The 72,089-nt window shown below is 43.5% G+C and overlaps 1 pseudogene; it reads left to right on the forward strand.

Moving 5' to 3' along the window:
• The first annotated feature begins 29,849 nt into the window (after positions 1 to 29,849).
• On the forward strand, positions 29,850 to 36,438 carry LOC116971568 (annotated as a pseudogene).
• Positions 36,439 to 72,089: the final 35,651 nt, after the last annotated feature.

Raw genomic sequence — 72,089 nt, forward strand, 5'->3', positions numbered from 1 at the left:
CCATTCGATCATGGCTGATCTATATTTCCTTCTCAACCCTATTCTCCTGCCTTATCCAGGAATACTTGATGCCCATAATCAACCTTAAGGTTTAATCATTCCAATATTTTTCTAGATATTTTCCCTTCCCCTGGCCCCCATTACTTTATTCAAACTAAATCTGTGGAATTCACAGCCACAGACGGCCACGGACGACAATTCACTGACGACGGCCGTGTCTCAGTAGATTTAACCCTTAGGGCTAATGGAATCAAGGGATATGTGGTAAAAGCGGGAATGGGGTACTGATTTTGGATGTTCAGCCATGATTACATTGAATGGCGGTGCTGGCTCAAAGGCCTACTCCTGCACCTATTTTCTATGTTTCTATGTTTCTATATTACCTTTGGATTTAATCCCATTATATCTGCGCTCACTGTCTAATACTAAGTCTCTGTCTGGCATTGACGTAAAGATCCCCATCCTGACATTCAAATCCTGCCATGGCTTCACACCTCCCTGACTCTGCAATCTCTTCCAATTCCAGGGTGCGACAATACTGCCGCTAGTGATGCCTCACAGCTCCAGTGAGCTAGACCAAATCCGATCGCAGGTGCAGTCTGCATGGAGTTTGCACGGTCTCTTGCTGACTACATGGGCTTCCAATTACCTCCCACATCTCAAAGGCCTGCAGCCTGTTTGATTAATTGACCAGAGTAAATTGCTGCTGGTGCGTGGGTGACTAGTAGACTCTGACAGGAGTTGATGGCAGTGTGGGAAGAATAACGTGGTATTTCTGTAAACAGTGGTAGATGCTTGGTGCTGACTCAGTGGGCCTAAGGGGCTGTTTCTGTGCACTGTGATTCTGACAACATGACATTAACTTTTTGAGATGTCAAAAAATTTCTACAGCACAGACTTTAATAGCTCATCTATGGCAGCTTTGCCTTAAGTTGCCTGGGCCATAAACTCTCTCCCATTACTTGGACCAGTTACCATTTATCCAATAAATTCATGTACAATGTGCTAATAAAGCTGAGTGCAATCATGAATTACATCTCATTAATCATTGATCCATATGTGCTAAAATATATCATTTTGTGAAGGTTGTGAAATCTGTACCAGTGAGCGGAAGCAGGAAATTGTGGTTTAATGACAGTAAAACTATCATTTTTCAACCCTTATTACACTGTGAAATCGAGAGCAGTTTCCGGAGTGCATAAATGTACAGCTCTGTGCAGGAATTCAAAAGCCACTATCTGTAATTCCCCACTCCTTCGAGGGGTGCACTCTGTCCAATATAATCTCAGGAGTATCAATGATCTATTAGAAATATGATAGAAATTCTTCACAAGATATGGGGGAAACTAAACAAGCCATATTGTTGCATCAGGTATAGACACAACATGCTGGAGTAACTCAGCGGGACAGGCAGCAAGATATTGCCGGTCCCGCTGAGTTACTCCTTTTCACCCTATAAACATTTTCATCCTACAAATAGTTTACAATGGCCTGTTTCGTTTATCATCGTTACTTTTTTCCATATCTTTCATTCATATCATTTATTCATATCAACTATATCTGTCGTTTCCCTTAACCCCAACTTTGAAGAAGGGACTCCACCCGAGACGTCACCCATTCCTCCTCACCAGAGATGTTGCCTGTCCCAATAAGTTACTCCAGCTTTTTGTGTCCGACCAGCATTTTGTGTCTATCTTTGGTTTAAACCAGCATCTGCAGTTCCTTCATACACATAGTTGCATCAGGGTATTGCTCTGCTCCTCTGAAACTTACTCTACAGACTCAGTGGAATCAATTTTTGAAGCATTTTACAGCACAATGACACAACTATATTTTGATCATGTAATTACCAAATGCGGAAGAATTTCTAGGTAAAGGCATTTATAATATATTCCTTCTATGTCCTCAAAATATATTGTTATTCTGTACGAGGTGCGAATTGAAATGCTGTGCTAATCTATAATTATTGCTAATAAAGTCTTAAGTCTTGAATAATGTACAAAATGTAGCAGATATTAAAACAATAAAACAATGTCTTGAAAGGGTTTAAGAGTGGCATTTAACTTTCTATCACAAAGTTAAGTGCATCTACTAATCTTTATTTAGTGGTCTATTGAATCTTTAAAATTTTTGGTTGAAAATTGTGCTTTTTATTTTCTGGTTTGTCCTCTGTGGATTTTTTGATGTAATTGATTGGTCAGTCATAACTACCGAATGCCAGGTATCCTTTTAAACTGAGAGCAACAAAAAAGGGATGTTTTCACTACAGGCTGCTACGTCTTTGTGAAGAGCTTTTTTATGGGCATCGTTGAGTAGGGTGGCATGGTAGCATAGCAGTAGAGTTCCTGCCTCACAGCGCTTTCAGTAGAGTTCCTGCCTCACAGCGCTTTCAGTAGAGTTCCTGCCTCACAGTGCTTTCAGTAGAGTTCCTGCCTCACAGCGCTTTCAGTGCCAGAGACATGGGTTCTATCCTGAAGGTGCTGTCTGTCCAGATTTTGTACGTTCTCCCCTGACCGTGTGGGTTTTCTCAGAGAGCTTTGGTTTCCTCCCACACTCCAAAGTTTGTAGGTTAATTGGTTTGGTATAAATGTAAATTGTCCCTAGTGTGTGTAGGATAGTATTAATGTGTGAGGTTCACTGGTCAGTGTGGACTCGGTGAGCCGAAAACCCTGTTTCCATGCTGTATCTCTAAACTAAACTATAAGAATCTACTCTCCACATATCTCAGACTCCACAACAACAATTCTTATTTCCATTTATTTATATTCTTCAACCATGCCCTCACTTAGTTGAAAAGATAGGCATTTAAGCTTGCCAGTCTCAACTGATAGAAGGCTCACTTCAGTTATTTTGTCTTCCCTCAGAGGATACAGCCTCAATTCATCAGTAACTTGAACAACAGCATGGACGACACAACAAATGCAGCTATGCAATAATTCAAGATGTCTCCTGTCGGTGTCCCGTGATGTTCCAATCTGTAAATTGTAAGTAGAAAGTTTAATATATGAATCAAATTATTGATTCACTTGGTATAATTTGCCAGCCTTTGCATCTCACACTGTCCTACGTAATGACATAATTTATTTCACAGTGGTTCAGTCTACAATGTAGTCCTGCCTTCAGCAAGAAAGCAAGAATGTATTAGTCAAGGTGAACTGACAAGAAAATTGACTGAAATTCCTATCCCAAGATGCAATGTTGGTGCTGAATTTCTAAATTGGCTGAGAGCTGATTAGGAAATCATTAAGGAATTAATTGTGGAAACATCAGCCTTTCTTCTGTGTGACACCGTCGCTAAGGTGAATCGCCTCAACATTTTAAAAAATGGCTCAAGTACAGCTAGCGCTGCCCATAACATCTGGTGAATTCTGTCTAAAATCCACAAAAGCAATATTTAGAAACTGAAACACTCAGCAGGTCAGTCAGCATCAGTGGAGAGAAACTCAGTTTACGTTTACGGGGAGAAAACCCTTCACGAGACTGGAAAAGAGAGAAAATAAATTAATTTCAACTTGCAGAAATTGTGGGAGATAAATAAGTCGGACAAAGGTAATGTCACTGATTATTTGGATATAAACTGTAAATTATGTTATCTGGATGATGGGTTAATGGGGGGGGAGTTAGTGAGAGAGAACTTGAAGAAAGGCATATAAATACTATGAAATTAGAAAAGTTAGAGACTGTGAATACAAACAAAGTTGCAAACTATGGATAGGAAGGAACTGCAGATGCTGGTTTAAACTGAAGATAGACAAAACATGCTGGAGAAAAAATATGGATTATAAATTTGTTGGACACAGCACATCTTGAAGAAATGCGATTCCTCCTAATAGATAAACTAGACCAATTCTTAACGAGTTGGTCCCGATTTATTGGGATGCATGTGGTGGAACAGAATCGTAAAAACCAACTGTTTCAGGTCTGGGTGAAAGATGGTCAAGAATACTAATACTCATCTCCTATCTCCTATTTTCTACTATTTTCTATTTTCTATTTGCTACTTTTTCTCTCTTTCTTTTTTCTTTTTTACTTTTCTCTCTCACTCTATCTTTCTCTTCGTTTTTTTTGTCTTTCTTTACACACACTACACGTTTTTCTACTCTCTATTATCTAGTCACTTTTTCTCTTTCTCATTTCTATTAAAAAAAATAAAAAATGAAGTTGTACATAGAATGTAACTTGCCAACATATATTTGGCACCTGAAAAAAGGTATCACTGTATTGTACTTACTTCTAACAAATTTAAAAAAAAAAACAAAAATAAAACATGCTGGAGAAACTCAGCGGGACAGACAACATATCTGGAGAGAAGGAAATGTCTTCTCTTCAGAGATGTACTTGTCCCGCTGAGTTACTCCAGCATTTTGTGTCTATCTTCGTTGCAAACTATGGAGCTGCAAGATGGTGCCAAACAATGCAGAGGAGCAGTAAAATGGAGATACAACATTGGCAAGTTCATGTTCAGAAGAGCATAGGAGCAGAATTATTCATTGAATCTACTCTACCATTCAATTATGGCTGATCTATCATGGCAAGATCTGACAATTGTGCTCTGTCCACCAAGGCCTGCTGATGTTCCTGGTTAATAACCATTTTAACTCTCCTCCCCATTGCCATACAGATCTCTTTAAGTCTTGGTGTCCTCCATTACAGAGTGAGGCAGCACACAAACTGCATGAGGACAGCATCTCATATTCCACCTCTGTAGCTTACAACCCAATGGTAGAAACATTACATTCTCCAATTTAAATTACTACCCCCACCCCCTACTCCCCTCTCTTTCAACTGAGCTTCCTACCCCCACCTAAGTGCACTCACATTTCTCCCACCATCCCCTCCCGCCATAGTCACCCTGCTCCTTTCCCCTCCTTCGGATGCTTATCTCCCATCCACGTCCCATATTTCTCTTTTATCCCACTCTTTCCCATTCCCCCATTTCCTTCACTTTATCTTTACATTTGACTTTTTTTTGTTTCCTCATATGACACCCATTCATCTCCTTTTTATCTTTAGCCCATGTCACTTACTCCACCCATCTGCCAATAAGCTTCCCTACCTTGCATCCACTTGTCAGGTCATGTCCCATTCCCAACTCTCTTTTCCAGCTTTCTTCTCTCCTACTCATCAGACTGAAAAAGGGCCCTGTCCCGAGATGTCATCCGTCCATTCCCTCCACAGATGCGGCCTGACCTGCTGAGTTACTCCAAGTGTTTGTGTTTCTTTGCACAGGACTGCAAAGCTTGGCCAGTAGATTCAGCTGTGGTAATAGAGAGATAAATATCGCACATGGACTGACCTACGCTAAGACTGACAGAGTAAGTTAGTTCCCTGAATTGATAGACTTGTGTTTTGGGTACTGAATATCACAATGTGTCTGGAAAAGTGATAGGTTCTGTCCCTTTAATTTACTTTGGGCCTTGCTATAACAGTTCCTAGGCAATAAAAAAAAGATGTCAGAGCAGGAATATGACAGGTAATGAAATTGGGAGACAAAGGAAGACTCAGGTCACCCCTGTGAACAGAACACTGGTCAGTGCTCACAATCACCCAAACAGTGTTTATTTTCTTTAATAAAAAGATGACTGTGGGAAATTTCACCTCAGAGTACAAACAACCTTAAATGATTTACTGTAATGGAAAGATTGAAATGTAACGATTTGGATTCAGTTGCAGCTTTCATATGCCTTTCAGGACAGTGCAGAGCCCATTACAATTAATGAAGTGTTCTTGATGTGTCGTTGCTGTTGTAATGTAGGAAATATGACAGTTAATTTCCCATAAACACCTAAGTGATAATTACCAGATAATCTAATTCAGTGACAACACTTAAGGGATAAACATTATCCAGGATACCAGGGATCATACTACTGTCCTTCAGAATAGTGCTGATGTGACAGAGCAAATTGGGTCTCGCTTTAACAAATCATATGAAAGACAGGATTGAGGCACGTTTTCAGTGCTATAGGCAAATATCTGCCCAGACACTCTGAAGTGAGAGCAGAATCCGCAGATTTTTAAATTAGGCAAGGTTGAAGATAACTAAGCAGCAGCTGGCTTGTGGTAGAAATCAACACTTCAGCCGAATGTACAAATGTCATGGTGAAGCAGAAAGCAAACAACTTTGGTTTTGAAGCCTCATTAAAATTAGTTCATCTTTTTTGTGATATGCAATGATAAATAAGAGGGATGAAGCACGAATCCAAATAATGTTCCCGATGAAAGATCAATGTCGCTTTCTGATGTAGGTGTTGTTTGATAAGAATCTTTTATTTTGTTTTACTTTTCAGAAGTCCAACACCCTCCAAATTTCTAATACCACAATGATGTTTTGTTTTCTAAAGGCAATCAAGGTTGAGTACAAAGAGTTTTACTGTGCACTGTGAACGGCTAGATTAAAATCATGCATAGTCTTTTCACTGACTGTATAGCATGTAAACAAAAACTTTTAATTGTACCTTGATGCACATGACAATAATAAACTAAACCAAACTAAACTAAAAAATCTAAAACAAATGAGTAGGTTAACCTATGATGAGCATTTGTCGGCACTGGGACTGTACTCGCTGGAGTTCAGAAGAATGAGGGGGGACCTCATTGAAATATACAGAATAGTGAAAGTCTTGAATAGAGTCGAGGTGGAGAGGATGTTTCCACTAGTGGGAATTAAAGGACATTCTTTTAGGAAGGAAATGAGGAGAAATTTATTTAATCAGAGGTTATTGAATCTGCGGATTTCTTTGCCACAGAAGGCTGTGGAGGATGTCAGCGGATATTTTTAAGACAGAGATAGATAGATTCTTGATTTGTACAGGTGGCAGAGGTTATGGGGAGAAGGCAGGAGAATGGGGTTAGGAAGGAGAGATAGATCAGCCATGATTGAATGGTGTAGACGATGGGCCGAATGGCCTAATTCTACTCTCACATGATCTCATGACATGAACTCTCCAACACAAACTTTATTATCCATGGTAAAAACTCTTACTTGCTTATTTGTGCGACTTCTCTCAGAGCGAGTTCATACATATGGTTACATTTTAATTTTTACATTTTGCATTTAATTTGGAACATAGAAAATTGTAGCACATGTACAAGTCTGTTGGCCCATATTGTCCTTGCGGAACATAATGCCAGGTGAAATTAATCTCCTCTGCCTACAAGTGATCCATATCCTATCCGTGCATTCTCTGCATATCCGTGTGCCTATCTGTAAACTTCTTAAATGCCGATATTGTATCTGTCTCTCCACCATCCCTGACAGTGCGTTCCAGGCAGCCACCAGTTTCTGTGTGAAAAAACGTACCCTGTATATCTCCTTTACATTTTGCCCCTCTCACCTTAAAGCTATTGTTTGGCATAGCCATCCTGGGAAGAAAGATCTCAACTTATCTATGTCTCTCATAATTTTATGTATTACTATCAGGTCTCTCCTCAGCTTCATGATCCAGGGGAAACAATCCAAGTTTGTCCAATGTCTCCTTTTAGCTGATACCTTCTAATCAAGGCAACATTACGGTAAACCTCTTTTACACTCTCTCCAAGTTTCTCCATCTTTCTAGAGTAAACAGAGTGCAAAATATAGTATAACAGCTACAGAGGAAGTGCAGATAAAACTAGTGCAAGAACCACAATGAGTTAGATTGAAAGATCGGGAATTCATCCTTTACATATGAAAGGTCTATTAAAGAATATAGCAACAATGAGGAAGAAGCTGTTCTTAAAGCTGGTGGTGTGTAATTTCTAATTTATGTAGCTTCTGCCCAACAGGAGAAAAGAGAAGAGAAAATGTTCAGAATCGAGTGGTTCTTAATTATGAGTAGGAGGGAACTGCCCCTCACCTTAAAGCTCGTTTACACTGAAGATGGACACGAAATGCTGGAGTAACTCAGCGGGTCAGGCAGCATCTCTGGAGAAAAGGAATAGGTGACATTTTGGGTTGACACCCTTCTTCAGACTGAGAGTCAGGGGAGAGGGAAACTAGGGGTCTGAAAAGGTACAAAGAACACATGAATGAAAGGTATGAGAAGAACAAACCAAAGACAGCAACGATGATCAAGACAGATTGGAACCTACAATGGTCCATTGTTGGCTGGGAAAAAGGTTATAACGAGTGGATATGAACAGCAAAACTAAGCAGGACGACAGTGAAACTAGTAGGATGAGTAGGGGGGGGGGGGGACAGAGAGAGAAGGAAAGCAAGGGTTACTTGAAATTAGTTAAATTAATATTCATACTACTGGGTTGTAAACGGCCCAAGTAAAATAGAATAGAGATATGAAATACAAAATATGTTCTTGATTATGTTGGCTACTGATCCAAGGTAGTGTGAAGTTTAGATGTAGTAGATGGAGTTGGGTGACGGGGGCTGAAGCTGATTTACGCAGTGGACTGGGACACAACCCTTTTCAATTTCTCCTGGTCCTGGGCAGACTAGGGGCCAGGTCAAGCTGTGATGAATCCTGCCAGGATGCTTTCTATGCTGCCGCTGTAGAAATTGGTGAGCGTTATTAGAGATGTATCAAATTTTCTTTTACTTCTGAGGAATTAGAGGTGCTGAAGTGCTTTCGTGGCCATATCATTGAAGTGGTTGGTTCAGGCCAAATTGTTGATATGTACACATAGGAACTTGAGGCTCTCGACCATCTTCACTTCAGTACCATTGATGCAGACATTGGTGCGTACTCCACCGTGCTTTCTGATGTCAATGGCTAGCTCTTTGCTGACGTTGAGGAAAAGATTGCTGTCTTGACACCATGCTATCAAGCTCTCTTTCTCCTTCCAAGGAGATTGATAGAATTTTCATACAAAAGAGAGCATGGGGTTAGTGGACGGAAGTGGTGCTGAGGTAAAAGATGGTGATTATTGAATACAGAGGCAGACACAAGGGAGGCAAATGACCTTTATTTTATGAACTTCCTTTTCTTACAGTCTTATAACTTTGCTCTTCTGAGCTGCTATCCTGCTCTGAGAATGATTTAGGCTATCAGTCCTTCCATTTTATGTTGTTATTTGTTCTTAGTTATCTGAGAAGAAGCTAGAAAGCACATTCCAAATTTACTCAGCTGTACCTTGAGAACATTGCGTTAATTGGGTACATTTCAGAAAAGATATTTAGAGAAGGTGCGTCATAGACTTGCCAAATAATAATTGTGCATAGAAATATAATGTACGATGTAAAAACCTTCATAAATAAACTGGGGTAAATCAGACTGTTTAAAGCAGTGAAATGATTAGATAAGATAGATCGGATATAATCGGAATTTAATCTCATAAATATAATTGGAAACATGGAGGTAAGTTATTCAATGCCTCTGCTAGGTCATCCCTCAGCTTTGCCTTTTCAAGAGAAGTGAATATATCTATTTAGCCTCTCTATTTAGCCTTGCCTAAGTGGTAGCACAACAGTGGTTTGTTCTGCCGCACGGCTTCAGAGATCTGGGTTTGATCCTCGACTGGTGTCTGTTTGAGGTTTCCATGTTCTCTTTCTGAACACCTTTGGGTGCTCTGGGTTCCTCCTACATCCCAAAAATATACAAGCCAGTAGCTATTGCAACTATTAATTAGCTCTTGTGTAAGTGCACGGCAACAGAATTGAGTGGGCAGGTAAGGCTATGGTGCAGATAAGTGCTTCATGGGCAGTTTCAATGGGCAGTTTCAATGCTGTATGACTAAGGTCACAAAGCATGTTTTTGTCAAATAAATCTAGAACTGTGCACAATAAAAGATTGTAAATTCAAGGGCAATTGGAGCTCTCATGATAGGGAAGAAATTTGATTGTGTATGAGTTTCAAATGATATGCAAGAACGTAAGAAGTAGAATCAGGAGAAGGCGATTCTGCCCCTTACACCTGTGGTGCCATTTAATAAGGTCTTGGTTCATCCAACTTAGTGCCATTTGGTAAACAAGGCAAAGAAGGATATGGTCCTAATGTGGGCAAATGGAATTAGTGTAGATGGTCAAATTGGTTTGCACAGACATGATGGGCTGAAGGGCCCCTTTCTGTGCTGCTCACCTATATGACTATGATTCTGAGCTCTGTAAGAATGCTATATGTTTCAATGAGATCACCTCTCATTCTTCTAAGCTCACCATAGATGGTGTAAATGACTGCAATGGAAAATATATTTATATTTTAATCTAGTAAACTCAAAATGGTGGCTTGAATTTAAATTTAAAGGGAAAATTTGTGCAGAAACGGAGGATTGTGAGCAAGAAATATTGGCAAGATTCATGACCAGGGTATGGGTAAGGTAATGAAAGAAGTTCCATTGACTTCCTATTTATAATTGGCTAATTCAATTATAACTGGGAAGTAGATGCAACATCTTTTATTATTTATGGGGAGTTTTTTAATAAAGGTCAGTGATGTAAGGTGTTTATCAGCAGGGATGTTGGCCTGGCATCGCTAGCAAACAAGAGATTTATCTTCAGTACTCTTGCATGAGCTATACACAATACTGTGTAGACATTGGTTGAACGTTCCTTAGAGTATTGTGTACAGTTCTGGAAAGATGTGGTAGCAATTGAGAGATTGTCCGTGGATCTGTTCGGACAGTATGCGAACTGTAGCGGGTCCATGTTGCGAGGGAGGAAGGCGCAGATGTGGTTCTTGACCAGCCTCTCGAAGCATTTCATGACTACCGAGGTGAGGGCCACCGATCGGTAGTCATTCAAACAAGCTGGAGAGGCATTCTTTGGTACAGGTACAATGATGGATCTTTTCAAGCAGGCAGGGACCACGGACTTGGCCAGGGAGAGGTTGAATATTGGTTGACGGAGTAGACTTTATGGACCGATGAACAGTGAACAAAATTTTGTACTGATTCTTGTGAATTGAATTTCTTATCAGGAATTGTATGTATTTTTCCCATTAAAATTGTTTGTTTGTTTACAGATTCACATAAGAGAACTGGGCTACAGTGGAAAAGCACTCAGAACAAAAATCTAGCTATGATCTGAATTGTAGTGTACAGATAAATGTGCAAAATTATCTCACGACGTTGCCCTGGGATGTTCTAAATATGTTTTTAATGTAGAAAATTTCATAATAGGTAAGTATTTTATAAGGCCTTACATGTTTTGAAGAGAGCGTGTAATGTGTGAGTAATGGAGTTCGAGAGATGCCTGAAGAAAGGACCCAGCTGTGCTCAGGAAGGTTTATTGACTTGAATGTCATAAACAGTTTCAGGGCATGAAAATACAGCAGCTGATAAATCTTTACCACCAGAATTAAACTAATACACTGATACCTTATTACAAATTTCACCTTAGTTAGATATTTTTCAGAAAGTTATGATGACATTTCAGGAAAAGTAATTTTTACCCATGTGGAAGATTAATTCCATATGCGGTAGAAATAACTCTGCACAGTGCACAAACTAGAGATGATGTGAATATCGAGCATTTTATTACATTTTCAACACTATAAAGGCCTGCGGCCCAATGATGCAGCTATTTGAGCTGATGCCTCATAGCTTCAGTGACCGGATTCAATCCTGACCTTTGGCGCTGTCTAAGTGAAATTTGCACATCCTCTCTGAAACTGCTTTTGTTTCCTTCATGTGTTATATTTTTAAATATTCCAAACTCATGCAGGTTTATTGGTTATTTGCCCATTGTGAAATACCTCCAACTTACCTGGGAGATAGAAGCTGGGAATGTTGTTGGAAACATTCCCAGGTTGGAAATCTTCTTGGAACTTTCTTGATGGAATGATATAAACTTTCCTTTAGGAAGGAGATGAGGATAAATGTCTTTAGTCAGAGGGTTGTGAACCTGTGGAATTCTTTGCCACGGAAGGCTGTAGAGGCCAAGTCAGTGAATATTTTTAACGCAGAGATGGATATATTCTTGATTGGTACGGGGGTCAGAGGTTATGGGGAAAAGGCAGGAGAATGTGTTTAGGAGAGAGAGAGAGAGATCAGAGATGATTGAATGGCAGATTAGACTTGATGGGCCGAAAAGCCTAATTCTACTCCTATTCCTTTTGACCTAATGACCTAACATGAGGAGAATAAAGCAAATAGGATTAATTTACAGGGATGCTTGTTTGATCTCTGGTATTGGTTTGATCGGCCAAAGGGTTTATTTCTATGCTCTGGCTCCAAGCCTCTAAATAGTGGTACAGAATGAAAGGTTTGATACGTGCCAACTTCCATTGCAGCAAACCTCAGTGGTGCTTCATGCCTCTAAACTGAGGTTTCTCTTCATATGCTGTTGGTTCTCATTGGGGAAAACAGCATCCAGCACCAAGAGGGGGTTTGAGAGGTCGGAGCTGAGCGAATAATGCCAACAGTCGGCGTCCCGATAAGGATTGAATTTGGAGTGCATGGCTTTAATTGGCAGCGTGTGGACTGGGGGCTGCAGATCAGGACCTCGAAAGGATGGTTTGTGATTTCAGGAAGTCGGGAGTGGGGGCCTGGGCTGAATGGGAGATCAGAGGCAAGGGCTGTGGGTAGGTGATTGGGTAGCATTGGTGGGACATGCCCAAAAGATCTAAGGTAAGAAATGGAACATACTCTAGTCGACTTGCAGTCCACCATTTTGCTATTGTAATATACATGCCCTAGGAGTGGATTAATTCCCAGCAGCATTTCAAAAGGATACACAAGGAACAACAGATGCTGGAATCTTGCGCAAAACACAAAGTGCCTGGAATAACTCAGTAGGACAGGCAGTATTTGTGGAAGGAATTGATAGGCGATGTATTGGGTTTTACTCCTCCTTTGTCCTGTGTCTTCTGACCTAAATCCAAGACACCTCACATGCTCTTCAGTAATTTCCATTCCTAGACCCCTATCACCTCATCTTTACCCTGGACATCCAGTCCCTTTAACCCTCCATTCCCCACCATTCCCCACCATGGAAGGCGCAGCACCCTCTGGTTTTTCTTTGAAGAAAAACCTAATTAGTCTTTCACCTGGCTGAACTTGTCCTCACCCTCGACAATTTCTCTTTTGACTCCTCTCTCACTTTCCTCCAGTCAAAGGTGTGGTCATGGGCACTCACATGGGCCCTAGATATGGCTGCCTTTTTGTTAGTTACATTGAACAGTCCTTGTTCCAAATATACACAGGCATTATCCCGCAACTCTTTCTCTGCCACATTGATGACCACAATGGGGCTGCTTCCTGCACCCATGACAAACATTGATTTCATCAACTTTACCACTAACATAACCTTCCATCAAATTCACTTGAACTAACTCTGATACCTCAATCTAATTTCTCGAGTTATCTGTCTCCATCAAAGGGGATAGACTATTGACTGACATATACTACAAACCCACTGATTCCCATAGTTACCTTGACTACACCTCCTCCCACTCTGCCTCATGCAAGGATGCCACCCATTACCGTCACAGCTCCTAAGATGAGGCTTTCCACTCTAAGATATACTCTTTCCTCAGTAAACTTGGGTTCTTCACTTTGATTATGGATGGATCCCTGACCCATATCTCACCAGTGTCCCACAGTTCTCCCCCACCTCCATCATGGAATAAGGATAGAATTCCCCTGGTCCTCACCCTTCACCACCAGCCTCTTTTCAAACACAGTATTTTCCGACATTGCTGTTACCTTCAATGTGAACCCACCACCAGTCACATCTTCCCATCCCCATCATTTTTGCCTTCTGCAAAGAGCGTTCCGCCTGCAACACCTTGGTTCACTCATCCCTTCCCACCCAAACTGTTCCTTCCCCAGGTATTTCCCCTTGAAACCAGAGGAGATTTAACACCTGTCCATATATCTCCTCCCTTACCTCCACCCAGGACCTGGAAGCATCCCTTCCAGGTGAGGCAGAAGTACACATGCATCTCGTCAAACCTCATCTACTACATTCAGTGCTCCCAATATGGCCTCTTTACATCGCCGAGACTAAGCATTTACTAGGTGACTGTTTCATCTAACATTTGCGCTCGGTCAGCCATGGTCTGCTGGATCCGTTAGCACCAGGAGATACGATACGATACAATAGAACTTTATTTATCCCAGGAAATCAATTGTCCTCCTGAGATAAATAAAGTTCTATCGTATCGTATCGTATCTCCTGGTTGCCAACCATTTTAGCTGCCTGACCAGCTGAGTTGCTCCAAGTCTTACACAACATTTAAAAGGAGAGTTCCATATGGAATGATTTATATCTCATACCAGAATCACATCTAGCACATGAGCAAAATTCACATCTGGAAGAGCTCAAGCAAACTTCCGGGATAACAGAATGGATCATGAGCCAGTAGCTGTTACAGATCACTCTGGAAAATATGTCTTTTCAAATCTGCAGCAATTAAACAATTAAATTTCTAGGGCAAGGCTTGTGAACCAGCAATGTGAACAGCTCACAGAAAGAAATGTGAGTGCATTTATTTAAATTCTTCACAGCTTCATGGCACTTAAAAGTGCTTTATAGTAATGCTAGACTAAGTGGGGCCCGTTGGGTCCCAGCATCACATGGGAGGGCTGGTCACCCAATGCAATATTCCACCTCTCCACCAATTCCAATATTGCTGGCCAGTGGAGGGGCTTTCTGTTGTGCTAGTATGGGTGTCGTGGGCCGGAGGGTCTGGTTTCAAGAGGGCTAGTATGGACATTGTGGGCCGAATGGATTATTGGGGTGGCAGCAGTCACTGAGGCCTGGCAGTACAGTCACTCAGACCTGGCAGGCTGGCAGCTGAGAAACTGACAGAAATTGTGCCTAAAACAGGTGACAGACTCTGTCAGAGAGAAGGGGAAGAGGGTGGTCTGAATGGATTATTGGGCTGGCAGTTCAGTGAGTCATGGCTGGATGGCTGGCAGTTCACTTACTCAGGGCTGGTGGACTGGCAGGTTAGCAGTGCAGTCATTCACGCCTGGTATGCTGGCAGTTCACTCAGACACCCCTCCTCCCTTCACCCCTCTCTCTGCTCCTTGCCATTCCCCTCCCCCCCCACACATTCAGTGCATCTCCCCACAACTTTCCCCCATTCACTCTTAGTGGTCTCCCACAGAGCAGCCATTCCTGCCTATTAGGTTTCCATTGTGATGAAGAACACACAGGCATCAAAAGTGCAAAAAGGATTTATTAAAGTTTAAAATGTGAATGACTTAAAATATAAGAACAATTTAAATGTTAAAGATGAGAATTTTAAATTATTTCTTGTTGTGTCTCTTGTTGTGCTCTGCTGCTCACTGCCTCTTGATGACTATTTCCTGTTGATCAAAAGAGACAATTTTAATATAGAGAGATTGTGCGGTCATATTTTAAGAAAGAAAATTTGAGAATTTATCTCAGAAGTCATCATTCAATGAAGCATGCTTTTAATGACAACATTCTTGGTCGATGTTCCATCCTTCACGAAAACTTTGACATTTCTCTTCATCTTTCCTCGGCTAAGAGCCACATATAGTTGTCCATGCTGAAATACCGGTTTGTCGAGGTAGATCAACACCTTCTGCATTGTTTGTCCTTGTGATTTATGGATCGTCATAGCAAAACTTGATTGAATGGGGAATTGGGTCCGCTGAAGGGGAATGACTTCACCTTCTGTCAAAATGAGTGCTATCCTAGGAATGAGAACAATGTCATCTTTGAAGGCTCCCGTGTTGATTGTTGCAACGATCAGATTATTGTGCAGCTCTTCCACAATCATCCTCGTTCCATTGCATAGCTTTGGTAGCACCAAGCTTCTCATTAATATATTTGGAGATCCTTTTTTCAACTCCAATTTGTGTGGTGGTAATCCAGAGAGCTCGAGTGAATCGAGGAATTCTGTTGGGAAGTGAGTATCATGAGTTCCGTCAGTGACAGCATTGAAAGAAAAGTACTCCCTAACGATTCCAGGGAAGCGTCTGATGCATGTAGAATTGATGCTTCTCATAGTATCGTTGTGAGGAACCAAGATACAATTGTTGGATAATAATTCTGCAGGATTGTCAAATGTGGGATAGATGAAATCAATACAATCCTCCAGTGTTTCTGCTGATAGAAGCCTGTCTTGTGGAATTTCAATTTAATCGTCTTCATTCTTTAAAATCTTGTCTTCTCCAACAAAAAATGAGAATAGTCGCCTTCTCCCTCTGTTAATCGCATATTTGTGTGCAATTGAAACTTGGTGAAAAGTCTCCACAAGTAGGATTTCTTGATACAGGCATTTTCAACATCAGCATCATTTCCCCTTTTCACCACAGCAAGTATTTGTCGAAAATCGCTACAACAAACGATAAGAATGCCACCAAAAGGCTTAGTGTTGCTGCAGACATCTTGAAGTGTTCTGTCCACCACTTCAAAGCTTTCTCGCCTAATCATTGGACATTCATCCCAAACAATGACTTTCACTTGCCTCATGAAATGTGCCATCTTAGAGTTCTTCTCGATGTATCCTCGGCCACTTGGATGGGTATCTTGAATTGAGAATGTGCAGTTCTTCCACCAGGCATTAATGTAGCTGCTATCCCAGAGGATGCTACAGCAATAGCCACATCACCTTGAACTCTAACTTTGGAGAGGGTCAAATTGGTGACAAATGTTTTTCCTGTTCCTCCTGGTGCATCAATGAAAAACATTGAAGGGAGATTCCTTTTCAAGGAGTTGCACACCTGGTCATATACTGCTCTCTGCTCATCATTCAGCAGAGGCTCATTCTCCTCAACAAACTGCTGTTCTTCATTTCTATCGCATTGCAATTCCTGCAGCAATTCTGGATTGTCACCATCAACGTGCATCCTTCCAATTCTTGGTTGTGGCAAATAAAATAATTCCATTGTTTTGTTGTAATTCTCAAGCTTGTCTTGAATATACAACAGAGCCTGATCATGATGCTTCTCTTCAATCACGATATTAGGATCATTCATTGTTCTCCGTTCTTTTTCAAGGTAATCTTCAGACATTGAATTCTTGAAGTGATCCCATAATTGTCGAGGATGGTTGATCTCAGTATTCGTCAACAAAACAACAACCAAATCTCACACACACACACACACACACACACACACACACACACACACACACACACACACACACACACACACACACACACACACACACACACACACACACACACACACACACACACACACACACACAATACTAAAATGCCAAGTAACTTCAGAATGTGTTGAATATAGTGTGTAAAACAAATGTTTAAAGCCTCCTATAAAGGCGGCTGCTGCTGAAGCAAAAACGTGCTTTAAATAACGTCCAAAAACACACACACCATAGACAGAGCAGTCAGTTCTCTTGAATTATTCAACGGCACCTACACTCGGCGCCATCTTGACGTCACCCTATTGCTACTTGTCACGAACCGGAAATGACGCACTGAGCGCCAGCATGCTGTTAACCGGAAAATACGTCATCGGTGCCATCTTGCAACTAAGCGAAAATCACAGAATGAGCGCCAATTTTGAAATTAAACATAGTCCTGATCTAATAAAATGTTTATTCACTTTATCCATCCGAAAACTGTTGCAAGCAAGCCCTTTAAAAGCCAACCCAATTGGGCAAAAACACTTAGCAAGCCAAGAAAACACATGTTTGCTGAAAGCACTTTAAAAAGCCAATTGTGCAAAAACACTTAGCAAGCCAACAAAACACATTTGTTTGCTGAAAGCACGTTAAAAAGCCAGCCAATTGGGCAAAAACACTTAGTAAGCCAACAAACCACATTCGTTTGCTGAAAGCACTTAAAAAAGCCAGCCAATTGGGCAAAAACACTTAGCAAGCCAACAAAACACATTCATTTGTGTTCAGTGATATTCGCAGCTCAGGGAGCCGTGACCCTCTTGCTTCGTCCATCTGGCAGAGACTGAGTGAGGCACGACACTTCCGGGGTTTATAGTCCCTCTCCACTGCCGCCAGCGGGGCCAGCAGAGAGAATGGCAATTAAAAAAAATAATTAATATATCTCTGATTTTTTATCGATGGGAAAAATCCTCCAGTCCAGTCTGGCGGAGCGGGGCTCTGAGGGAGGTGGCCAAAAATGACAGCTGTAGCTGACGGCGTTCTCTCGCAAATCACAGCACAGCGAGTCAAAAACGGTCAAGATCTTAGTTTTAGTAATATAGATATTACAAGGGATTAGATCACAGAAACAGATCATTCACGGGTACATATTGCTGGCATTCACATTCACTCTTTTCTTCTATTTTTTCATGATATGTCCTAGTATAATATTGTATTCACTTATTTCTGAAATGCTTCTCAAGCTTCTCCTTAAATGTATCTCCACTGTTTTATTCAACTGCTCCTTCTGGCAGCAAGTTGCACATTATCTCTGAATTCTCCAGTATCTTCTGCTGATAGTCTCCAGTTATAGTCTTCCCCACAAATGGAAACAGTCAATGGCTCATACATTCTTCCATGCCTCAAGTGTCCAATTACATTGGTGTAGTATGGGGTTGAGTCATGTAATATGCAAATGAGGTAATATAGGTCCCAGTTATGAAAGGGGGAAGGGTGGTGGCTATGGAGCCATTGGTATCAAGGATTTAATAACATCAGAGAAATAAATATTTTAACTGATGATACAAAGGATGCTCTTTTAGGAAGGAGATGAGGAGAAATTTCTTTAGTCAAAGGGTGATGAATTTGTGGAATTTTGCCACAGAAGGCTGTGGAGGCCAAGTCAGTGGATATTTTTACGGCAGAGATAGATAGATTTTTTAATAGTACAGGTGTCAGAGGTTACGGGGAGAAGGCAGGAGAATGGGGTTTGGAGGGAGAGACAGATTAGCCATGATTGAATGGCGTAGACTTCATGGGCCAAATGGCCTAATTCTACTCCTATCACTTATGACCTTAGGACCATATGACAAAGTCAATCTTGAGCTTTATTATATGCATGTGTTAGTAAATGTTAAAGAATGAAAATATACTTAAAAATATCCTGCTGTGCTCCAGTGGTTGGAAAGCAAGATTAATTTTGAGAGCCCTTGTATCACATGCAATGGGCTGTAATCTAGAGAGCATCTTCTGCCAACAATGCTTCCATCGTGTACTCACCCTTTTCACACTTTCTCCTGGCCAGATCATGCCAGTCTGAGCGATAATCTCGAACAATGTAACTGAACGTGGGTGAGCCTGGACCGATGCCACTTACAGAGCTATTCTGATGAATGTTGATCCACTGAAAAATTTGCTTTGTCGAAGTTGACATGTTTATTGTAAATGTCCATGACACCCTAAAGCATTTAAAAACTATTAAAAAATGAAATAAAGAATTTTAAAAATCCTTATTGCAAACTCAATCAATTGCCTACAACGCTTAAATTGTCATAAATAATTATAAATATAACTGCAAATTACAATAATTGTAAAATTGAAATTACTTTGTTTGTTCCTTGCAGCTGTGAAATCTCCATTCAAATGATTTAGCTCACAAATCCTGAGTCACATCGAACCTGACAGCACAAGAGTAGATTCCCCTGTGTGGCTGGTGGTGGTTCAGCAACCTCCATGGACATGGTGCAAATTCGACTGGTGGAGCACAACAGGGGGAGCTGGCAGCTCAGCCAGCAAGTTTGCAACTTTCACCCTGGAGTCCCTGTCATGTCAGCCAAAGCAAAACATTATTTTTGCCTTTAGGCATGACTGTGGAGAGAGAGTATATTTGTGAAGAGAGTACAGCATCATTAATGTTTGGGAAAACAGGGTTTACATGTGTGAATGTAGTTCCTTAAACTGTTTGCACTTGTATGATCTTTTTGGGAAGATTGGCTTTGCTGACCCAAGCCAAACACTAATCCGTTTAACAGATGATTGTGGAGGGATGAATATTGGCCAGTGCTCAGGAATGAAATCACCTTGGTACTGGTCTGAGAGGACATAGTACCTTCATTTCTCATCTCAACCAATTGCACGTCTGAAAATGCTGCACTCCCCGGCACCGAAGATCTAGAATACAATAATCCTTTGATTTATGAACATTCAATTCAGGAAATGTTTAATATAACTCCATTGATACGTTGTCTTTGATTTTCAAATGTATTGTTAGTGTATTGAAAAGCATGCCGCTCTCTGCCTTAGAAATGCCCAATATCAGTTGCCTATGAAACGTTTCCATCAACCTGTCGATTTGTGAGATTTTGCTTTACAGATTTTTTACCAATAATGCATCCCTTTTGTAAACTGAGAATTGACTGCATTATGGATTAAAACTACTGAAATGAGGTTTGAATCCATGACCTTTAGATATAAACTTGCTTGCTATCAACTGAGTTAAATGTAAAACTATTTTCCTTCAGAAATGGATAAGGTCAACATAAACAAGATTGTAAATTAAATGTTATTCTGAGCAAAACCTCTACTGATGAAAAAGCCAAACGTGCTTCAAATTCTTCTTTTATTTTCTTCACAGCTGCATACCAGGATTCCAGGTAATCCACTTCCTTTCACCTACCAATACTTATACACATTTCCATGTCATTGTGTAAATGATAACTTAATAACTCATTCATAGTAGGCTTCAAGCATTGTAAAGCAAGCAGCTGCAGCTTACAATTCTATGCATTATATTGGCCCAACTCAGAAGACAAGTAGTCACTTTTTATAACAGGACATTCTGCTGGCGCATCTATAATATTTTTACTATGTTCCTTTGGGTGACCGTTAAGCAGAAGACCATTAGATGTAATTCATGATTCAACTACACTTGAACATAAAACAAGTCCAATTCTATGGTACGAAGAATGTGCTGCACTGTTGGAAGTACAATCTTTCAGTTGAAACACTAAGCTGCTTGGTTTCTCAGTTGGACATAAAGGATCTCTTATAGATTTTAGAGATACAGTGCAGAAACAGGCCCTTCAGCCCACCGAGTCCGCACCGACCAGCGATCACCATGTACGCTAGCACTCTTCTGCACACTACAGGGGTTACAGGGTTTCCTTTATTGTCATTCAGACCGAAGTCTAAACAAAATTTCGTGCCTGCAGTCATACATACAATACAATAAAAAACAGCAATAAACACATATTAACATCCACCACAGTGAGTCCACCTAGCACCTCCTCACTGTGATGGAGGCAAAAGTCTTAGGTCTGCAGTCTCTTCCCTCCTCTTCTCCTTCTGCGCTGAGGCGATACCCCACCGGGCGATGTTAAAAACAGTCCCGCGGCTCAATCACCGCGGCCCGGGGTGGTCGAAGCTGCCGTCCACCAGTCCTGCTGACGCAGCCGCTGGCTCGCGGCCGAACCCCGGACTCAGGTCACCGCCACCAGAACGCCGTCCCAGCCACCGGAGCACCGCTCCAGCCCCGAGCCGGACCGCCCTCACGTGAGTACCGCCACCTTCTCAGCCTCGCGCCAGGCCGCCCCGACATGGGCACCGCTTCTCCCCCGGGCTGGGCCGCCCCGACTGGGCGCCGCTTCTCCCTCGGGCTGGGCTGCCCCGACTGGGCACCGCTTCTCCCTCGGGCTGGGCCGCCCCGACTGGGCACCGCTTCTCCCTCGGGCTGGGCCGCCCCGACTGGGCACCGCTTCTCCCTCGGGCTGGGAGCGCCGTACCTCCCCGAGATCGGCCACTCCGACGGGAGCACCGTTCCTCCCTCGTGCTGGCCGCCCTCACGGGATCGTCACAGTCCCTCACGGAAGCCCTGTTCCAGCCCCGAGCCGGACCGTCGTCACGTCAGCGAGCTCAGGGCGAGTCCTGGCGGGCTCTGCCTCCTGAGCCTCGAGGTCGCCAGCTCCGCCATTAGGCCTCAGCGCAGACGGAGGCAGAGAAGGGGAATACGACAAAAAGGTCGCATTCCCCCCACAGGGAGAGACAGCAAGCCCTGTTTCAACCCCCCCCCCCCCCCAAACACAAACTAAAAACCAAAAACTAGACTAACCAAAACGAAAAAAAACAACACAAAAAAGCAAAAACAAACGTACTGCAGGTGAGCCGCTGCTGCCAGGGCTAGGACCACTAGGACCACTAGGACCACTAGGACCACTAGGACCACTAGGACCACTAGGACCACTAGGACCACTAGGACCACTAGGACCACTAGGGCCACTAGGACCACTAGGACCACTAGGACCACTAGGGCCACTAGGACCACTAGGACCACTAGGACCACTAGGACCACTAGGACCACTAGGACCACTAGGGCCACTAGGACCACTAGGACCACTAGGACCACTAGGGCCACTAGGACCACTAGGACCACTAGGACCACTAGGACCACTAGGACCACTAGGACCACTAGGACCACTAGGACCACTAGGGCCACTAGGACCACTAGGACCACTAGGACCACTAGGACCACTAGGACCACTAGGACCACTAGGGCCACTAGGACCACTAGGACCACTAGGACCACTAGGGCCACTAGGACCACTAGGACCACTAGGACCACTAGGACCACTAGGGCCACTAGGACCACTAGGACCACTAGGGCCAATTACAATGTTACAGGTGCCAGTTAGCCTACAAACCCGTACATCTTTGGAGTGTGGAAGAAATGGCCGCCTCTCTAGCAGTATGTCTGGTCCCTTCTCTGTTTTTATTATTTTAAGTATGTCTTGAATGTTTGATTTAATGTCTCTTGGCATGTTTCATGTGGGGCGTGCGGGAGGGTGGGGATCGGGGGAAACCTTTTTCAGTCACTTACCTCGACGGAGATGAGATTTTTCTCCATGTCGCATCTCCACCCCCTTTGCGGCCTACAACGTAAAGTAGTGCGGCCTTTCCTGGAGACTGGCCCGGGGCTTCCAGCCGCGGGTGCAGCACGGACTTACCATCTCGGAGCCTGGGATGTTTTGCCGAGGATCGCCAGTGTTGGAGCGCCAGTATCAACTCACCTGTATCAATCATTACCTGCCTGGCCCATCTTTCTTCTGCACCCCCCCTCCCCCCCTCTACATTAAAGCTGAAGAAGGGTCCCAGTATGACCTACTTGGAGTACTACATACACGAAGGAATGACACATATAGTTTGGTGATGGTGCAGAATAAATGCACTGGATTGATCCGGAGTTGAGGAGGGATGAATAGAATTGGCCTGCCCTCATGGAGGAACTGAGGTGCTCCCTGAGAGATGCAGATGTCACTAACAAACCCAATATTTATTATCTGTCCTTATTTGTCTTGAACAGAGTAACCTATAAGGCCACTTCAAAGGTCTGCAAGAGTCAAGATTATTTGGTTGTCATATGTACCAGCAATGGAACAATGAAATTCTTACGTGCTGCAGCTTAAAAAGCCCATTAGTGCAGTAACACACAAATAAATATATAATAATCAACATGACTAATGGCATCTTGGCCTTAATTGCGAGAGGATTTGAGTTTAAGAGCAAGGAGGTCCTATTGCAGTTGTACAGGGCCCTAGTAAGACTGCACCTGGAGTATTGTGTGCAATTTCAGACTCCTAATTTATGGAAGGACATTATTGCTATTGAGGGTGTGCAGCGTAGGTTCACCAGGTTAATTCCCGGGATGGTGGGACTGACATATGATGAAAGATTGTGTCGACTGGGCTTGTATTCACTGGAATTTAGAAGGATGGGAGGGGATCTTATAGAAACATATACAATTCTTAAAGGATTGGACAGGCTAGATGCAGGAAAAATGTTCCCAGATTTGGGGGAGTCCAAAACCAGGGGTCACAGTTTAAGAATAAGGGGTAGGCCATTTCGGACTGAGATGAGGAAAAACGTATTCAGAGAGTTGTGAATCTGCAGAATCCTCTGCCAAAGAAGGCAATGGAGGCCAATTTACTGGATGTTTTCAAGATAGAGTTAGATTTAGCTCTTAGGGCTAAAGGAATCAAGGGATATGGGGAAAAGGCAGGAACGGGGTACTGATTTTAGATGATCAGCCATGATCATATTGAATGGCGATGCTGGCTCGAAGAGTGGAATGGCCTACTCCTCCACCGATTTTTCTATGTTTCTATGCAATCAATGAATCCCAGCAATAAAAGGTGCAAACTGAAGTCCATAGTACAACCAAAGGCCTGGTCCATAGAAGATCGTAGTTGCTGAGGTAGATGTTAGTGTTGTGCAGTGTTCCAGAGCCAGTTGGTTATTGGGAACTGTTGGGATGAATTTTAGAACCAGAGAGGATATCGGTATACTTGACCATGTGGACTCTGATAAATGCTTACTGAACATTAACTTTGCTGGTTAAATTCCTCAGTGGAGGATGGTGCATCGCTAATTCACAAGGCCAGATGCTGAGCGAGTGCAATAGCCAACATATAGATGCAGTTGTGCCTCATTGACTGAAAAACATGATTAAGCAACTAATGAGTTGCTGAGGGTTGACTGGCTAAGAAGTTGCCAAGGTATTGATTGGCCAGAGAGTTGTTAAGAGGTTGACTGTCCCCTTAGCCAGATAATGTGAACATCTTCCATTGTTTGTAAAAAATATGTATATAAACCAACAGTAAGGATCACTCGAGGAGAAGGTGCTCACAGACTTGTCACAGTCTGGTGCTCAGAGTGAAAATGCTCACAGTCATGACTCTATTTCCAGACCTCCGTCGACAATAAAGTTGCTGCTTTCCGCTTACTCAGATCTCAGTGTATATTTTCAGTCTGAAGAAGGGTCTCGACCCGAAACATCACCCATTCATACCGTCCAGAAATGCTGCCTGTTCCGCTGAGTTACTCCAGCATTTTGTGTCTACCTTCGAATAATTTCATCGACAGGAACAAGCTATTCTTGAACCTGGTGGTCACAGTTTTCAGGCTCCAAAGTTTTTTTCCGAATGGTAATACACAATGAGACAACGTGGCCAACGTGGTGTGGTTCATTTTTGAGGCAGGACCTCCAATTAATGTCTTTTGATGGTGGAGAGGTCAGTCAGTACCTGTGATGAACTAGGCAATATCTTCCATTTTTCCGTCACCGCCATCATTCTTCAGAGTTTGAGTTGCCGGTCAAGGCTGTTATACAATCAAGTCAACCATATTTTCTAGGTAAACTACATTATGTGTCTCTAATCACATGTGGGTGGTGTGAGCGATTGACAGGACATATTCTGATAAGTTTTTCACAATGGTTTACCCTACATGGTTTCCTCATGCATCCCAAATTTGTGCAGGTAAGTAGGTTACTTGTCAATTCTATGTTGCTCCTTGTGTGTGGGTGAGTGATGGGAAGATTTTTTAAAAAAGTTTTAATCAAAAAATGTATTCAATTATTAAAAAATAATATTTACACTACAATAAAACAAGCCAGAATCCACCACCATAATACAATACAAACATATATCCATAATAAACTACTATACAACTATGTTACAATCCTTATTGAGGATACATTCAACACCCTGCAGAGCCCAGTGGTCCCGGAACTCCCCCAGGGTGCCCGTGGACAGCGCGTAACCCCGGAAAAGGGGCAGGCAGCCGGCTCGGGTAAAGCCCTCCACCGCCTAGCGCCGTGACTCGCGGATGGCCAGCTTGGCCAGGCCCAGGAGCAACCCAACCAGGACGTCTTCAGCCCTACCCTCTCCCCTATGCACAGGGTGTCCAAAGATGAGGATGGTGGGTGAAAAATGCAACCAGAAGGCAAGGAGCAGCCCCTTTAGGTATTCAAACAGTGGCTGCAGCCTCACGCACTCCATGTACACGTGGTACACAGATTCTTCTAGCCCGCAAAAGAGGCAGGTGGCTGGCGAGTCTGTGAACCGCGAGAGAAACAGGTTGCAGCGAACACCTCGGTGCAATACCCTCCACCCCAGGTCCCCAATGGGAAAAGTTATTGGAATGGGGAGAGAAGAAAAGATGGGCTTGGTGAGTTGAAGGCCATGTTTTCGTACTCTATAACTCTGTATGACTAATAACTTTGTAATGCTGAGTGGTTCAAATACAGTTGCCACTGAAGTACTCCAAAGACTTGGACAACACTTCAGAAGCAGGCCCATTCATATTTCAAGTTGAGCTGCAGCATGCAGGCAATGCTCGCATTTATGTGTGTTCAGAATAAAAGCTCCAAATCATTATCAGTTCTTTCCCTGAAGCAAACGAGAAGTTGGCATAATGTTCAATATCTGCAAGACCAAGGTCTTCCATCAACCAACCCCTGCCTCTTCCTCTGTTGTATCACTCTGCTTTTTTCCCCACAGTGGCATTTCATGGTTAGATCCTAGAATATGTGAAACACTTCCCCTTTGTTAGCAGTGGTGAAAGCAGATATCTATGGTGAAATTCACCTCTGCTTCAAAACACCAGCTCAACATATGGTTAGTTGGGAAAACAATTTCTGAAGATCAAAATCGCAGACCAGGCACCATTGGGCAGCAAAGATTCCTGCCCTCCTATATGATTCTAAATCAGAGACTATCAAAAGAAGACATCACATTGTTGGAAGAAAATTATCATCCCTGTTTCCACCAGATCCTCCAAAACAGCTGGAAAGAGAATTAAACCAACATCAGGGTACTTTCGGAGGCACAAGGTACTGCAAGTGCTTGAATTTTGAGCAGAACACAAGGTTCAGGAGTAACTCAATGGGTCGGACAACATGTATGTGGAGGACATGGATAGACAATGTCAGGTCAGTACGTTTCTTCATTCAGACTGATTGTAGAAATCAATCTCTTTGATTGAAGAAGAAAGCTAGAAAAGAGGTGGAGGCTGGAAAAAGCCTGGCAAGTGATAGGTGGATACAGATGAGGAGGATTTGTTCGGCGGATGGGTGGGACAAGGGTGAGATGAAAACGAGATAAGGAGAGAAATGTAAAGACAGAGAAAGGGATATAAGTGAAAGGAGGCAGAGGAGTAGATACGGTGGCTGGATACTGGGATCCTGTGGTGCATCCGTTTCTCCCACTATCCTATTCCCCTTCACCCTTCCTACCGTCCCCTTGCACCCATATCTATTATGAAGCAACTTATGCTTCTTTATCTGTCTGACGTGTTGCTAACGTGCAGGTTGCGGGACATGGCCAGCAGGCCAGAAAAGCAAATAGAAAAGAGAAAATCTGACCAAAATGGGGACAGGTAAGAATGGCCAATTCTGATGCAACATGAAGAAAGAGTATGTTACCCAAAGTTAGAAAGTACAATATCGAGTCCTGAAGTCTGCAACTTGCCCAGACAGAAGATGCGGTGTTGTTCCTTAAGTTTGCATTGTCTTCATTGTAACAGTGCAGGAAGCCACAGACAGAAGGATTAAAATGAGAGTGGGATTGTGAATTAATGTGGTAGGCAACCTGAAACTCAGGGTCACTGCTGCTGACTGAATACTGGTGATCCACTAAGCGATCAACTAATCTGCGTTTGACTTCTCCAATGCAAAGTTTACCACAAAGCACTGGAGGAACTCACCGGGCCAGGCCGCAACTGCAGTAGGAAGTGGACTAGACATCATTTTGGGTTGGGATCCTTCTTCAGAAGTTTGCTGTTTAATTCAAAGTTCCTGTTTTGTAATTTGGAATAATCTTATTACTCTTGCCGATAAAATTCGATTAAGTTTAAATTTCAGTAATATTATCTTATTATGTTTATCTGCAGTGGAATCTTTAGCATTATCTAACTCTAACTGTCTGATTTCTTGTTCTAACAACATTTGTTCTGTCTTATTCTTTTTATTTTGAAAAATTTGACATGAAATTATAATTCCTCTAATAAATGCCTTAAAAGTTTCCCATAATAAAGAAGGCGAAGTACCTGGTGTATCATTTGTATGAAAAAAAAGTAAAACGAGTATTCCCTTCCAACTGGATTAGTAGATCTCCATACATCTATTATATTAGTATTTTTTATATATGTATTTAGAAGTTCACTAGTCTTAGATATTAAATTACTCCTCCTTTGTTTTGCTGATTTGTCTAGATATGAATCTAAAACACAGTTGAAGTCCCCCCCCCCCCATTATCACATTTTGGTAATTAAACTCTGATATTATATCTATAATTTTATCAATAAATTGGGGGTTGTCAAAATTCGGAGCGTAAATATTTATCATAGTTAGTGGGGTTGCATAAATTTCTCCCGAAACTATAATATACCTTCCCTCTTGATCTGTTATAGTATTCTTTAATTTAAAACGTATACCTTTTCGAATAAGAATAGCCGTACCTCTAGATTTAGAAGTAAATGACGAGTAGTATGTTTGACCTATCCACCGCCTTTAATCTCATTTGTCTTTGTTGTTTCATGTGGGTTTCCTGCAAAAACATTATGTCGCTTTTCAAAGATTTTAGTTGAGCAAAAATTTTACCACTCTTAATCGGTTCATTGGCACCCCTTATATTCCAACTACAGAATGTAATTCCTCCATTCTTTATTTGTCTATCGTCTTGCATTATAAATCAAAATAGTATTCCTGAATCATATGGTGCAACCAAGTACCTCAGAGTTCTGGGTGTTGGGTGGTCATCCCAAGTTTTTAGATTTATATTGCATCTCCTTCTTGTATAGTGCCTTAGAAAAAGAAAGAAAAGATGTGATATAGAATTGATTACAAAAAAAATAAGCAAATAAAAGTCTTGATAGTGATTTAAAAAAAAGTGATATTAAGGTATCTAAGAAAAGATACCTTAAAGACGAATAGCCACCTATGGCGGTGAAAAATTTATAGACTTCCGTTGATGTTGTTATACATTGAGCTCCAACCCCTTAGTAGAGCCTCATAAAAAACTACAGACCGTTTCATATCTTGTCTTTTCTTATATAAATTTATCAAACCAGCACCAGTGAAAACCGAAAGAATTCAGGAAGAGACATAAGAAGTAAAAAAACAAATATAAAACACAACATATGCTCAGTTCTATAAGTATATATGCCTTTCCAATTTATCTAACCTTAATCTAATCTAAACTTTACCATATATATCCACCCAAGATTCTTACGTAATATCGCATTCTTTAACTACCATACAAGCAGGTACCAAGGGGTTAAACAAAACCTCACTTCTGGATCTTTTCCAGGTTTATGCTGCGCCTAACTCCTTCCCACACAAAAAAAGGTAGGCTAGTAATGTTATAAACATTTTACTTAGTTAGTTAGTTAGTAAATATCATTTTTAGTATATATCATTGATATTAATTCATTTCCCTTTTTAAATATATAAAATCATAATTATATACACTCCCATTATCTCCTTCCCCGTCTCATGATTTATTCATGATTTATTCATATTTACTACATACATTCACAAATAGTTAGTATTGTTAAATTTGTTAAAATCATTGGTTATTTATAATTAAAGTATAATGATTAGAGATCTTCTTAAATCAACAGTTTTTATATTCCAATTAGTATTATCTCGTTCAATGTCCATTATACATTCCCTCATTAATTCTGTATCTTCAACGTCCTTTGTTTATCTTTGAGCTTTTCATTCAAGGTGAAACATGGACAGTACTCTCAAAAACACATTCCAGACAGATAAGCTTGGTAACTGTCTGGAAAGCTCCGCCATCTTAACCAGTTCAAAACTCTATCATAAAAATTAAAAAGTTCAATCTTCTTCCTTGTCGACATCTTCCCCCGATGTTTTCTTTACGATATCCTCTGCGTACTTAAAAGCTTTTTCGGGATCTATAAATGAGCGTTCAGTGCTGTTATGAGTAATTTTCATTTTTGCTGGAAAAAACACCCCGTATCTCACACCGGGGACTCCTTTCAGAATGTATCTTGTCTGTGTAAACAAGTTCCTTCTCCAGACGACCTCTGGAGGGTAATCACGGAAAAATCGAATATTATCCCCACGATATGTCAGATTCTCCCCATGGGTAATCTTTTTCAATATAAATTCCACTGAAGACTTCCAACATCTGTAATTTCTTGGGCCACCAGAATAGACCACATTATGAACACCTAAATGCAGTTCACTAGATTAGATGAAGTGTATTGCTGTTTCATGTACTGTAGATAGGCTGTTTAGGTGCTGGGTGGGGGAAGAGAAAAGGTTAAAGGACATGCATTGCACCTCCTCCAAATGGGTGTCCATTATATTGGTGTTCTTCCACATGAAGAAGAAACCCTCAGAAGATATGTTTACCTGGTGAGATGCAGGAGGAGCTCTGCTCCAGGCCCTAGTGGCGTACCATACATAGTGTACGTGCTGCCCAAAGCTCCTTCAACACCTATGGAAGATCTTGAAGGTGGTATGGCAAAGGGGGGGGGGGGGGTGGGGGGGGAGTTGCTGACCAGTGGAGATGCGCTGAGGGAGTTTGGATCCCGAAAGAGGAAAACTCAAAGAACATCAATCAGTTTCGGTCAATCTCACTGCTGAGCGTCGAAGGGAAGATGTTTTTCAGCATTGTCTCCCGAAGATTAACTGAGTTTCTCCTCAAAAACAGCTACATCGACCCCTCAGTGCAGAAGGGTGGGATTCCGGGAGTTCCCAGCTGCTTGGAGCACACTGGAGTAGTTACGCAGCTCATTAGAAAAGCCCATGAAAACAGAGGCGACCTAGTTGTTCTGTGGTAGGACCTCGCCAATGCCTATGGGCCCATACCACACAAACTGGTTGAGCTTGCACTACACCAACACCTTGTTCCCAGCAAGATCAAGGTCCTGATCCTGGATACACAAAAATGCTGGAGAATCTCAGCGGGTGCAGCAGCATCTATGGAGCGACATCCATCCTTCGCTCCATAGATGCTGCTGCACCCGCTGAGTTTCTCCAGCATTTTTGTGTACCTTCGATTTTCCAGCATCTGCAGTTCCTTCTTAAACACTCCTGATCCTAGATTATTACCATAATTTCAGGCTGAGGGTGACTTCTGGGTCAGAAAGATCAGACTGGCATCGGCTTGGAAAAGGAATTATAACGGGCTGCCCCATTTCTGTTATTCTTTTTGCTCTTGCCAAGAACATGGTGGCCAAGTCAGCCGAGGTGGAATGTAGAGGGCCCCTAACCAAGTCTGGTGTACGACAGCCCCCAATAAGAGCTTTTATAGATGACCTTACCATCACCACAACATCGGTCCCAGGAAGTAGGTGGATTCTACAAGATCTTGCAAAACTTATCACCTGGGCAAGGATGAGTTTCAAGCCAACAAAGTCAAGGTCCATGGTGCTGAAGAAGGGGAAGGTGACTGACAGATTCCACTTCTTATTATCCGGAACTGCCATTCCCTCATTCACTGAGCAACCTGTCAAGAGTTTGGGGAAGGTTTTTGACGCTACTCTGAAAGACTCTGCCGTCATACAAAAGTCCATCAAAGACCTTGAAGCCTGGCTCACCAAAGTCAACAAGTCAGGTCTGCCAGGCAGATTCAAGGCCTGGATCTATCAGCATTCCATCCAGCCCCGAGTCCTGTGGCCTCTGCTGGTTTACGCTGTTCCATTGACCACAGTCGAGTCCCTCGAAAGGATGATCAGCGGCTTTCTCCACAGGTAGCTTGGCCTTCCCCACAGCCTCAACAGTGCTGCACTGTATGGGACCAGTAACATCTTGCAGCTCCCATTCAGTGGCCTCATGGAAGAGTTTATGGTGGCGCAAACAAGAGAAGCTCTGCAGTACAGGGACTCCAGTGACCAGAAGGTGTCATCGGCTGGCATCGAGGTGAGAACAGGGAGGAAATGGAGGGCGGAGAAAGCATTGGAGGTGGCAGTCACGCCTAAGGCAAAAGGCATTGGTGGGAGTCATGGCAACTGGCAGAGCGGGTTAGGATACTTCCCTAAGAGACCGGTTGGCAAGGCCCGGAGCAAGGAGATACACCATCTAATCCAGGAAGAGGTCCGAGCATGTGTGGAAGAAGGGCATGTGAGCTGGAAGGTGGGGCTCAGGCAGCAGGGAGTGTGGACAAGGTGAGAGAGCATATCGCAGCGCAGGATTACCTGGTCAAACATCATGCAGGCAGACTTACAGCGCATCTGGTTCCTTGTCCAAGCTGTCTACGATGCCCTACCAAGCCCAGCAAACCTCCACGTCTGGGGCAAGAGCGAGACACCGTCCTGCCCACTTTGCTCTGGAAGAGGATCATTAGAACATCTCCTCAGCAGATGCCCAAAGTCCCTTGGGGAAGGTCGCTATCGGTGGCGCCATGACCAGGTGCTCAAGGTGGTTGCTGAGAGCATAGCCACTGCCATCAGTAACAGCAAACACCACCATGCCCCAAAAAATCAATCATTTTTGTCAAAGCAGGAGAGAAGCCCCGACCACAACCAAAAACAAGGACGGGCCTCCTCCACACAGCCACTGACTGGCAGCTGCAAGTCGATCTGGGCAAACAGCTGAAATTTCCACAGCACATAACAGCAACATCACTCCGGCCAGACATGATCATCACCTCCGAAGCGACAAAATAGCTGATCATTCTGGAGCTGACAGTGCCCTGGGAAGAGCGTATTGAAGAGGCTAATGAGAGGAGACACGCAAAGGACCAGGAACTGGTGGAGATGTGCCAGGACAGAGGCTGGAAGACATACTATGAGCCCATAGAGGTGGGCTGTAGAGGGTTTGCAGGACGTTCACTTTGCAAAGTCCTCAACCATTTGGGCATTACGGGGCTGGCAAAGAAGAGGGCCATTTAATCCGCAAGCAAAGCTGCAGAGAAAGCCACTGGGTAGCTTTGGATTAAGAGGGCTGATTCGTGGGCAGTTGCTGCTGGGACACAAGTCGGGGCTTGATCAAACCCGGCTGGGTCGCCTGGGCGAGGGTGTCTGATGTTGTGAGACCCGAAACACCCGATAACCCCAGGTCACATTACTGAAGATGCATCCCAGCGCATCTTGAAGATGTATCTTTCACAATCTATAATTAAAATCGACTGAGATAACAATTGGGCTGTCAGCTTGCTTCTGGGCAAGGTCAGATCTATTGTCACTCTTCCTCCACTGCTTGTGTCTTTTTGCATCTGTCCATCACTTCATTTATATGCACTTCAAGCTTCATTTTAGCCTTGGTAATGCAGAGCACAGTTTTGATATTGATTTCAGAGACATTTATAATTTATAAGTAAGTTAAACACTTCTCCCTGCTGAACATTTGCTAGTTTTTCAAATTAATTATCGTTTTACTGCTATAGATTAACAAAATTGGACACATCACCATTAAAGCCACAATTAGCTATCAATAACAGCTGGTGCCTGGATAGGGTGATGTGTAACTGGGAGACCTGGTTTTAATTGCTGTTTGTGTTTTACTCTGATAGTAAGGTAGTGGCACAAAGCACCACAGGCATTGTCTGATGGGAAATGCAAGACTCAGAAACTGAGTGCTTCATTATTTGGGGGATTTTCGTTCCAATTTACCCACATTCTTCTGTCTGTCGACTGCAAGAGTCCAAATTGATGTCCATTGTAGGAGCCATTTAGCTTAAACTTGTATTATTATCATGTCTGATTTTTTTGTTTTAGTTTTTATCTGCCTGTACATTTGTAGGTGGGATTTGATACAGAGTAGGGGTGTATTCTTTTGTTAGAGGAGTCTGGCGCAGGCTCTCAGTTTAGAAGTTTCAGTTTGGCGTCGAAGAACAAGGGGAAATAGTTTTCTACCATGATCACGACACACACATGTTACGAGATGAAATACCTTAAAAAGAAGGTAGTCAAAAATGCTGGAGAAACTCAGTAGGTGAGGCAGCATCTATGGAGTGAAGGAATAGGTGATGTTTTGGGCCGAGACCCTTCCTCAGACTGATGTGGAGGTGGGGAAGAAGAAAGGAAGAGGCAGAGACAGTAGACAGTGGGAGTGCTGGGAAGGGGAGGGGAAGGAAAGCAAGAACTACCTGAAACTGGAGAAGTCAATGTTCATACCGCTGGGGTGTAAACTGCCCAAGCAAAAATATGAGGTGTTTCTTCTCCAAGTTGTGGTAGGACTCCTCTGGCCATGGAGGATGACCAGGACAGAAAGGTCAGATTCGGAATGGGAGGGGAAGTTGAAATGCTGGGCCACCGGGAGATCAGGTTGTTTAGTGCGAACCGAGCAGAGGTGTTGGGCGGAGCGATCGCCGAGCCTACGCTTGGTCTCACCGACATAGAGCAGCTGACACCTAGAGCAGTGGATGAAATAGATGAGGTTGGAGGAGGTGCAGGTGAGCCTCTGCCTCACCTGGAAAGACTGCTTAGGTCCTTAGATGGAGTCAAGGGGGGAGGTAAAACGACAAGTGTAGCATTTCCTGCGGTTGTAAGGGAAAATACCAGGGGAGGGGGTGGTTTGGATGGGAAGGGACAAATTGACCAAGGAGTTATGGAGGGAGTGGCCTCTGCAGTAATCCAAAAGGGGAGGAGATGGAAAGATGTGGCCAGTGGTGGGATCCCGTTGGAGGTGGCGAAAATGTCGGAGGATAATCTGTTGTATGTGACGGCTGGTGGGGGGGAAGGTGAGGACAAGGGGGACTCTGTCCTTGTTACTAATGGGGGATGGGAAGTGATAGCAGAGCTACGGAACCTAGAGGAGACCCTGGTGAGAGCCTCATCTGTAGTCGAAGAGGGGTACCCCCGTTCCCTAAAGAATGAGGACATACCTTAAAAATAAGCTTTTATGTGATTTATATGATGTGAATGGAACAGCGATGAAGAACGGAAAGTTATGAGTTATTTCATTTTTTTGTATTACTTCAATAAAAAAACAATTAATCAAGAAACGACGTCTGGAAGATTCATCTTTGCTCTCTTATGTGTGTCGTGAGTGCGTTAGGTTATACCTTCAAATCAATTTCCGATAATTATTGGTTATCGAAGTTAGACTTTGAGAACGTTGTAAAAACTGTCATTATATCGTTTATCTGGATAAAGTCGTGGTAGGAAGTTTTTAAGATACCGGAGTATCATCCTGAAGCCTGGTACTTTGTTCAGAAGACAGAAGATCTAATCTCAACAAGGAATCTGAATGAGTTTAGTTTAGGTTATTGTCACGTGTACCGAGGAACAGTGAAAAGCTTTTGTTGCCTGCTAAACAGTCAGTGGAAAGACAATACATGATTACAATTAAACCGTCCACAATATACTTGATAAAGAAAATAATGATTAGTGCAAGATAAATTTCAGTAAAGTCCGATTAAAGATAGTCCCAGGGTCTCTAATGAGGTAGATAGTGGCTCAGGACCACTTTTTAGTTGTTGGTAGGATGGTTCAGTTGCCTGATAACAGCTGGGAAGAAAGTCCCTGAATCTGTAGATGTGTGTTTTCACACTGATTATATCTATGTATGGTATGTCTGGGATATTTGGATAGCATGCAAAACAAAGAATTTCATTGAACCTTCGTGTTTGTGATAAAAAAAACTAAAACCTAAACCTTTTGGAAAATTTTGTCTCTGGCAGTCAAAGTGGAATTTAGGAAAATAAATTAATATTGTCTAAATGAACGGACCAACAGACTATGTTGGCATTAAGTCCATGATGGAAAAATTAAAATATCCACAAATAGTGTGTCACTGGTAGCCTGAAAAAGAATCCCAACCCAAAACGTTACTTATTTATATTCCTCGGTTGCTTCCTGACCCGCTGAGTTATTCTAGCACTGTGTGTTTATTTTTGCAGTGTCAAAAAGTTTTACACTCATTCTGAATGTTCTTGTAGTTTTGACCTTGCATGGTCAACATTATACGAACACTCCTTTCAGATCCTTTGTAAAGTCAATGGCACAGGCGTTTCTTGAGAATATTTAAGGTACCAGATTGAACACATGTGGTTACAATATGTTTACTTTAATTGAGATGATATTGCAAGATTTTATCTATAACTAGACTAAATGGGGCCTGTTGGATCCCTGTCACACGGGTGACCTGGTCCCCCAACGCAACCCGTTCCCCAACGCAATATTCCACCATTCACCCGTTCCCCCAACGCAACTCGTCCCCAACGCAATATTCCATCACTCACCCATAGCCCCCAACTGTGCAGGCACGGCTCATTTCCCCTCATCCCCCAACACTCCCACCCCCTCCTCTTCACCCTCCTCTTATTTCCCCTCTCTTGCTCCCCAAATCCCTCCCTCACCTCTCCCCTTCCCCTACTCTCAGTCAATCCCTCCCTCCATAACTCCTCTCCCCTACCTATCCCCCTCCTATCTATCCCCCACCTCCCCTACTCCTCACCTCCTCTTACCCCCCCACTATCCCCCACCTCCCCTACTCCTCACCACCTCCTATCCCCCCCACTATCCCTCATTTCCTCCCCCACTCCTCCCTCCTTTCCCTCTTTTCCCCACTCCTCCCCCATTCTTCCTCCTCACCTCCCCCACTTTTCCCCCCTCCCTACCCCCTAATCTCCCAATCCCTCCACTCTCCCTCCTCACTTCCCCAGCATCTCAAGGGTGCCACTCCTTACCCTCCTTGCAAGCCAGGAGGAGCAGCAGCCGATGGCCTGAGAGCCAGACTCAGCACCCAGGCCTTGGATCCTTGGCGTGGCATCATGCCATGGTGCAGGCCCAGAGCAGCAGCAGCAGCAGCCATCGGCCTCAGAGCCAACCTCACCATGCCGGCCCCAGATCGTCGGCGTGGCCGCTTCCCGCCCCCGGAGATGGCCGCCGCTGCCCGCAGATGCAACCCCAGCCTCAGCAAAAGGCTGCGGATCCCTGTGGTTGGTGCGGCCTCTCCCCGCTGCCACGTGCAGACATTGCCCCAGTCTTAGCGCCAAGGCGACAGATCCCCGCGGGCCAAGAGCAACAGTAAATTGGAAGTAATGTTACCCGCGACGCCGTTGTGAAAAAAAATGGCGAACTGAATTATGAAAAGGCCCCAACTGCGCAGGCGCGGCTGAGGACCTGTTGCGAATTCAGTAAAGACATGCACAGGAACTCTCCCCCAACTGTGCGTGCGTGGGTGGGGCACTGTTCTAAGTTAGTTTTTTTAAAACGTCAATAACTTTGAAAATATACCAGCAATCTGAACAAAACGTTTTTTCATTTACAGCACAGGACAATGGTGAGTAAGGTGCGCCAAAAATGGTAGCATGATTGTATACCATCTTTACGCAAATAGAGGTACAACGCAAACCTGCAGATAACAAGAAGAGAGTTTTAGTGGGACCAGTTGGGTCCCTGTCACATGGGAGGCCTGGAGCACCAATGCAACCCGTTCCCCAAGGCAATATTCCACCACTCATCTGTTTCCCCAATGCAACCCGTTCCCCCAACGCAATATTCCACCACTCACCCATAGCCCCGAACTGTACAGGGGCTGCTCATTTTGCCTTATTCACTCTCCCTCATTTTTAAACTTTAAAAAAAAGCAGAATTCAGTGTACTATGACTTTAAAAAATGCATTTGGACTTGCTAGAGCTAGCAGGACTCATTGTACTTGGATACCAACAATGTTGCAAGCAGGGCTACAATCCCATTGTGACATCATAGCTGTAAGCACAGGGAAGAAATTGTTCTCAATTTTGGGTTTTGTAAATCTAAAAATGTTAATAACTTGTAAAATATAACATGAATCTGAACGAAACTTGACACAAACCACCACATTAAGTATATTGTGAGGAAGGTGGTCATAATTTTTGTGGTCAACGCTATCTTGTACCGTTTTGGCATATGTCCAGGATCACATACGCAAGCATAAATAAATAGATAGATAGAGACGAGTTTTAGTAATATACTAGACCAAGTGGGTTCCATTGGGTCTCTGTCACATGGGAGGCCTGGTCCCCAAATGCAACCAGCCCTCAACCAGTATTCGACCACTCACCCATAGCCCCTATGGGAGGCATGGTATTCCAATGCAATCTGTTCCCCAAAGGCAATATTCCACAACTCATCCATAGCCCCCAACTGTGCAGGTCAGCTCATTTTTTCACCGTCCCTCATTTAAAAAAAAATGTTTTTATTTATTTTATTAGAAGCGATTGTACAAGGATAAGGCAATTGACATAACAGATATACAATTATTGTACAGCTTCATTTTTAACGTTAGAACCTAAATTAAAAACACCAAAAAAAGAAAAAAATGAAAAAAAGAGAGAAAAAAGAAGAGAATGAAGAATGAGAAGTAAAATAAGAAAATGCGAGAAAAAGAGCCCTAAGCTACCAAAGAAGTGCAAGAGAAATGAAAAGAAAAAAGAAAAGAAAAGATGGAGAAATACCTCCTCCCCTCACCCATCCCTGGTATCGGGTTTAAATTTGTGTTTAACTATTCTGTTGTTGCAGAAATTCAGTAAAAGGGAACCATGTCTTAAGAAATTGATCTGCTTTTTCCACCAAGACAAGCCTAATATTTTCCAAATGTGATATATCGGACATATCAGTAATCCACATCTTCACTGTAGGGACTGTTGTCTGTTTCCAGAATTTGAGTATTAATTTTTTCGCTGTTATTAGGCTGTAGTTGAGGAAACGTCTTTGGAATGTCGTTAATTTAGAGCAGGCATATGACATACCTAAAGTAATCAGTTTTATATCTGGCCCGCCCTCATTTTAAACTTAAAAAAAAAAAATACAATTGCACAAACATTTTTTTATTCATTAATGTGAAGTAAGTGCCACCGACAAGGCCATTAAACTTTGCTGTGGCTTTGCAATCATATATGTGCTGGGTTAGGCTGGCAGATTCTTCCCCTGAAGGAGACAAGGACTCACTGTCCTGGTATAGCAACAGTGTGGTTAGGACATTGTGACATCATAGCTGGTAACTCAGTTCAGATTTTAAGAAATCCTACTCAAAGTGGGGTTTTGTACATTTTAAATGTCAATAACTTGTGAAATATATCATCTACCTGAACGAAACTTGACACAAACGACCATGGTGAGTAAACTGGTGCTTTGGCATAGCTCTGGGATAGCATGGATACCCGCACATGCATAGATAGATAGAAACAAATAAGATGAGGGTTTTCATAATATACTAGACCAAGGGGGACCCGTTGAGGTTGCGGGGGGTGGGGGCCTTTGGCATCACACACACAAACTAAACACCCCCCACACACACTAACCAGCCCCCACAAACACTAACCCACTCCCCCTTGATATTATTTTAATATTATTCATTTGCCCCTTTTACCCCATCCCCTGCCCTATCCACTCAGGTATAACACCCAACTGCGCTGGCGCGGCTGGAGAGGGGGAGTGGAGAGGGAGGAAGAGGGGTGTAGTGGGAGAGGGAGGGGGAAGAGAATGATGCATGGGGGGGCGTGGAATCACAGGGGAGGGCTAGTTCCTGAATGCAATACTCCACCACACACCTATAGGTCCCAATACTCACCACTCCCTAGAGAGGGAGGGGGGGGGGGCAGAGAGTGAGGGGGGGGGACAGAGAAGGAGGGGCAGGGGGTTGGCAGAGAGGGAGGTAGGGACAGAGAGAAAGGTGGGCAATGTGGAAGGGGGCAGAGAGGGAGGGGAGGGGCAGAGAGGGTGGGGGCAGAGAAGGGGAGTGCAGAGAGGGAGGGCCCCCAGCCCCCTCTCCATCCCCCCCTCACCACCCCCTCTCCCCCTCCCTCCACCCCCCTCGCTCTCCCCCCCCTCTCTCCCCCCCTCTCCCCCCCACTCTCTCTCACTTTCTCTACCCCGGGGAGAGGGGAGAGAGGGAGGGGCAGGGGTTAGAGGCAGCACCTACCCAGGTCGTAGAGCAGAAGCCTCCCCACCAGGCGCCAGGCCCGAGCTAAGCTGTGGCGGGCATAGACCAGACCAGACCGGATCTGATGATGGTCAAAAGCAGTGGAGGGCCGGTCGATAGTGGCTTCCGTGAGGGTAAGCCCACCCACCAGCGTGACAGATGATCGGGCGGAGGAGACGGAGAGGAGGTCATCCCTGTGATGGCCGCCACAGAAACTTTTCCACTGTGCTTGTCTGCGCCCACGTGATAATGACCGCCACCGCCTTGTTGTAGAACTTCAAGGAGCCCAGCGGAGCGCGCAGCACGAGCACGTGTTCAACGGCTTCAATCCAGCGCCCTGTGGGGGGGGGGGGGGGGGGAGGGCGGCGGGGCCATGTAACTCGCAGCTCATGGAAAACAGTGGGGCTGCGTGTTTAAAGTTCTGTGCATCTTGTCGCCAAGAGCAGAGGCATTGTGATGTCATCCAGCTCGCTTCAACTCGTTAACTTAAAAAAAGATGTCAGATTGGTGAACAATTTTATGAAAAATCTTGGGAAACAATAAATCAAATTTTCAGATTAGGGCATGTTTTGAAATCATGAGGTAAATCTCTGCCGGAATATGTAAAAATGTCACCATTATTGCATCGGGTTTTCAAGGAGATGTGAATCAAAGAAAAAGTTCAACCAAGCAAACACACAAGTAAACATCCAAGATCGGAGTTTTATAATATAACTACACCAAGGGGGACCCGTTTAGTCCCGCCCCCTCAAGTTCAAGTTCAAGTTCAAGTGAGTTTATTATCATGTGTCCCTGTATAGGACAATGAAATTCTTGCTTTGCTTAAGCACACAGAAAATAGTAGGCATTTACTACAAAACAGATAAATGTGTCCATATACCATGATATAAATATATACACACATGAATAAATAAACTGGTAAAGTGCAAATAACAGAAAGTGGTTATTAATAATCAGAGTTTTGTCCGAACCAGGTTTAATAGCCTGATGGCTGTGGGGAAGTAGCTATTCCTGAACCTGGTTGTTGCAGTCTTCAGGCTCCTGTACCTTCTACCTGAAGGTAGCAGGGAGATGAGTGTGTGGCCAGGATGGAGTGTGTCTTTGATGATACTGCCAGCCTTTTTGAGGCAGCGACTGCGATAAATCCCCTCGATGGAAGGAAGGTCAGAGCCGATGATGGACTGGGCAGTGTTTACTACTTTTTGTAGTCTTTTCCTCTCCAGGGCGCTCAAATTGCCGAAACAAGCCACGATGCAACCGGTCAGTATGCTCTCGACTGTGCACCTGTAGAAGTTAGAGAGAGTCTTCCTTGACAATCCGACTCTCCGTAATCTTCTCAGGAAGTAGAAGTACTGATGAGCTTTTTTGATAATTGCGTTAGTGTTCTCAGACCAGGAAAGATCTTCAGAGATGTGCACGCCCAGGAATTTGAAGTTCTTGACCCTTTCAACCATCGACCCATTGATATAAATGGGGCTGTGGGTCCCCCTCCTACTCCTTCCAAAGTCCACAATCAGTTCCTTGGTTTTGCTGGTGTTGAGGGCCAGGTTATTGTGCTGGCACCATATGGACAGTTGCTCGATCTCTCTTCTATATTCTGACTCATCCCCATCAGTGATACGCCCCACAATAGTGGTGTCGTCAGCGAACTTGATGATGGAGTTCGCACTGTGGTTCGCTACGCAGTCATGGGTATAGAGTGAGTACAGCAGGGGGCTGAGCACACAGCCTTGAGGTGCTCCAGTGCTGATTGTTATCGAGGCTGACACATTTCCACCAATACGAACAGAATGTGGTCTGTAAATGCGCTGTTGCGGGGGGAGGGGGGGTCACACACAATAACCCCCCTCCCCACACATACACACACACACTAACCCCCCCTAGATATTATATTAATATTATTAATTTGCTCCTTTTACCCCATCCCCTACACTATCCATTCATGTATAACCCCAACTCCGCAGGCACGGCTAGAGAAGGGGGGGTGGAGAGGGAGGAGGAGGGGGTTAGAGATTGACAGGTGGGGGACGGCATCACAGGGGAGGGCTGGTGATACTCCACCACTCACCCATAGGTCCCAATATTCACCACTCCCTAGAGGGGGGGGGGGGCAGAGAGGGGAGGCAGAGAGGACGGCGGGGCAGAGAGGGAGGGGCAGAGAGAAGGGGGGCAGAAAGGAAGGGGGGGAAGAGAGGGAGAGGGGCAGAGGGGGAGGTAGTGAGTGGGTAGGAGAGAGGGGAAGAGAGGGGAAGGAGAGAGGGAGCGGGAGCAGAGAGGGTGGGCAGAGAGGGAGGGCCCCCTCTTCTCCCCCCTCCTCCCCCTCTCCTCCCCCTCTCCTCCCCCTCTCCTCCCCCTCTATTCCTTCCTCTCCTACCCACCTCTCTATCCCCACTCCCTCCTTCCACCCCCTCTCCCCCCTCTCTCCCCCCTCCCTCCACCCACCCTTCTCTCCCACCCCCTTCTCTCCCACCCTCACCCTCCCCTCTCTCTCTGCCCTAGGGAAGGGGTAGATAAGGTGTGGGAGGGGGTAGAGTCATCACCTACTCAGGTCGTAGAGCAGAAGCCACCCCACCAGGCACCGGGCCCAAACTTGGCTGCAGCCGAAGTCGACCAGTGCGAGGCCCGGAGCGACCTCAGGACAGTGAAAAGCAGCGGAGGGCTGGCCGATCATGGCTTCCGTGAGGATAAGCACACCCACTAGTGTGACAGACGATAGGGTGGGGAGACGGAGTGGCGGTCGTCCCCTGTGACGGCCACCATGGCCACTTTTCCACTGCAGTTGTCCGTGCCCGCGCTGCGATAACGACCGCCGCCGCCATGTTGTAGAACTTGAAGGAGCCCAGCGGAGCATGCAGCACGACTTGAGGATGTGTTCAACGGCTTTAATCCAGAGCCCTTGGGGGGGGGGGGGGGGGGGGGGGGGGGGGGGGAGAATGCGGCTGGGCCACGTAACTCTCAGCTCGTGGAAAACAGTGCCCCTCCGCGTTGAAATATCTGCGCAGCTTGCCACGAGGAGCAGAGGCATTGTGATGTCATCCAGCTCGCTTCACCTCGTTAACTTCAAAAAAGATCTCAGATTGGTGAACAAATTTAGTTTAAAAAATGGGAAATAATAAATCAAACTTTCAGATGAGGGGATTTTTGAAATCATGAGGTAAATCTTTACCAGAATATGTAAAAATTTCACTGTTACTGCATCGCGTTTTCGAGGAGATGTGAATCAAAGAACAAGTTCAAGCAAGCAAACACACAAGTAAACATCCAAAATCAGAGTTTTAGAATATGATAGACAGACAGACAGACAGACAGACAGACAGACAGACAGACAGACAGATAGATAGATAGATAGATAGATAGATAGATAGATAGATAGATAGATAGATAGATAGATAGATAGATAGATAGATAGATAGATAGATAGATAGATAGATAGATAGATAGATAGATAGATAGATAGATAGTATCCCACTGAAGGATTGTGATAAGGTTTAGGCTACCTTAATAATTGGGAAAGCAAATGTAAACATATGTACTAACACTGCTCCTCAAGTTTGCAATAAAAGCCATTCAATAGAATTACCAGTTCTTAGAGTAGATAATTAAGGGCTGTACCTCCCTGGGGAAGAGTTTTGTAGATACAAAGAAAGATTCCAAATTAATTACTGATTAATCAAAGTAATAATCATGCATAGGTATCTCTCTAAATAACTAATGTCTTTATATATTTCCTGTGTACAATTAACTGATGGTACAACTTTATGTTAAATGCAATTAATTTGTAGAAGGTTATGATTTATGTTAAGGGGGAAGTAAAGTTGGACATCTTTACAAAATAAATATAATGTAGATAATGATTTTGAATGCATTGTTGCAAAGCTTAGGGCAAAGTTTAAATGAGTTGTACAGGGCATATTTTTCACGCAGAGGATGGGGGTGCCTGGAACATATTGCCAAAGATAGTGGTAGAGGCAAATATGATAGCATTGAAGAGCCTTATAAATAGGTTTATGGATGTGTCGGGAATGGAGCAGCATGAATCATGTGCAGGCAGATGAGATTAATTTAGCTTGGCATCATGTTCAGCACAGTCATTATAGGCTGAAGAGCCTGATCCTGTGCTGTATTTTTCTATGTTCTATATTCTATGTTTGTACTCGTGACTGTTGTTAGTAGAGAGTTGACTGCGTTTGATGAAAGGTGCTGTGTTGGAAGCTGTCCCACTGTTATTTTCTTGGTAAGCAGCAAATCCAAAGAACCTACAAACAGCACAATGTTATTTCATATTGTTTAAATGACATCAAAAAGCATTAAAACTTTATGTTTGCAAATTTTCAGAAGTTCTGAAGTATATTATCCTATTACTCTCTCTGTAATCCAATATCCTTTTTTTTTCATTCCTAAACGTGTTGTACGGTTTTATAATGGTGTGTAACTAATCAGTGAGAGTGCCTTTCAAAGGCTCTATCCAATGTTTCTGAACCAGCAAACCAAGCAGGTCCCAGGAGCACTGCCTCCAGCATGATTATTGTGCTTAATGAAGCTTTTATAGCTACTCCTCTGCAAGTTGAGTGTTATGTGTGGTCAGTTGCAGTACGAAGGAACACCCCATAAATTCCATATTTTTAAATAATGTATGCAACGTTGACATGTCTTCCAACAATCATAAAGCTAAAATGTTAGATTTATTTGCTTGATTGCAATAAAATCGGCGACCAAATATTTTGTTGCCATAATTTAGGGCATTAAATAATATTTTACAACTTAATCTTGATGGAAGATAATTATGCATAACATTGCCTTGTGTTCCATGTTCATAAATTGGTCTGTCATTCCATTTAACATAGCACAATCTCTAAATCTCTTCTTTGAATGAAATCTTGACCTGTTTAATCCCCAAATCTCTTTTTTTTTAATCAGTACTCTGCATTATTTAATGTATTAAGCTCCAGATATTTTTTTCAAATTCCAGTCACAATCTTACTTAATATACCACAGAACTCCCGAATGAAATGTAATTGCCGAATACTCTCTTGAACTTCTATATGTGTAGAGTAGAGAGCATATTGAAGGTTTGCATCATGGCCTGGTTCTGCAACTTTCCGTCCAGGAATGAAGGAGATTACAATAAGTGGTGAACACTACCCAGTGCACCACAGATACTGATTTTGCCACCATCAAAAGGATCTATATGAAGTGCTGCCTCAAAAAGGCAGCCGGCATCATCAGAGACCCTCACCATCCTGGCCGAGCTCACATTTTACTCTTGTCATTGTGAAGAAGGTATGTCTGAAAACCATGTTCAGGAACAGCTTCATCCCAACAACAATCAGGCTTTTGAACTCCACAACCACCAAGTAAATTACAAACTACAGACTGTCTTGGTAGCACCTAGAGATTTTGTGCTATTATTTTGTGCTAATATTGTTTTTGTTAAATTGATTGAACTTTTTTTAATTTATTGTGTTATAGAAACATAGAAACATAGAAAATAGGTGCAGGAGTAGGCCATTCGGCCCTTCAAGCCTGCACTGCCATTCAATATGATCATGGCTGATCATCCAACTCAGTATCCTGTACCTGTCTTCTCTCCATACCCCCTGATCCCTTTAGCTACAAGGGCCACATCTAACTCCCTCTTAAATATAGCCAATGAACTGGCCTCAACTACCTTCTGTGGCAGAGAATTCCAGAGATTCACCACTCTCTGTGTGAAAAATGTTTTCCTCATCTCGGTCCTAAAAGATTTCCCCCCTATCCTTAAACTGTGACCCCTTGTTCTGGACTTCCCCAACATCGGGAACAATCTTCTGCATCTAGCCTGTCCAACTCTATCTATGTTATCTCCGATTTTACGATGCTTTGACTTGCAATATTTCGACTTTATGATCGGTAAACGCTCGGTTTACGATGGGTTTATCGGAACGTAATCCCATCGTAGGTCGAGGAGCAGCTGTATTGTGTTTACAGAGCTGTTATGCAGCTGTAAGTAAGAATATCATTAATCTGTTTTTGTACATATGCCAATTAATCAATCTTAACTCTGGTTTCTTGACTCTTAAAATGTTAACTTTATTCTTCTCACTGTATATACTTCCATACCCGTGTAGTATTTCCAGCATCTTCTGCTTTTAACTCCAATCTCAAATACATTTCCATACCTCCACTGCCAGGGTGAGGTCAAATGCAAACTGAAGGAACAGCACATTGTATTCTGCCTGAGTAGTATACAACCCAGTGGCATGAACATTGAATGTGATGTTACCGAGACACATGTGAAACTTTGTTTTGCTTGCCATCCAGGCACATACTATACATGAGTACCATCAACCTATTACACAAGCACAACAGGTAGCACAAAGAGAAAAATATCCAGTGTGCAGAATGTACTGCTATGGCATAATAGTGTTACAGCTGCAGAAAGCAAGGGTTGCAATGAGGACGGCTGGCAGATTGGGACTACACTCTTAGCTCACGAGGGGTCTGCTCAGTAGTCTGATGACTGAATTTGGTGATACATGTTTTTATGCTTTTGCATCTTCTGCCTGACGGGATAGAGAAGCAGAGGGAATAATTTGGGTGTAAGTGGTCATTGATTATGTTGGTAGCTTTTCAAAGGCATTGTGAAGTGTGGATGGAGTCGATGGGAACAAGGCTTGTATATGTGATAGAGTAGACTGCATCCATAATTGGGATATAGAACATGGAACAGAACAGCACAGGAATGGGCCCTTTGGCCTACGATGCTTGTGCCAAACATGATGCCAAGTTAAAAAGATCACACCTACCTGTACATGATCCCTGTCCCTCAATGCCCTGCACTTCCATGTGCCTATCCAAAAATCTCTTATACCCCACTATTTTATCTGCCTCCACCACCACCCTGAGCAGTGCATCCCAGACCCCATCACTCTCTGTGTAATGAACTTGTCCCACTCAACTCGATTACAAGAATGTGCCCTTCACAGCTTATAGCTCTGCCCTCTAGTGCTAGATATTTCTACCCTGGGAAATGTTTCTGTCCACCCTATCTATGCCTCCTACAATTTTATATACTTCTTTCAGGTCTTCCCACAAACTCCGATGCTCAAGAGAAAATAACCCAAGTCTATCCAATTTCTCCATGAAGTGGAAACCCGTTAATCCAGGCAGCATTCTGGTAAACCTCCTCTGCATCCTCCCCAAAGCCTTCTCATCTTTTCTGTAATTTCCAGAACTGCATACAGTATTCCAAATGGGGCCTAACCAAAGTCCAATAGAGCTGGTTATGACTTGCTGACACTTATATTCAATGCCCCCAACAATGAAGTCAAGCATATCAGACGCCTTCTTAGCCATCCTATCTTCTTGTGCTGCTGCCTTCAGTGAGCTATGAACTAGGATTCCAAGGTCCCTCTGCACATCTATGCTGTTATGCATTTTGGCTTTATCTACATACTCACTCCTTATTTTCAACCTCCCGAGTGCAACACATACAAACTTGCTCAGGTTAAACTCCATCTGCCATTTCTCCGGCCAAGTTGACTGTGCCTGAACCCCTCTGTCAGTGGATTACCAGCTTCCTGACAGACAGGAAGCAGCATGTGAGGCTGGGAAAGCACATCTAGGACCCGCAGACCCTCAGCAAAGGAGCACCGCAAGGCTGCGTACTCTCTCCTTTCCTCTACTCTCTCTACACCAATGACTGCACCTCCACTGACTCCTCTGTCAAGCTTCCCAAATTTGCGGACGACACAACCCTGATTGGACTGATCCAGGATGGGGAGAATCTGTTTACAGACAGGAAGTGTCACAGCTGGCGTCCCGGTGCCGTCACAACAACCTGGAGCTCAATGCTCTTAAGACAGTGGAATTGATTGTAGATTTTAGGAGAGCTCCCCCTCCCATCACCCCACTCACCATCAAAAACACTAGTCATGCCTGTGGATTATTTTAAGTTCCTGGGAACCATCATCTCCAAGTAGGTATGTTGCAAAGCCTACCTGAAGCGTCGCTGAAAATCTGTCGCTGCGGGTGTGCGCGATTTTGGCGCGGTTTAGAGGGGGGCGGGTTTAAAACTCGATTTTCTCTAGGCTGTTCAAATCGAATATGTTCAGCCTAGTTAATTATTAACGAAAAATCGCTGAAAGACCCCGTCGCAAAAGCTATTATTAGTTTTAAAGGCCTCGTATAATAGTTATAGTAGTTTAAAAATCAATCTCTAAACCCGCGACCACCAGCAATCGCAGGGTCTCCTAAAGCAAATAATAGAAGGTAAGCTGTATATTTTTACATTAAAAAGGGCTTCTAAAGATCCCTTTATACAAAGTTTAATATTGCGAGCAGCTCATTTTGGGCCCATTATATCCCGCAGTATTTTTCTCGGCATTTGGGGCACAAATCTACCGCAATGTGAACGTTCTAAACCAGCGCGTTCACAGGAACCCACTGGAAAGCTGATTTAAATGGGTATTTATTTAAAGCAATTGAACACTAAATTCCTTCCATTTGGTCTATAAATTAATGTAAATGAGATTTAAAAATCATGTTTTATTGTGAATTATTTGTGAATATTATTTGGACATTTAGGCTATTTAAAAATGTTAATTATTTATTAAGAAATGGATAGATGTTTAGATCTAGTAATTGAAGTCCGAAATTAGCTACAATTAGGTAACTAACTAATTATATGCTTTAATTTCAGGTCATCCAAGTAAGATTATTTTATATTTGTTTCAGAATGCTTCAATCTATGATAACTGAAAATTTCATTCAGTTCTCTTAATTTTTAAGAAAGTTATGGGCTTTTGACTGTTCACGATCACAGCTTTTTTGTTATGTCCATAGAAAATCAATAGGGAACAAGATGCTCATTTCCCAGTATGAAAATGGCCATAACTTTTTAAATACTTGAGATATGAAAGTGAATTAGGTGTCAAATTAAACTTATTTTTATGCTTTATCTGATGGGATAAATCGCAGACTTGATTTTTAAAATCTCAACATTTTGTAACATTGCTACTCCAAGGACCCTAAATGGGGGGCTACCATCAACTCCACAGTTAAAAGACACAAGAGAGAATGTATTCCTGGGGCAGCTGAGGAAGCACAATCTGCCACAGGCAATGATGGTCCAATACTATATGGCCATCATAGAATCTGTCCTCACCTTCTCTATCGTGGTCTGGTTTGACTCAGCCACCAAGCACGACATCCGGAGACTGCAGCGAATCATCCGATCAGCTGAGAATGATTTTGGCTGCAACCTTCCCTCCATTGATGAACTGTACACTGCAAGGGCCATGAAGTGAGCGGGTAAGATCATCTCTGACCCCTCTCACCCTGGCCACAAACTCTTTGAATCACTTCCCTCTGGAAGACGACTCCGGACTGTCAAAGCTGCCACAGCCAGACATAAAAACAGCTTTTTTCCACAAGTAGTAGCTCTACTCAATGAACAAAAATCTGTCGCCTCCTTGTGCTCTGGTATTTTATTTAATGCACGTTTAATCAATAATGTTTTATTATTAATGTTTTATGTGCCATTCTTAACTGTCACTGTATGTCATGCTGTCACTTGCGTGCGGAGCGCCAAGGCAAATTCCTTGTATGTGAATGCTTGGCCAATAAACTTTTTCATGAACTTATTCATTCATTCATTTCTGCAACTGATCTATATCCTTCTGATTCTTCTGGCAGCATTATTCACTGTCTGCAACTCCTCCAATTTTGGTGTCATCAGCAAATTACTCACCAACACATCTACATTTACTGGTACAGAAGAAGGGTCTTGACCCGAAACATCACCGATTTCCTTCGCTCCATAGATGCTGCTTCACCTGCTGAGTTTCTCCAGCATTTTTGTCTGCCTTACATTTACATCTAGGTCATTTATATATATCACATAGACCAGACGTCCCAGCACTGATCCCTACAGAACTCCATTGGTGATTGATTTCCAGCCAGAATATCTACCTTCCACCACAACCTTCTGTCTTCCATGGATGCCAGCTCTGAATGCAATGACCATGTAATCGTGAATCCCATATATATTAATCTACCAGATCAGTCTACCATGAAGCCTTACTAAAATTCATCTTTACAACATCCATCATCCTATCTTCATCAATCTCCTTCGTCACCTCCTCAAAAAACAAAGGCAATGAACTTTGTAATTGGAGAAATAGGGAAAAGGGAGTGTGTGCAGGTCTTCATAAATAAAGAAGAGGCATTGAAGACACAGTGATCTTAAAAATGGATAGGTCCCCAGAGCAGGGTGGGATTTAACCAAGGCAGCTACTGGAGGCAAGTTAAAAGATTGCCGGGGCATTTGCTAAGATTTTTAATGTTTCACTGATGGCTGGTCGACAGCAAATGTGGTCTCCTTGTTCATGAAAGTGAAAAGGGAAAGCCTGTTAGTTACAGGCCAATGAGCCTAGCACCAGTAGCAGGGAAGTTATTGGGAAAAAAATTCTGAGACAAAAAATTAATAATTTCCTGGAAAGGTAAGGACTAATTAGATAGCCAGTGCGAGGCACAAATTGGAGGAACGTATTTCCCATCGCTATACTGACTTTTCTGTACTGGGCCTCCTCCACTGTCAGGCCAAATACAAACTAGAGGAACAACACCTCATATTTCATTTGGACAGCTTACAACCCAGCAGTATGAATATTAATTTTTCTAATTTAAAGTAACCAGTGCATTCCCTCTCTCTCCATCCCTCCCCCACTCTAGTTGTCCTACTAGTTTCACTGTTCATATATCTCCATTATCACCTCCTCAGCAGCCAACAATGGACCATTGTGGGCTCTGTGGTTGTCAGTGCCATCTCTAATTTGTCCTGGGCCATTTCATACCTCTGGTTTCCATCTCCCAGACACTCAGTCTGAAGCAGTGTCCCGACCTGAAACATCACCTATTCCTTTTCTCCAGAGATGTTGCCTGACCTGCTGAGTTATTCCAGCATCTTGTGTTTATCTTTGCCTTTGCCAAGGTAAGAACTTGTCTGTCTAATCCGATTGAATGTTGTTGACAGCTTAATGAAGTGTTTTGAATAAGGCAGAGCAATAATGCTGATTTCGGTAATGCTTCTGACAAGATCCCTCATGGGAGACTTGTCCAAGCATTTAGAGCACATGGGTTCCAGAACACCTTGTCAAATTGGGCATAGGAGACAAAGTATGTGGGTTAAGAGTTATATTGTGACAAGTGGTGTTCCATCGGATCAGTACTGGACCTGTTGCTTTATGTAATATGTGCATTAATTATTTGGATGTGTACATAGGTGGCATGATCAGTAAGTTTATAGATGACACTAAGATCGGTTGACAGTGTTGAGTCTAGTTTTAGGCTACAGGGTGAGATCAATGTATTGGTAAAATGGGCTGAAACCTGGCAAATGGGATGGTCTGTGTGTGTATTTGAGGATTTTGGCCCAACTTCCTCATACAGGACATCCTAAGGCAGAATGATATATGAATTGGACAGATGATAGAGGTGATGATGGGATGATAGGCTGCCAGGTGGACTAGGAGTGTGGGTTTGGAGAAGCTTACAAAGGACCTTCATGATGCTGCAATATATAGTCGTAGTCATACAGCATTGAAACAGGCCCTTCGGCTCAACTTGCCCACTCTGACCAACATGTCCCATCTAACTAGTCCCACCTTTGGCCCATATCCCTCAAATCCTGTCCTTTCCATGTACCTATCTAATTGTTTCTTAAACGTTGCAATAGTCCCTGCCTCAACGACCTCCTCTGGCAGCTTGTTCTATACACTCACAACCCTTTATGGGATAAAGTGACCCCTCAGATTCATATTAAATCTTTCACTCTTCACCCTAAACCTATGTTCTCCAGTTCTCAATTTCCCAACTCTGGGAAAGAGACTGTGCAGCTACCCGATCTATTCCTTACATGATTTTATACATTTCTATAAGATCACCCCTCATTCTTCTGCATAGACCTGAGCTATATATCTGTAGACAGTGAACAGTGTAGTCATGCTTCATTGGTGGAGGAGGGATGGATGTTTATGGATGTTGGATGTAGTGTACCAGTCAAGTGTCGTATGAAGTCCCACGTGTATTTGAACTTTATAAATCATCTTGGAGTTATTAAATGTTGAGTTTTCCACCAATTGCCTTATGAGGCTTTGAATTTCAGGATTTAAAGCATGTTCAAAAGCAGGTGGGTGTCGACTGCTTCCTTAAGTGAAGGACATGACTGGAGCTAAGCAGCCCAACTTCTGACATGTTGAAATAAAAATTATAACTTTAACTTTTTTCTCTAATTCATTTAGAAACATCCTGTTCCCACTTCAAACTCTGCCTCTGAAATTCATTGTTAATGTTTAATGTTGTATGTGTCATTCTTAATTATTTACTGTATGTTGTGTTGTTACTTGCAAGCGTAGCACCAATGCAAATTCCTTGTATGTGTACATACTTGGCCAATAAACTTATAAACTTAATCATTCATTCATTCATTCATTGACATAAATGAAATCAATTTTGAGAAGCGGAGTGCTCCATGTCAATACCACAAGAAAGTTCATTTACTTCCACAAATTGGAGTGGAATTTCAAAGCAATACTGCTTTACAGAGATGTCTTTTATTGCAACTTGTCTTCTTGCAACTTATGTCCGTAGAACAGGTATTGACTCGCAGTCTAATGCGTGCATCAGAAACATTGAGATGCAATTAAAGGTAAGATAAATGTGCATTCAGTCTCGACTTGAATTGAAACATTTTTATGTGCCTCCAGCTTATAACTCAGAGGCCCGAGAGACTAGTTTAGGATTGTTTTCTTCAGAGGGATGGAGGATAGGGAACACTGATAGAAGCATACAAAATTGTGAGAGGTAAGGACGGGCTAGATACAGTAATAGGAAACTATTCCCATTGGCAGAGTTCTCAGAAATCTGTATGACATGGGTTTCAAGTAAGGGATAAAGATTTAAGAGAACCTGAGCAGTGTTAGGAGATGGAACATACTACCTGAATGGGTGAGGCAGGTAGGTACTTACACAGCATTTAGTAAGGACCTAGACAAGCACTTGAATCATCAAGGTATCAAAGGTTTTCAGCCAAATGTGGTTAGTACAGATAGAAAAGTTTGAAGAAATGTCCCCACCTGAAACATCATCTGTCTATTCCCTCCTCAGATGCTGCCTGATCCATTGAGTTTTGCCACTACTTCATTTTTTGCTTTAGTATGGATAGTATTTGATGATCACCATAGAAATAATAAACTGAAGAGACTGTTTGAAAAACAGGATAGGAATATGACAGGATAGGACTGTACAGGAACAGGCCCTTTGGCCCACTATGTCTGTGCTGCCAATTAGGCATGCCAATCAGGCCCTATTATTTTTGCCAATTAGGCTGAAGGGCCTGTCCCACTTGGGAGACCTCCACCGCGAGTTCTGGCAACCTTAAGCGACTAAAAAAAAAATCAAGGTTGCGGTGACCTACGACCTCCTACGACCTTCCTCGACTATGTGTACGACCTCCTACGACTATGTTGAAGACCTCCCTCGACTATGAAGAAGACCTCCTTCGACCATGTACGTTTTACTCGAGGATGGTCTCTGGCAAATTGGTCCGAGAATGAGCACGACCCCCTTCAACATCAGAGGCCAAACCGAAAACCAGCAACGACCAGTGACCAATGTCTACAGCTCAAATGATCACCTGATAAAATGATGTCATGTCTACATTTTTTTCTCACTAAAAAATGGCTCCAAGGTTTTTTTTAAATCATTCTTAACCGAGCAAGGAAGGAACTAGTTTGGAGGATGTTAGTAAAGCTACAACTACTGCTGTTTGCACTAGCCCTTTTGCTTCAGCAGCCTTTTAAGAAAGGCATAAGGGGAAGAGCAAGGGTGATGAGAAGCACAAGAAGAGGTCTCAATGGGTGAATGGAGATGATGTGATGGACTGTCCCAGTACACCAGATGTCTGGAAGAGAGTGGCTTTGACAAAAGATGGAACTTTAAGCACACATGCGAGGCAGTGGATGGCAAGCATGCCATTCTTGTCCCTGTCCCTGTACCCCTAATTTTCCTTATCATACAGGATGGCTTTCTGCTGGAACCATTCCTTAAGGTCCCCCTCCTGCTGCCTGGTGAAGGTGTGGGGCATAACCTTCCTCCAGCCCTCCCTCACCACCAATGCGGCATCTGCCTCTGATGCTGTGTCAGACACAGGAGAAGGGGCTGCTTTGCTGCCTTCAAATGAGGCAGTGAAGGATGGGGTGGTGGTGGGGACATATACTACCACCCTGGTCTCCTCCTTCAGGGGTCTCTCATTCAGGGCTATCTCCTCCTGCACTATCACCTCCTGTGGCATCATCTCCTGCCACTCCTCCTCCTAGGTGGGCAACACCTGCATGGCAGGTTTTTTTTCGGGTTGTGCCCTCCCCTTGCGCTGCTGCCTTTTTGGTGCCATCTCTAAAACACGTCTCCTCTCCAAAAACTCTCCAGCTATGAATGAACATGTCCTGGAGTGATAGAGGTCACGTGCTGCTGTTTAAATTACATTTTTTTCCTACAGACCTTTTTTTCACCCCGGAGCTATTACCTTCCACTACCTTCGACCACCTTCAAGTACGTACGACTAGCATCACAACCTACTATGACCGACTTCGACTAGACATATGACTAAAAATGTATTGATTTTTCCCACGGTTACCTATTTTTAGTCTCAGTCAATTTTTAACATCTTGAAAAATACGCCGCGACCTAGCTGAAGCCCCAACTGCGCGGAAACCACTCTCGACCATGAAGGAGAATGACGAAGACCTCCTACGACCTCGTGGCGACCTTCCCGCGACTATGGGTCATGGGTAAGGTCGCCAGAATGCGCGGAGGAGGTTGCCCAAGTGGGACAGGGGCTTAACCCTGTGTGCTACAAATGATCCATTTTATATTGAAGTCACGTGAGTGAATACGTGAAGAGCCCACCAGCCCGCAGTTCGAAACTGCTGGTAAGGTAGGAACCGGCAGGTAAGTTAATTTTGTTTTCAGCGGGCCACTGCAGGCTCTGAACAGGAGCAGGCGGCTGCCACCGTTGGAGCTCCGAACGGGAGCAGGCGGCCGAATTTGGAGGCTACCGTGGGCGCTCCATAAGGAGCTAGGATTCGATAGTGCAGCCTCCGGCATTGGAGCTCCGAACGGGGGCAGGTGGCCGGATTTGGAGGCCGCCGTGAGGCTCCGATATGATATTGCGGCTGCCGGCGCAGCCAGGTCAGCCATCGCTGCCAAAGATTAGAAGCAGCCGGTGAGTTAAAAACAGCCACGGCCAGGAGCAACCGTCAGGTAAGCTCAGCTGCCGTACAACCGAGCAATTTTACACATAGATGCTGCCGGCTGAAGTCGGCTCAGGTTACGCTGGAGCAGCGTATAGTGTATGCTTTATTTTTAGGGCGACTATAAATAGAGTTGGCAGGTTTTAATAGTGGTTGCCGCTCGGTCATGTTTGTGCCTATCGTAGCAGATAGCATACAAAGGTCATGTTTAATACTTTGGCAATATAACAATATATCTTATCATGCCAATAAAGTTTAAAATTGAAAATTAATTAAATTGAATACAAAGGACATTTATTATCACTTACACCAAATGGTGTAGTGAAATTTGACTTGCCATTGCAGTCCAGAGCTCCTGGCTTAGGAAGCCTTTTTTGAGTTGTGTCTATCAGACACCTGTGGAGCTACACCTGGTTCATGGTTACATCGATAATTTCCGCTCAGTAGACGGGACTGTTGGAGATTCTTTCATAACTGCCATAGATTTGGGAGCAACAGCAGGAGGAGATTAGCAAGAGAGAAGACTGATTGGCTCTAGCCCGAGTGGGAGGAGAGAAGTGAGTCAGCGCCGGGAAAACAGTTGAAAACTGAGGAATTTGGTTTGTAAATTGGTAAATCAGGCAATTTATCAGTCAATTTAAGCAAGACTGCTCTTAGGGAGCGGCAGTGAGTGAGCGGCCTTGTGAGGGAAGTGTGAGTCTTTGGCTCGAGAGTCTTAGGAGAGGAGACCACGCAATACGCTTGAGAGGTAGAGACGAAAGAAGGAGATGTCAGGCAAGCTGATTCAGTGTGATGCTTGCAGTATGTGGGAGGTCAAGGACACCGCTGGTGCCTCTGGCTGCTACAAATGCGAGAAGTGCATCCAGGTAGAGCTCCTGAAGGACCGTGTTGGGGAACTGGAGAAGCAAGTGGATGACCTCCGGTTCGTCCGAGAAACGGAGTCGTTCCTCGACAAGTCCTACAGTAAGATTGTTACACCTAAGGTACTGGAAGAGAGAAGGTGGGAGACAGTGAGAAAGGGAGGGAAGCATGAAATGCCAACGTCCCCGGGTGTTGTACCTCTTGTGAACAGGTTCACCCACTAAGAAGCTGTCGGGACAGAAGACGTGTTTACACTGAGCGGCGGACTGGCTTGCGATGCGAATAGGGCGGTTGAGCCAAAACCAAAAAGGCCTAAGGCAGACAACGCCATTGTAGTGGGAGACTCCATTGTGAGAGGTACGGACAGGGGTTTCTGCGGCAACAGACGGGATGCGAGGATGGTGTGCTGCCTTCCTGGTGCCAGGATCCAGGATGTCACGGACAGAGTGCAGAAAATCTTCAAGGGCGAAGGTGAAATCCGGAAGTGGTAGTGCATGTCGGCACAAACGATGTCGGAAAGAAGGGGATGAATATTCTGCAGCGTGACTTTAGAGAGCTCGGAAAAATGCTGAAAAGCAGGACCTCCAGGGTTGTTATCTCCGGTTTGCTTCCAGTTCCTCGTGCTGGCGAGAGCAGGAACAGGGAGATACGGGACCTGAACGTGTGGCTGAGGAACTAGCGCACGGGGCAGGGATTTAGATTCTTAGATTCTTAGATCACTGGGATCTGTTTTGTGGTAAGGGGGAACTGTACAAAAGGGACGGATTGCATCTTAACAGGTGTGGGACCAGCGGGTGGTTTTAAACTGAATAAGGGGGGGTGGGGTGTCGAATGGGATAGTGGAGGATGGAGTTAAAGGGAAAGGGTTTCTTAAATGTGTGAGCGTAGAGACAGAGGGGTGTAAAATGAGGGTAGAAGCAATAGGTAGCAAGGTGAAAAGTAAAAGTGGCAGGCCGGCAAATCCAGGGCAAAAATCAAAAAGGGCCACTTTTCAGCATAATAGTATAAGGGGTAAGAGTGTTGTAAAAACAAGCCTGAAGGCTTTGTGTCTCAATGCAAGGAGCATTCGTAATAAGGTGGATGAGTTGAATGTGCAGATAGCTATTAATGATTATGATATAGTTGGGATCACGGAGACATGGCTCCAGGGTGACCAAGGCTGGGAGCTGAACATCCAGGGATATTCAATATTCAGGAGGGATAGACAGATAGGGAAAGGAGGTGGGGTAGTGTTGCTGGTTAGAGAGCAGATTAACGCAATAGAAAGGAAGGACATTAGCTTTGAGGATGTGGAATCGATATGGGTAGAGCTGCGAAACACTAAGGGGCAGAAAACGCTAGTGGGAGTTGTGTACAGGCCACCTAACAGTAGTAGTGGAGTTGGGGATGGCATCAAACTGGAAATTAGAAATGCGTGCAACAAAGGTAAAACTGTTATAATGGGTGACTTCAATCTACATATAGATTGGGTGAATCAAATTGGCAAGGGTGCTGATGAAGAGGATTTCTTGGAATGTATGCGGGATAGTTTTCTAAATCAACATTTAGAGGAACCAACGAGAGAGCAGGCTATTCTAGACTGGGTATTGAGTAATGAGGAAGGGTTAGTTAGCAGTCTTATTGTGCGTGGCCCCTTCGGCAAGAGTGACCATAATATGGTTGAGTTCTTCATTAGGATGGAGAGTGACATCGTTAATTCAGAAACAAGGGTCCTGAATTTAAAGAAAGGCAACTTTGAGGGTATGAGACGTGAATTGGCCAAGATAGACTGGCAATTGATTCTTAATGGGTTGACGGTGGATATGCAATGGAAGGCATTTAAAGACTGCATGGATGAACTACAACAATTGTTCATCCCAGTTTGGCAAAAAAATAAATCAGGGTAGGTAGTGCATCCGTGGATAACAAGAGAAATCAGGGATAGTATCAAAACAAAAGATGAAGCGTACAAATTAGCCAGAAAAAGCAGCCTACCAGAGGACTGGGAGAAATTCAGAGACCAGCAGAGGAGGACAAAGGGCTTAATTAGGAAAGGGAAAATAGATTATGAAAGAAAACTGGCAGGGAACATACAAACTGACTGCAAAAGCTTTTATAGATATGTGAAGAGAAAAAGATTAGTTAAAACAAATGTAATAATAATAATAATAATGGATGGGATTTATATAGCGCCTTTCTAATACTCAAGGCGCTTGTAGGTCCCTTGCAGTCAGAAACGTGTGAATTGATCATGGGGAACAAGGACATGGCAGACCAATTGAATAACTACTTTGGTTCTGTCTTCACCTAGGAAGACATAAATAATCTGCCAAAAATAGCAGGGTGTCAAATGAGATGGAGGAACTGAGTGAAATCCAGGTTAGCCGGGAAGTGGTGTTAGGTAAATTGAATGGATTAAAGGCCGATAAATCCCCAGGGCCAGATAGGCTGCATCCCAGAGTACTTAAGGAAGTAGCCCCAGAAATTGTGGATGCATTAGTGATAATTTTTCAAAACTCTTTAGATTCTGGAGTAGTTCCTGAGGATTGGAGGGTAGCTAATGTAACACCACTTTTTAAAAAGGGAGGGAGAGAGAAAACGGGGAATTACAGACCAGTTAGTCTAACTTCGGTAGTGGGTAAACTGCTAGAATCAGTTATTAAAGATGGGATAGCAGCACATTTGGAAAGTGGTGAAATCATTGGACAAAGTCAGCATGGATTTATGAAAGGTAAATCATGTCTGACGAATCTTATAGAATTTTTCGAGGATGTAACTAGTAGAGTGGATAAGGGAGAACCAGTGGATGTGTTATATCTGGACTTTCAGAAGGCTTTCGACAAGGTCCCACATAAGAGATTAGTATACAAACTTAAAACACATGGTATTGGGGGTTCAGTATTGATGTGGATAGAGAACTGGCTGGCAGACAGGAAGCAAAGAGTAGGAGTAAACGGGTCCTTTTCACAATGGCAGGCAGTGACTAGTGGGGTACCACAAGGCTCAGTTCTGGGACCCCAGCTATTTACGATATATATTAATGATTTGGACGAGGGAATTGAATGCAACATCTCCAAGTTTGCGGATGACACGAAGCTGGGGGGCAGTGTTAGCTGTGAGGAGGATGCTATGAGGCTGCAAGGTGACTTGGATAGGCTGGGTGAGTGGGCAAATGCATGGCAGATGCAGTATAATGTGGATAAATGTGAGGTTATCCACTTTGGTGGCAAAAACAGGAAAGTAGATTATTATCTGAATGGTGGCCAATTAGGAAAGGGGGAGATGCAACGAGACCTGGGTGTCATGGTACACCAGTCATTAAAAGTAGGCATGCAGGTGCAGCAGGCAGTGAAGAAGGTGAATGGTATGTTAGCATTCATAGCAAAAGGATTTGAGTATAGGAGCAGGGAGGTTCTACTGCAGTTGTACAGGGTCTTGGTGAGACCACACCTGGAGTATTGCTTACAGTTTTGGTCTCCTAATCTGAGGAAAGACATTCTTGCCATAGAGGGAGTACAATAAAGATAAAACGTCAATAATGCCTTACTTTTGATGAAATGCAGCGAGCAAACGCGATAATTCCCGATATTTTCGATCCTTAAAACTCCACGGCAAATGTCCGCTAGCACTTCCGCTGTTTTGACACCTTCAGCTCCCTCTTGAATTTACCTTAGTTTCTATCTTTTTTTTGGACTGTAAATTCAGGTAGCTGTGGCTCACGGTCACCCCGACTGGTACAGTTAATTGCAGCTCAAAAACTGGCCGTTTTTGATGTTTTTAACGGGTGTGAAAGTGCGTGTTTTCCCATTCACTAACATGTACCGGAAGTGACGCATGTACTCCAGTTAAAATTTTCGGTCACGTGGGTGCGGATCTACGCTCCAGTGACCTTTCGTGAAATCACCCTATATCGGAAAGAGGTGACTCCGATTATGATGCCGGCTCATCCAGGTCATATGGGGCCAGAAGCCTGAGGTAGCAACACCTTGTGCAGGGTTGCGCTCTATTTCCTCCCCTGATATACTCTGCTGAGGCTCCAGAAGGGAGCAAGGACTCGGAGTCACTAACAGGTGCAACCTGTCTGGTAAGGAAAATAAATAATGATGATTTATACCGACAGCAGAGGACCGCAGCAGTGCGGAAAGCCGACGGCCACTTCGGAGTCGCTGGCAGCGCCGATCTGCACAGCTAGTTCCGATTCGGCTCCTAGAGGGAGCAGCTTGGCAACCCTGAGTCGGGGCAAAGCCAAAGCCAAGTCTGTGAGACAAATCCTGTTGGACGATTCGGGACAAGAGGATTCTGTCCCCCCCCACATCTATGGCAGATGCGATTGGCCGTTTGTCTCACATGGAACATTAGATGGATCAGATGGTGGCACAAAATATGCTCCGTGTTACGGAGGCAGGCATGTGCAGTTCAAGTCATACACCTGTGGCAACGCCTGGTTCAGGTTTGCAATATTCCTCCCACTCGGATAAAAGTGTGTCGGAGATGGTGGCACGAAATATGCTCCGTGTTACGGAGGGATACACAGGCAGTTCTAGTCATATGCCTGTGGCAACGCATGGTTCAGGGTTGCAGTATTTCCCCCATTCTGTCAAGGGGAGTGTCGGAGATAAGTACGGAGCTGACTCGAAATGAGTATGTGCCTGAATCCCATGCTTTAATGCATGATGTACGAGAGTCGCATAAGGAAGAGCTGTTTGCTCTTGCCTCTAAATTTGCTGTTCCCTCGTGGACGGGCAAGCCACTACAAGAGGAGTTGGCCAGCGACATCAGCTACCTAACATCACACCAGCTGAAGGAGATGTGGTCAGACAGGGTCTGCAAACGGAACTTCGCTGAAGCTCCAACAAGCAGATCGACCCGGGTTCAGAGACGATGGCAGGTAAGGTCTCGTTATTAACCTCCGTAAAACTCTGAAATGGAGCAGTCTATCAGCCCAGGTTTGGGTTTACTGGCAGCATGGGCTGTCTGGGATTTTTTCACTGTCTCTGGGAAAGATCGGGTTGATGCAGAGACATTGGCAGGGTGCCTTGCACAGTAACCTCTGTAAGTTCCATGTAGGAACAGCTTGATTACCCAGGTTCATGGTAGACCATGATGGAACTGGCTGGCCATATGGGTCATATTGACCAGGGAAGCACTGCCTCAACATCTGTGCTTGAGGTTATCATGCTGCTCAGTGGAATTAAGCAGTTGAAGTCTTCCTCAACACATGTTTAAATTTCTGCTCAGTTAGTGGAGTTGCCTGTTCATTGGAAACATCATTGCCATCCTCTCTGGGATAAGTAGCTACCAACAGGAAGCTGGTCTGGCATATGATAGTTTTATCTGACCTGCAGGTTCATGTTGTGAATCAAAAATGTATTTATAATAATCCGTAGGCTCTCAATACCAGTATTCCTGATTGAGTGGCGGGTCAAAGAGATTGTGTTGCGCACTCTGGCGACTCAAACAAGTGGTTTCAGTCAGAGGACTGCGAAGCAATTCCTGATTCAGGTTTGCCTTATGCTAAATTCCACACTGAGGACGAACGTTGAGAATTCGTGGTGATTCTTATAGTCAACAGTTGACAGGGAACTCGTATTCCCACATCAAGGGGAGACTGTGTTTTCATAAGTCATAAGTCATAAGTCATAAGGTTAGTGAACAGCGGGTCATAAGGTTCTGATTATATGTTATCAGCAAACTGTATGAATAACTAGATAATGCATCTTCCGTGACAAGAGAAGCCAAAAATTATCCGTCCGTATGATCAATAGAGGAACGGTGGTTCCAAGTGGAATTAGTGACATCTCACGGAGGATGAGTGGTCTACCCAAGAACACGAGAGGTATATTTCCAATACTTCTTAAGATTACGGAAACATGGAGCATGCCGAACCAGGTTAGGGTTTGGCTAACCTGATCATGTGTTTAGTTACCCAGTTTAAGATGGATGATTGGATTTCAGCAATTTAACTGATTCAGACAATCGATCTTAAAGATAAATACTTTGCCATATCTATACACATGAGGCACAGATTATCTGGTGTTTTGATAACAAAGCCAGTGGTGGAAGCTAATGCTGCCCTACTCAGATCAAAGGGCATTGTGTCAGCGAGTTTTAGATAATATGCAAAATATGCAGCTGATAAAACCTATGGGTTTATCAGTAGATACCTCTTTCGATATTAAGGATGAGGCAACATGAAATGTAATAGTGCCAACTTTGCCTATTCATTCAGGCCATGGTAAGGCTGCTGAAGCAACTCCTATTTACTCGGTCATGAGTGATGTCTGGGGCAGCCTGTCTTCTTGGGCAGCTAGCTCTGCACGATTGTATGGGAAGTTTGTGAACAAAATATGTGAGTTACTTTTAAATGGAAGTAACAGAGGTTTGTGTGGCTTTCAGTTTGAGCCTAGAGAAGTGTTTATGTGATAGCACAATTGACACTGCTCGTGCTGCTTTGTCATTTTCTATTGTACCATAAGTGGGACAATAAATGATTGGATATTCACCCGCTGTTCACTAACGTTAGGCAGGGTGTCTTTTATATGACCGCTCTAAAAGCCTACACTCATTGTAGTGTACGATGTATATCACTAAATTATTATGCAAATATTCTTCTACTGTATTCCTAATGGGAGCAGTATTTTTAAGTTGATTATGCTTTCAACAACTGATTTCAGCACAAAGAACACAGTCTGTACTCAATCTCTGGCTCGGTGTCTGGGTCATAACTGCCATTAGGGTAGCCTGTTATGGGAATGATCTCATAAACAAAATGGGCATGATTGCGTACATTTGGAGTGACAGCATACCCACCGGAGCGGAGATTGGGGGTGTCATTAGGTATACAAGTACACTGAGCTTGCTAGTACCTATGAGATGAAAGATAGTTTCTTTATTGTTATTCAATAGTCTCAAGATATGGCTGATGGCTCATTAGCAGCCAATAGAATGGACAGTTCCCTTTCATCATACAGCAAGAGGCTTACATAGTGCGTGTTAATAAATTATAAAATTTGGTTGAATATGTCTGGATATTTGCAGATAGAATTATGCACAGTGTTGCATGAGTTATTGTCTAACTCAAAGTCAATTGGGACTATGGTCCGGTTAAGAACAATGGCCATGTATGAAAGTTAGCATCATGGTATTAATAACCCATATTTTTCTACCATTAATGGTTTATCTGTTTAAGTGTTTCTCACACAAATCGGGTTACTGCATGAAACCACAAAGCTTTGAAGGCTTCACTCAGTCACTCACGTGACTTGGATATAAAATAGACAGATTAAACGAGAACTTACCGTTTGTAGTTTGATATTTATTTTATGAGTAGTTGAAGTGAGGGAATACATGCCCTCCACTTCCAACCCTACTTCTCATAAAGATCATTCGGTAATTCTAAGGCCGTTCATCTTTCTATAGCTTAATTTCAGCAACTAGTCTGTGGTTTCATAGAGCTGCTCTGAAGATTAATGCGCATGCGAGCTGGTGGGCTCTTCACGTATTCCCTCACTTCAACTTCTCATAAAATAAAGATCAAACTTCAAACGATAAGTTCTCGTTTAATCTTTCTATTTCCTTCCATTCCCTGTATGCTCACATGCCTGTCTCAATACTACTTAAACATCACTGTCATGTTTGCTTCTACCACTATCCTTGGCATAGTCTTCCAGGCACTTCGCAGCCTCTGAAAGTAAAACAAAATACCCTCTCACCTTAAAGCCATGCTGTCTAGTATTTGATGTTTCTCCCATGGGAAAAAGACTCTGATTATCTATCCTGTGTATGCCTCTCATAATTTTATAAATTTTTATCAGTTCTCTCGCGCAGCCTCCAATGCACCAGAGAAAGAAATCCAAGTTTTCAAACCCTCTCCTTGTAACTATTGGGCTACATCCTGGGACCTGCAGTGACTGATATATTCTGTCTGGGTAAGGAAATCAATTATTGTACAAGAAAGGAAGCAACCACCTTTGAGAAGCTAATCAAGTGGGATGGACGAACATAATCAAAACTCATAAACAAGACCAAGATAACGGTCCACAAAGCGTGCATCTTGAGCACATTTCTGTACAACCAATCTACATCAAGAATGGAAGTTGCACTATTTTCATCTCTGTTGTTTTCGTCGCATCTTGGTAGTTTCTTAGCAGGACAGAATCACCAATTAATCTATCCTCTCCCTGACCAACATGCCTAGTATCCCTATGATCCTTGAGCAGAGGTATCTCCGCTGGCTTGGACATGAACACAGGATGGAAAATGGATGCAACCCCAAAGCTGTGCTCTACGAGGAGGTCAGCAATACATAGAGACCAAGAGGAAGACCAAATCTTCGCTACAAGGATACGATCGAAAGCGATATGACAGATTTTAACATTGGCACTGACAACTGTGAAGCAGCTGCTGAGGACCAGGTTGTGGAGAAAGGACCTCCAGGTAGGTATGAAGCACCAGAACAGCACGTGGTTCAAGACCTTAGAGGCCAGGTGCCGATGCCACAAAATGATCAATGGTAAAATCACACTCCCCAATGCAACACTTTGCGATGCAATTAAACACCTGCTGAGGAAGCTGTGGGAGGATCGGCCTGTCAAGGATATGCCAAGTCAGCCACAGCAGGTAATGCAACCACAGATGAAACATTCCGCTCTGGGCAACATCAAAGCCGCACCATCATCTCTCGCAAATGGATGGATGCTAATCCTGGTGAACTTCTTCTGCATTTTTCCAAATCCATCTTTCCTATAACGAGACGAAAAAGAACTGCAAGCAATTCTCTGCCACATTACAATGTGATTCTATGATCCTGACTCGAAAATTATCCTTGTTTTTCACAGAGAAGAGATTTAGATTCAATGGTCCTGACTCCCGATTGTATTCTTCGTGTCTCTGGCATAATCTGTGGTATTCATTATGCATTTGACAGTGATGGTGTGATATTACACCTTTGCTTGTGTCAGAGTAGCATAGATATGAGTAAGATAATTAACAAACATTATGCAGACACTGTACAAGGCAGAAGGTGGCAGTAGGTTCAGATTCAGATTAGTTTATTATCATGTACAACCGAGTGCAAGACAATTCCTTGTTCACATGAAGCTCACCGAACCCGACAGATAAATATAACAATAAATACACCAACAGGAGCAAACCGGCAGAATGGTGCAAAGATTGTTGTGCAAATGTGAGCATTGCAAAAAAAAGTACAAATATGGAATAATGAAACAAGGTAGAGATTTTTATTGTAACCTGTCTAGAGGAAATAAAAAGGCAAGAGTATATGGTAGAACTCTGAATAGGAAGTGTAATTGATAATTGGTTCAGGGGTTTGATAGCAGTGGGGAAGAAGCTGTTCACCCACTTGTTACCTTAGTCAACACCCAACTTTTTTACTTTGCTGACGTTAAGGGCTCGATCTCTTTCTTGTACTTTGTCTCATTGGTGTAGTTGATGTGACTGACAATTGTGGTGTCGTCGGTGCACTTATAGAATTATTTGGCAGGTCACGGGGAGAACGTACAAACTCCATACAGATAGCACCCGCCGTCAGGATCGACGCCCAGGTCTCTGACGCTGTAAGCCAGCAAATGTACCACTGCCCCACTGCACCGGTTTAGAGGGAGTCGAACTAGGATCTAAGCACACAAGCCAGAAGTAGGTCCCATATCCTTTTGCCTCTTCTTTTCCCTCCATCCAGGGACACAAACAGTCCTTTCAGGTGAAGCAGTGATTGACTTGCACTTGTTCCAATTTAGCATACAGCATTCGGTGTTCACACCAAGGCCTCATTTACTCCAGAGAAACCAAACACAGCATAGGTGATCAGCTTCCTGTACTCAGACCGCAGAAGTGACCCTGAGGTTTCAATTGCCTGCCACTTTAATTTCTCATTGCATTCCCACTCTGAACTCACTGCCTGTGGCCTCCTGTACAGTCACATTACGGCTTAATACAAGCTTGAACAACACCTCATCTTCCGTCTGGTCACATTGCAACCTTTGGGACTCAACAATGAATTACCTGATTTTAGCTAACTTGTTTGTATCATGACTGAATATTTTTGCCTGCCATCCTTTTTCAGTGACGTGCATATTTTGACCTGCTGAGCATGTCTCAGTAGAAGAAACTGTACCCTGGACTTTACATTAGCAACTGACAAACAGGTTTAGCTGCCCCTTTATGTGTACTTTATTTCAGCTTATCAAATAAATTCCATTTGTTCCACCCACTGACATCCCAATCATTTCAATCATCAAGACTCACTTGTTTCTCTGTTTGCTGGAGAAACTCTGCATGTCAGGCAGCATCTGTGGAGGCAATGGACAGACATGCGGGAGGGTGGTTTGAAACTGGAAGAGAGAGGTGGGGGTGGGGTAAAGTCTGGCAATTGATAGGTGGATACAGGTGATGGGGGAGTGGTGGTGATTTGAAGATGGTGGTAAAGGTTTAAGTGGCAAAGTCGAGGTGAAAAGGAGGCAAAAGGTGTCACATAATGAAATACAACAAGGAATGAAATGTAAAGCCAGAGGGAGTGATTTGGGTGGAAAGGGAGAGGGGAGACGGGAAATATGGGACTCGGAGATGTGAGATGTATGTTTGGAGGAGGGGGAAGGAGCAAGGTGCCTAGAGTGGAGGGAAATGGTGGAAGAAATGCACTGGGCTGGTGGAGTGAGCAGGGGAAAGAGAGGAGTGGTGTGGTGAGAGGTTGGAAATGGAGAATTCAATGTGCAGAATGTTGGGTTGTAAGCTACCCAAGTGGGATATGTGATGCAGTTCTTCAGTTTGCATGTGGGCAAATTCATGCAACGAAGGAGGCCAAGGACAGAAAGGTCTGAATGGAAAGTGGAATTACAACGTTCAATAACTGGGAGCGCCAGCAGGTCCTGGCGGACAAAATGAAAATGTTTTGCAGAAAGGTTAGCAAGTCTATCATTGAACTTGCCTATATAAAGGAGGCCACATCAGGAGCACCAATGTTATAGATGAGGTCGGAAAAGGTGCACTTGAATCTCTGTATTACCTGGTAGCAATATTGGTGTCCCAGGATGGAGGTGAGGGAGAAGATGTAGGGACAGGTATTATATCTTCACATGGAGGGGGCAGGCTGGGTGGGAAGGGATGAATGAACCAATGATTTGCGGAGAGAGTGGTCTCCACGGAAAGTGGAAAGGGTTGAAGACGGGAATGAGTGGTTGTTCGGCCCATCAAGGTCATTCGGCCCATCAAGTTTACTCTGCCATTCAATCATGGCTGATCTATCACTCCCTCCTAACCCCAATCTCCTGCCTTCTCCCCATAACCCCCGACACCCGTACTAAACAAGAATCTATATATCTCTGCTTTAAAGTGGTGTAAATGTTGGAGAATTGTGTACGTTCATATTGGCTGATGTTATTTAATTCTATCCTTGGTACCACCTCAAAGAGTGACACTGTGCTACTTGATCCATGCCATGAATTGTGGCATTAAGTGCTGGTGACAATAATTGGAGGAAAAGTACGATTTTATCAGTGCTTTAATTTGTGCATTATTGCACAAGATTTGTATTACCAACCACTAAGATCACTAGAGGACATATCAAAATCAAGCTGTAGACAATGATGACAAAAATGTGCAGTTATATCAATGCTGGCAATGCTGGGGAAAGACATGTAGAATATATAAACATTGAATCAGCTGAATACATTGTGAATTTTGATTTGGAACCATTTGGACAAGGTGACAGTTCTTCAATCAATGTTATTGCTCATATGCAAAAGTTAAGCTTGCATTCATCAGAAAAACAGCAAGAAAAATTCAAACTTCCTTCCTATAAGAGGCCATTTTAGGATCTTTAAAAGAGGCATGAAAATCAGTAACAATCAGTCCCATCTTAGCTCCGGTTCCTATATCAGTATGGTTTTGGACATTACCACAGTCTTAAGTGCGTCACATGTACTAATACACTCAGGTTACATGCAGAATCAACTGCCAATCCAATCTCAGCATGGACTGCCAGTTCTGCATTTAATTGAACATTTATCAAATCCAGTATTTGAATCAAACTGAGCTAATAACCTAAACAAAATGTCACAGACTATGCTAATTTACTGATACATACAATCTGTGATATTAGACTTGACAAAATAACTCTGTTTAATCTTCAGTACAATAAGTAGGAAGTTCTCGATGGTGGAAGTAGCTTCTCTCAGATTAGACATAAAATTAAGGATCACTCTCGTTCAACTGAGCATCAAAAATCCCACAGTGCTATTTTCGAGATGAGAAAATAATTTTCTCTGCTGCTTTTCCACATATTTAACTATGAACAAGTATCAATAGAACCAACTGACTACTCCACTCACCTCTGCTGCATCCATTGACTGCACTCCAGATGCTGCTTTGCTGCACACATTGTAATCTGATTCTCCTTGTCTGCCAGATGGTAAACATCAACAGTGCATGCAGGTGTTAAATTACTGGACAAACAAATCCTGAGTTCAAAGCTCACCATAGTAACGGCGGAAATTAAATAGGAATTTAACAGAAAAACCTGTCAATATTAACGATGACCACTAAATTACCAGATAATGAACATACCAACGAAGAGCAGAGAAGGTCACTCAGGCCCATTGAGCCTGATCTGCCATTCAATAAGAGTCTGAAGAAGGGTCCTGATCCAAAACATCACCTATCCATATTCTCCAGAGATGCTACCTGATCTGCTGAGTTACTCCAGTAATTTGTGTCTTTTTTAAAAATAAAACTGCAATTGGACTTCCTTGATTCTTTAAGGTCATGGTTGATCTGATTGTACCTTCAAGTACACATCTCCACTGCAGTTGCCTTTTATCCTCTTGTTTGGATAGCATGCAAAGCAATTTTTTTTAACTGTATATCTGTACACATGACAATAATAAACTACTACCAATACTGTCAGTAGAAAGAAATGAAAGAGCTTTAACTTCAAGCATCACTGAACAGTTCCCAGACATAAGGGGCATCAGTGACAATTACATTGCAGCATGACGGGGAGAATGGGGACAGGCTCTCCAGAGCAGGACAACCTATCTGAAGAGGATCTAGAGTCCAGAGGAGGTTTACATGAATGATCTCAAGAATGAGTAGGTTAACCTATGATGAGCATTTGTCAACACTGGACCTGTACTCGCTGGAGTTTAGAATAATGAGGAGGGACCTCATTGAAACATACAGAATAGTGAAAAGCTGGAGGAGAGTGGATGTGGAGAGGATGTTTCCATTAGTGGGAGAGTCTCGGACTAGAGGTAATAGCCTAAGAATTAAAGGATGTTCTTTTAGGAAGGAGATGAGGAGGAATTTCTTTAGTCAGAAGGTGGTGAATCTGTGGAATTATTTGCCACAGATGGCTGTGGAGACCATCAGTGGGTATATTTAAAGCAGAGATGGATTCCTGATTAGTACAGGTGTCAGAGGCTATGGGGAGAATGCAGGAGAATGGGGTTAGGAGGGAGCGATAGATCAGCCATGATTGAATGGTGGAATAGACTTGATGGGCTGAATGACCTAATTCTATTCCTATCACTTATGATCTTGTGATCTTATGAAACAAGAGTGAAAAGTGCATAAGCGGGAAATTCAAAACTGTAAGGCTGTTTATGGAGTACCCCTCCCACGTAAACCTCCATGAACAAATGGTCTTAGGAAACATTGCTTCACCAAGGAAATGGATGAAGAATTGCCACTTGCTGCAGTTACACCCTGAAATGCAGTGTAGCGCCAGAATCTCAGGGTAAGGAACAAAACAGCTGCAGTCTCTACACACCTGGGGCCAGTACTGTTCACACCACATGTTGCATTAGGGGAATCCCAAATATTCCCCATTCCAGAAAGGTAGAATTCACTCCACCTCCTCCAGCAGAGAGCATCATGGAGGGGGAACACTTTACCAGCATTGTGAACCAGCCTCTTTATCAGAATGTCGGACAAATTATTGACATGCCTCCAAATCACTTTGGATGATAAAGCATAGTGCTGTGTGTCTAAGCCCGGGGGCAGGACTTCTCAGTATCCTTTGCCATATCATGCACTGGATGGCTGTAGATTGTGTTATGGTGGAAGCTGGAAGCTGTATTACCCAGTGGTGTGCAGTGCGTGTGGAAGATGCACACCACTGTCAAGAGTCAAGAGGGTTTTATTGTATGTGTCCCAGATAGGACAATGAAATTCTTACTTGCTGCAACACAGCAGAATGTGTAAACGTAATACAAAACGAAAGATAATTCTTTGCTGAATAGCCAGCAGCCTGCAGAGACTGTGAAATGGGGATGTGAGGATCCCCATTGGAAATGGTGACGAGTGTGTGGTGAGGTGTAGAATTGATGCTGCTGGGTAGGATGTGATGAATTGACCATTGCGGTTGGTGTAGATGGTGGGATGTGATATTTGAAGGTTCACATACTGAGATAGATGCAGCGATACAGCCAGTAGAGTTGCTCCCTCACAGCACAAATGATCCAGGTTCAGTCCTGATTTAGAGAGCTGCCTGTGAGGAATTTATACATTCTCCCTGTAACCACGTAGGTTTCCTCCCACATCTCAATGACATGGGGGTTTGCAGGTTAATTGACCACTGTAAATTACTGCAGATGAGAGCTAGAGAATCGGGAAGGAGTTGATGGGAATGTGGGGAGATCAGGTGGCAGCGGAAATTAAAGGAGGAACGGGATTGCTCTTTGAGGCGGCATAAACTCAATGGACCAATATGGCCTCCAATTTTTAATGAAATATGAAAATGCATAGAGTGAAGTTATTAGATTTTGTAGTAATAGTTCTTGCATTGACGTCAGTGACTGTCTTCCATTTTTGCTCCCCTAGCATGCAATTGGAGGGCTCTGTACGGATGGAGGACTCCATGATACCCTTCCCCTGATTCGTTGGAGATCCAGAGCTGTCAGTGGGAATCAAAATGCCTGCTCTCACTACTGTCCATTTGTGCCTTCCAGCAGATTGCTCTAACTTCTGGAATGACATTTCAACTGTTGTTCCAGTCAGTAAACTATTTTCCCTTTAAAATGTGATGGTTGGCTTTAATCAGTTCGATCTAATGTTGGCCACTCATAAAGTATTTGGTGATGCATTAAGCCGATGATCCCTTTGGTTAACATGGATTAGTCACTGAAATTCTAATATTAGAGACACGGGATTATCTGTGTGATCTGTACCTGATTAAACTGGCATGCTTAATTGTGCAATATTCTCAATGCATGTTATTTAGTTTAGTTTAGTTTAGAGATACAGCGTGGAAACAGGCCCTTTGGCCCACTGAGTCCGCACTGACCAGCGATCCCCGCACACTAATGCCATCCTACACTAGGGACAATTTTTACATTTATACCAAGCCAATTAGCTGACAAACTTCTATGTCTTTGGAGTGTGGGAGGAAACCGAAGTTTTCTGAGAAAACCCATACGGTCGCGGGGAGAAAGTACAAACTTCTTACAAACAGCACCCGTAGTCACGATCGAACCCTGGTCACTGACGTTGTAATGGGGCTTTTTCATGGGGCGAGTTGACGCAAGATGTCACCAGAGTGAAGAGGTCGTGGTCCAGCATGAGTCTCGCACGATATAACGGGGGTAGATAAAGAGTTCCCACGGTACTCGGCATTTCTGTTATTTGTGCGAGTGACTTGTCCGTTTCCCGAGCTTTCGCGTTAAATCTTGAATGAACATCGTGAACTACACGTGACACAAATGATGTAACTTTTTTTTTTCACACACTATATATATCCTCCCTTGGTTGAATTGGCTCATTTGGAGACATATTTTACCGTGTATGTGGGAGACACAGATGGACTGAGCACAGTACCTCGGTCTTACTGTGTGTGGGAGAGGGGGAGAAAGAGACGTACACTCACAGAGGCAGAGTCTCTCAGCCTGTGTAAGAGGGAGAGAGAGAGAGAGAGAGGCACACACAAGGTGGATGTGAAATCTCACCTGCCTGTTTCAGTGACAGACACCCGCCGCCAGTAAATGAAGACACCCCCATCTGTCTCCCCCTCCTCTCCCTCGACTCCCCCACCTTTCCCTCCCAACTCCAGTCCCGTCCCGACCCCCTGGGAAACTGAATAGAGCAACAATATAGATATAGAAACTGAAACAATATAGAAACTGAATAGCGCAACATGGCAAAAACATCTCTGACACGCTTTACCCCCTTTCTTTGAGATTTTCTGGGAGCCATCTCTGCAAGTGTTCCTGTTAAAAAGATTATCCAACAATGACAATTAGGTGGGACGTCCTCGAAGGACACATACTCACCTTCTGTCCCCTCTGTCCAGCTTCCGGGTTTACCGTTCGCAGGAGTTCCCACGCACTATATCTCTAAAATCTGAAGTTAGGTAATGTCTAAAGGAACTGCAGACGCTGGTTAATGCTGGTTAATACGCACAGAAGGACACAAAATGTTGGTGTAACTCAGCAGGTAAGTCAGATCTGGGAAGAAAAACATAAAAAGCTGGAGTAAGTCAGCGGGTCAGGCAGCATCTCTGGAGAAAAAGAATAGGTGACGATTCGAATCGGAACCCTTCTTCAGACAGCCTAATCGGAATTGAGTCTGAAGATGTGTCTCGTCCCGAAACATCAG

This window comes from Amblyraja radiata, chromosome 3 (assembly GCF_010909765.2).
Source record: "Amblyraja radiata isolate CabotCenter1 chromosome 3, sAmbRad1.1.pri, whole genome shotgun sequence".
Classification (NCBI taxonomy): Eukaryota; Metazoa; Chordata; class Chondrichthyes; order Rajiformes; family Rajidae; genus Amblyraja; species Amblyraja radiata.